The 72089-nt window shown below is 36.1% G+C and overlaps 2 protein-coding genes across 2 annotated transcripts; both read left to right on the forward strand.

Moving 5' to 3' along the window:
* Nucleotides 1-11870: 11870 nt before the first annotated feature.
* Nucleotides 11871-17368, forward strand: LOC131859608 (ferritin-like catalase Nec2). Its single transcript, XM_059213560.1, has 3 exons — nt 11871-12225; nt 16437-16662; nt 16902-17368. Exons 1-3 carry the CDS (start codon nt 11894-11896, stop codon nt 17304-17306), a joined length of 963 nt encoding a protein of 320 aa, XP_059069543.1. The 5' UTR covers nt 11871-11893; the 3' UTR covers nt 17307-17368.
* Nucleotides 17369-27828: 10460 nt separating this feature from the next.
* LOC131076842 (ferritin-like catalase Nec2) lies at nt 27829-30865 on the forward strand. Its single transcript, XM_058014178.2, has 3 exons — nt 27829-28199; nt 29824-30049; nt 30289-30865. The coding sequence occupies exons 1-3, from the start codon at nt 27868-27870 to the stop codon at nt 30658-30660; spliced, it is 930 nt and encodes a 309-aa protein (XP_057870161.2). The 5' UTR covers nt 27829-27867; the 3' UTR covers nt 30661-30865.
* Nucleotides 30866-72089: the final 41224 nt, after the last annotated feature.

Genomic DNA, 72089 nt, shown 5'->3' on the forward strand with positions numbered 1-72089 from the left:
TCTTGAAGAAATCACTACTTCCCAAGGAGAAACATTGTATGAACAAATGCAAAGGGTACAAGTAGGTTCTGATTCAGAATTAAAAAAAAACTACGAGACTGGTATCAATTATCAGGGATCTCTTTTCACCCTACAACATACCTGTCTACAACACTGAAAGGCTCTAGGACAGTACTTCTAAAACTAATTCTAATGATTATGAATGGGGTATTTGTTCAAATATTACTGAAGATGTCCATGAAGGTGCTATACACACACCCCTTTCTTAGGAAGGACAAGGTATAGAGTCTTGATTACTTGAATTCGGTCCACAACATATCTACAAAGCTAAGGAAAACGAGCAGTGGCACTACAAAAAAGTCTACACAGAAGATGATACCATCAAAGACCTTGACAATATCATTAACTTAACTAGCATCCCAGACAACCCTAACCATACCTCTATCATGACACTTACCGCAGTTGACCTCGACCCACCAAATGACTCTCTACCACTCGTATTTCTTGATTTGATAGACTGAGACGAACTTGAACAAAATGATATACCCATTTTCCCAGATGATGAGTCCATTGTTCATTACCTATGTACAGTCAACCCAGAAACAGGCTCTACCAGCAAACAAAATAACAATATTTGTAATTGGGAGGGTGCCAAGTCTCTCAGTCGCAAAAAGGAAAGAAACAAAGGATCTAATGTTGAAAACTAGTCAATGGCAGCACTAGATCACAAAAAGGTAAAAATAAAGGACGCATCTGAGGGTGAAAACCTTTTTAAGGCACCTAAGGATGGGAGACTTGACACTCTTCCTAAACACTATCAGGAGTGATCACCCATATTGATTGAGCCAACTCAATCAATAAACATCGATACAGAAGAAGCAGCTAGAAACATACACCTAGCAGAATCACTGATAGAAGAGGAAAAACTAGAGTTTATTAGATTCTTTGTAGAAAAGAAAATCAATTTTTCTTGGTCCTATGCTAATATGCCCGGAATAGATCCAAACTTAATCATGCATCATTTATCTATTGCTCCGGGAGCTAATCTAGTCAAATAGAAATAAGAAAGATGAATCTGCATGTAGCATTAATGGTCAAAGCTAAATTAAAGAAACTGTTAGATGTTGGATTTATTTGACCTATAGACTATGCTGAATGGATTTCAAACATTGTACTAGTTTCAAAACCAGACAGAAGCATCAGAATATGCACAGATTTTAGAGATGTCAACAAAGCCTGTCCAAAGGATGACTTTCCTTTGCCCAACATCGACATAGTTGTAGACCTCACAGTGGGCCATGCAATGCTATCATTAATGGATGGTTTCTCTGGCTATAATCAAATCAAGATAGCTCTAGAGGATCAAGATAAAACAATGTTCACCTATCCTTGGGGAACGTATTGTTGGAACGTCGTGCCTTTTGGCTTAAAGAATGCTGGGCAACTTATCAAAGAGAAATGACAACAATCTTTCATGATATGATGCATACCTTCATGGAAGACTATGTGGATGATTTATTGGCTAAGTCATTCACCCAGGCATAACATCTGGGCACATGAGATAAAATCTTTCAAATATTGGATCAATTCCAAGTTAGGCTAAACCCTAAGAAGTGTGTCTTCGGGGTAACATAAGGTAAATTATTAGGCTACATTGTGTCTGAAAAGAGCATTGAAGTAGATCCAGTGAAGGTACAAGCCATCATGAAGATGCCACCTTCAAGGAATATTAGTCAACTCAAATCTCTACAAGAACGACTGCAATCAATTAGGCAATTCATAGCCCAACTAGCAGATAAAAGTCTACCATCAAATCATCTGCTACATAAGAACATACCACTCAAATGGAAGCCAAATGTACAAAATTATTCTATCAAATCAAGCAATATCTAATGAATCCACTAGTTCTGGTACCACCAATAGCAAGAAAGCCACTCATTCTTTACATATAAACAATGAACGTATCATTGGGGGCACTGTTAGCACAAGAAGATCAAGAAGGCAAGGAACGAACTATATATTACATCACCAGAACATTAAATGGATATGAGCTAAATTACATATTCATTGAGAAGGCTTGTTTAGCTATGGTATTCAGCTCTCAAAAACTCTGACATTACATATTAGCTCACACAATCAAGCTAGTAGCAAAAATTGATCCTCTCATGTATTTACTTAGCAAAGCAGCTCTCACAGGCCGACTAGCTAAATGGGTCATGATTCTCAGTGATTTTGATATCCAATACACAAAGCGTTGGGCTATCAAGGGACAAGTAATTGCAGATCAATTAGCTAAAGTGCCACTACTAGATAAGCAACCAATGAAGGTGGAATTTCTAGACATGGATGTCCTTACGATTACACTCAAGCAATAGACCTTGTACTTTGATGGTTCCTATACCCAACATGGCTCAGGTGCTGACATCTTGTTCATCACCCCTGAAGGACACACCATTCCAAGATCATATAGACTCATGTTTCCATGCACCAATAACATCGCTGAGTATGAAGCCCTGGTCATAGGAATCAAAATGGTTGTGGAATGGAGAATCATGGAATTGAAAGTCTATGGAGATTCCCAACTAGCTATAAATCAGATCAATAATGAATATTAGACAAAAGATGACAAGCTACTACCACACAAAATAATGGTGGATGACTTCAAACAGTACTTTGTACATATCACCTTCGAGCAAATACCAAGGTTGGACAATAGAGCGGCCGTTGCAATGGCTACTATCACTTCACTACTACAAATTCCAGAGCAACAAAGTTGTTATGAGTTCCTAGTAGAGAAACTGTTTTCCCTAGCCTATGACAATTTTGCATCCCACATCATCTATGCCTTAACCGGTTCAGAATCTCCTCTATACGAGACAATTTATGAATATCTTAAAACCAATACCCTACCCATTGACCTATCTCATAATAAATAATGCAACTTTATCCGGCAAGTCGCCCATTATACCTTAACCACTGATACCCTTTACAATTGAGGTCTAGATGGTACTCTACTTTGTTGCCTTGATCATAATGAATCCAACTCTGCTTTACACGAGCTTCACAAGGGTATCTATGGCACACATTCAAGTGGTCCTACTCTTGCTAAAAAACTTCTGAGAATGGGATATTACTGGCCGACAATGGAAAAAGACTCTTGTCAAATTGCAAAGAAATATCCTAAGTGCCAAATCCATGGCAATCTTATCCATGCACCATCACAAGAGTTGCAACCATTTACAACATCTTGGCCTTTCTATCAGTGGGGACTTGATTTAGTAGGGAAAATCCATCCTTCCTCTTCAAATGGACACAAGTTGATGTGTGAGAACTATGTGAGAAATTCAAAATCCAACATCGTTTCTCTACACATTACTACCCACAGGGGAATGGTCAAGCAGAGGCATCAAATAAAACAATCTTGAAAATCCTAAAGAAAACAACAAATGATGTAGGTAAGGATTGGCATGTACAACTCAATCTGGCACTCTGGGAAAATAGGAATATCATGAGGACACCTACAAGGGCTATGCCATATCCATTGGTGTATGGATCACAAGCAATTTTACCTCTTGAGGTAGAAATTCCAACACTCAAAGTATCTTTAAAAGGCCTCATTCCGGATGAGGAGTATCATGTCAACAGATTGCAAGAACTAGATCTTCTGGATGAAAAATGACAACATGCCTATGATCACCTCAAAACATACCAGCAGTGCATGTGCAGAAGCTACAACCACAAAGTCATCCCTAGGATTTTTAAAGTCGGTGATCTTGTACTCAAAGAGAATCCCATAAATCAACAGGATTGACAAAAGAAGGGGGCGTTTGAACCTAACTGGTTAGGTCCCTATGTTATCATATTAGCCTATGGATTAGGTGTCTATCAACTAACAACTTCAGAGGGCGATGTCCTCGACGAACCAACCAACAACATCCATCTGAAGAAATTCTATACTTGAGTGGTCTAATGCACGGAAAAAGTGAAAATACAAAAAAATAAAAAAAAAACAAAAAAACAAAAAGGTGCAATAAAAACAAGTGGTGAAAACCTGGCAACACGCGCTATTTGTGAGGGAACATCTCTGCTATCTATCATTACTCATATCTTTTACATCCATCCGAGTCAAAACTAAATGGCCATCGCCCAACACTTTGTACGCAACATTATCCCGGACATACTTAGCGTAGTCACTATCCTTGATTATCTGAAGATTAGTTCTTCATATCCCACCATGGCTTGGTAATCATTGTGAATTTGTACATCAATCAGTATCTATAGCTAGGGGAAGCATTGCTTTGACTTCAAGCATTCCAACAACAAGAAAACAAGAATCACAACACGTTAAGGAAACCATGTCAACAACAACTCATTAGCCGAGAAAACAAGACACTAATCCCATTGACAACTTCAACACACACATAATGGATGATTTTATGAATTATAATTTGTTTACATCTTTTATGAAGTTTTGACTCTTTTGCACTTCAAAATTTTTGAATCATTCGACCTTCTGAATTTCTCAACGATGCATCGAGCTAGAGAAAGTAGTGGGGAAGTCTGATATTGTTTTGGTTTTCTGTCTATGATGCGATAATTTGTACAGTGCAAAATTTGTCTTGAGACATGATTGAAAACATATCATTGAAGACATTGTTCCACTTTGCGTATACACATGGTTAACTATTGTCTTTTTTATGCAAGAAACACTCAGGTCATCTTGGTTTAATTATACCTCGACGCTTGTGCCGACTTGCAATATTAAAATCCATATACATTTTACTCAGGTCATTATGGTTCAATTATAACATTATGCTTGTATAAACTTCCAACATAGCGAAAGCTCAATGATGACAAACCAAAACAAAGCAAAAACATGTGACTACATAGGAATGACAACGAGAAAATGAGGGTGATTACTTAGATGCATATCATTTTAAATCTTGCATTTAGTTGCATATCATTTTAAAAACTCACATTTAGTTGCACATTATCATCATTATCATACATCTTATATCATTATCATTGTCATTATGCTACATTTTCAAGATACATCTCACAAATCAAATTCATCAATGCAACCTATTATTATATCATCACATCCTCATCATATCAATCAACATCGAACCAAGAGCATTTATCTAAGCATCACATCATCATCATAGAAACATCATATCAATGCATAAATCATCATCCATAAGTGCATCACATGTGGATTGGAAAATCGGTGTCATATATATCTCAAAAATGGTCAAAATGTACAAGGGATGTCATGTCTGTCCAAATACAACACAATGATCAAAATACAATAGAGACAAGTCTCTTAGGTATGACTATCTCCTAAGGCTAATGGTCTCGCAACAGATGTCCCAGCACCTGGATCTCAACCAGTAGGATCACAACGGGGAGGCCTTGTAATCCCTCTTCTCTCTGTCCTTGAATGAGTCCGAATGGATTGACTAGATGTCACCACAACATAGCTAGGAGCTCTGTGATCTCTAGGGACCACGTCCTCATATAAACGCCTGTAGTACTTAGCCTCCTTAGCTACATACTCCATCTCTCTTAGTGTGTCTCTCATAGGGGCACCGACCGCTACTCTCTCCAAGCTATCCGCATGAGCCTCTACTCAATCTAGGCACTCTCTCACTATCTCTCGCTTTGCTGTGATCTGTGCAATTTGACACTGCTGAGCTAGTACCTGTGCCTGCAACTCCTACACTATATCATGCAGTGTTCAAATCTGTGAATCCTGTTGATGCGATGGTACCCTGATCTGCATTGGTACCTGAGTGGTGACACCACCTGTCCTTGTCCTAGGCATCGATGGAGGTAACACATCTTATCTCCTTCACTAGGTCACCTGCCTAAACTCCTCTACCTCACCCACAACCGCCAACACCTCGCCCACTCTACCAGTTCCGCTAGCTCCAAGAGCCAAACCTCCTCTCCCTCCATCACCATCCTATCGTCTATCTAATCTAATCTCTCCTCCTCTATCTCCCTGTCTCTCTCTACCACCTCCTCTCCCATCTCCTCCACCATCTCCTCCACCATCTCCACCTCCCTCCTCCACCTCCTCTCCCTCCTCCTCTCTTTGTCTAACTCCCCCTCACCTCTCTAGCTTCTCATCCTCCTCATCATCAAAATCAGGTAACATCTCTACTAGATCCGATATTCGTGCCACTGCATGTGCCACAAAGTAGGTCAAGAACTCCTCTATCATCCCAGCATCAACAACCCCAACCCCGTAATCCCAAATTTGTCCTGATAAAAGCATGTACTCCTCCACGGCTGCTACACTATCTACCGTAGGACCCCACTTGAGCACATCCTGTCTCCGACGAGCATATAAGCAAGCTCCTTATGGTATTCCCTACTATCGACCATACTGTCATTGAACATAGTAATTTAAAAATCGCTCAATAATGTAGGGTGTCCGCCCAATCAAGTATCCAGACATATAAACATAGGGCATCTCTAGCTCGTTCTCAGCCCATACATCGCAGTCCATATATGGTCTCTAGATGACCGTATCAATATTATCCAAAACCCTCCTCCAATGCTCTAGCTTGCCCATCTTACACTAGACAACTATACCTATATACCCATACATATAGGCTCGACCAATCGGCCTATCCCTATCTGTCAGTGGCCTCACTATAGGAATGTGCTCCCAACCCCACACCTATAATAATATCACCCCCGCTGACAAGCTGCCATATCCTAGATATACCACCTAGTGTAGCTCCCTGTACAAGTGTGCTAACATACAGGACCCCTAAGAGAACCTGCATCCTTGTGTAACCATGTCCTACAAAACCAATCCCCAACCCACTGATAGTCCCTTTGACCTCCGGTCGGGACACAAGAATCCACCTATGAAACCTACCAGTATAGAGGGTAAAGGAGCATAATCAAGATCCACAAACTCCTGCCAAGGGATCTCGTATTCACTAATTGGATCATCATGGAATATCTGGTGGAGAGCCTCTGTCCCATCTTCCTCAGTCTGCTCATATGGCAATAGTGCCCCAATCACTGGAATCCATAGAATCCGATAAGAGTCCTTAGGAGTGACTGTCATCTCACCTGTCACCAAATGAAAGGTGTTCGTGTCACTGTGCCACCTCTCTACTAAAGTTGTCAGCAAACCCTGGTTAATGATATAATGAGGCATGTCTAATAAAGAGGATGAACCACACCTCTCAATAACATCTCTCTCTGTATGTGATAACCACAGAATCAATGACCATGGTCTCGGAAAATGCTCTCGCGACTGGAGTATGCCAAGTTATGCCTACAAAAATACAAAATGTCCAACATCAGTTCCCACATTAATCTGATATATCCAATCAAAACAAAATCAACTTGTAACAATGAAACATCTCAAGAAAGCACCATATCGAAAATCAAAGACCCATAACGCAAGCACCATATCAAAATCAAATCAATGACCCATAACACAAGCAACTCAAAATCCATATCAAAAGTACCACATTCAGAATCATATCAAAAATCAAGAACTACAACTCATATTGGACATCAAAATATATTGCAAGGCACACTATAACAAATCCATATCAAAAGAAAATCAAGATCCTCATCAAAAACAAACACTCAATTTGGCAATCCATATCAGATGCAAAATTCAAAACAACAAAATATGACACTAAGACAGTAGGCACCTATCCACCCCTAAGCCATCTACCTCATTTATTTTCCCAAGAGACGCATTCTCCAAAATCATTTCTACCAATTTTTTACCCCACATGCCAAAGAAGCCCTTCCATGTGCTAAGCTGCTCGACATGCGCTATCCTAATTCACCTATGCTCTATACTCTTTACCCTATGCGCTAACCTGACCTATGCGCTAGAAAAAATCGCCACTGCGTAACCTGCCAACCCCATGCGCTATCCTACATTCGCCATGCGCTCACCTATTACACCTATGCGCTAAAAGACCCTATGTGCTATCCTAGACCTGCGATGCACTACTAAAACCACTCGGGATGCTAATCTACCTAAGAAACCCTAGGCACTACTATGCTTATTGTATGCACTATGCAAGACCTCCTACGCACTAAAAAAACAAAACTGGAAGCAAAAAATGGAAAACATGACCAAAATCGACAAAATCAAACAAAAATGTGGCAAAATGTAGATGACTTACAGGTGGACCATATGCGGAGGGCCTCCGGTATCACCGAACACGCTCAAATTGGTGAGAAGCATAAGGAATCGACATTTTTATCAAACTCCACATGTCACTATCACAAGAGATCAAATATGCAAATGATGAAAATAAAATCACTTTTTACCTTTTTATAGGGTAAAAGTCAAAAAGGGTTAGTAGGTGGGGCATGTATTTTGCTCATTTTCTCACTTTTAACCTTATCGAACATCATTTTTCAGGAGATGAACCAATTACACTGCATTCAACACAGTCAAAATTTCAAAATGCAATTAATTCAAAAATGATCATCAAATCAATTAAATTTTCAAAATCCTTGATTCATCTCCTGAGGGGGCATCATCATTATCATTCATCAAATCTAGGGCATCATATCGACATCTTGACACAAACATCATATCCGACAAAAAAAAAAAATTGAATCAACAAGTGCACACACGTCACTTCAAAGAGGGGCAAAATGTAGACGTATAAAAATGACCACTTTCCTAAGTGAATATTTAATATTCATTTTAACCTCATTTCTCTATTTAATTAAATCATTCACATTCATCTATTTAATCAAATGAATTACTCAATTTATTTAATTAAGTTCACCTAATCCTTTCATAGCCTTTAATTAAATAAATCACTTTATTTAATTAATTCCCCTTTCTCCCCTTTTAATTAAATTTACATTTAATTAAATTGTTCATTGCAAGTAAATAAATCTAATTTATTTATTTTAATCCCCCACTTGTATTTATGCAAGTTGCATCTATTTTATTTGAAATAAAGTAATTTATTTTAATTCCCCTCCATCCACTTGCATTCTCCTACATCTCCCACTTGCCTCCCTAAACCCCTTCTAGATTCTTCTAATCACTTCTAAATTAGCCTAATTCATCTCCTAAATATTGTCACATCCCTGAGCAAAGGTAAGTCACTTCTCAAACCATCAGAGTCTTTGAAAAGCATTAAAGGCTTTATGTCTTCAACAAGTTAACCTTTTAAGTCTTCCTAATCATTAATGGTTAACTCAACCTTCTTACATGATTAGAGACTTTCTCTCTAGCTCAACCTTCATCTAACCCAAGGGTCTTATCAAGCATTCATTTATTTGACCATGGTTATCCCTTTAACCCTTGCACAAGAGTTTATCCTTTGGATAAAAGCTTTATCCAATGGATAACCTTAACCTAGCCTTAACCTTTACCTCCTAAGGTAACCATCATGTCTTCTCAAGCATTTAATGCTTCTTGCATCTCCTCTCAAGAAGTCTCTTGTTGACAATTGTCACCATTTCATTGGTGAGAATTGTGAACATGGATTGATAACTTTCAATCCTGGCCCTTGTTAAGATTATCCAATCTTGACCATCCATTGCCCTATTTTTCCTATAAATAGAGCTCTCATTCTTCTTTTTCATATCCAAGTCTTTAGTATCAAACTTATAGATATTTTGCTAAGAATATAAGTTTCATGCATCTAATATAATCATTTTTAGATAAAGCATTTAAACTCTCTTTGACTAGAAATCATCTTAATAAGCATTTTAAGAAGAACTTTCATCATAGCACTCTCATAATAGACTAGTATATCATGTTAGGATAGATTTTACTAATCTTTTATCTTATCATCATATCCATGCTAGTTTAAATCATACTAGATTTAATATCATGCATAACTAGGAATGCATTCATATTAAGTTGATCAATATCCCTCGTTCTCATAGTTGTCATTCCTAAGTCACTTTGCTCAATGATTTGAGAGAAAAGGCATTGACTTGAGGGATCTTGTGAGATAGAGAACAATGGAACATCCCTTGGGAATTTGAGCTATTCAACATAGCTCCATAACTTGCACCAAGAGTCCCATTGGTGTGTGGACTTGTCTAGAAACCGGATTTTAAGTTTCATCGCACCACTTTCCTGCACACAAAAAGATCAAAAAATTATCAAGAAAAGAATAAGGACCCCTACCTCTTGAGAATTTCTGGAAATTTCTTCTTCTATGCACCAACGAATAGATTCTAGAGCCCCAAAAACCTCTGTTATATAAATTCTACTGTATAAGAACTCTCAGATAAGGGAATAGATTGAAACTCTTTTCCTTATTCCCTAAAAAAACTTGATGTTTCTTGCCCACAGTTCATCATCCCTCTGCATTCGATAGTGAGAGCCATTTTTGCCATCTAGCCATTTTGATGATGTATAGGAAAATATTTGTTGTATATGAATTTCATCATTAATAATAACCAAGAAAAAGCTAAACAATCCCCAATTCCTTGCGATTTTTTTATATATATACTTAGAAACTTGTGTTCAAATTAAATAAATATATAAAAATATGGGTACATACAATTTTGTGGTGTAGAAGCTTGTAAGGAAAAAGTCAAAAACTAACGTTTTACAACTTAAACAACATTATTATTATTTCATGTCATTTTCATGAATGCATATGCAATGACATGACAAATCATTTATTCTATGAAATATTGTCTTATTTTTTCGATATCTTTATAGACGTATTTAATTTGAACACAAATTTCATAAGTATATGTATACAAATTCTCACAAGGTATCAATTGGAGTTTATCTAGACTTTTTCTTGGATGATGTATTATAATGATGAAATTTTTATCTTATTTTCTTCAAAAGAACGTATTAGTATACAAATTTCATCATAATATTAACCAAGAAAAAGTTTAAATAAACCCCAATTGATACCTTATAAAGAATTTCATACACATGCTTAAGAAATTTGTGTTCAAATTAAATGCATCTACAAAAATATAGATATACACAATCATTTATTATAGAAACTTATAAGAAAAAAATCAAGAATTAAAATTTGACAAATCAAACAATTTTATTATAATTCCACATTATTCATGTATACAATGACATGAAATATCTTTGCATACTCTTACTATTACATCAAACGTGTTCCTAACTTGTAAATAAGATTAAAAAACAATTGATTAGAAAATAAGATTGAAAAAATGTTTGACTAGTATTAACAAAATTAAATAATAATAAGCAAGGCTCAATTTTCCAAAGAAAGCAATTGAACTTCAAACATTAAAAAATGTATATCCACGTGCAATCCCAATCTCAGTGGTGCCTTATCTGAGCTATCTCTATCTAATTCCAGGTGGAAATTAACAAATTTCAAATAATATCAATCAAAAACAAATTTCAGATAGTAAAAATAATAATTTATTACATTTGAATGGAGACTTTTAAATGCTCTCAATTTCTTGTATTGTAAAATCAAAGTACAAAGGACTCATCTTTCATAAGAATAAGTAAATTTGAATATAATAACTTAAAATTCTTAAAATATCTAAGTTTTCAAACCTGTCAAAAACACTACTTATGTAGAGATAGAGACTTTTACCAAATATCAATGTCTTATTTTAAAAATAATCCAAATAACACTAAATAATTTTCTAAATAATAAATTGATATTTTTTCCAAAACTACTAGAGCAACTATCCATCTTCCATTTGTTGGAAAATTCACAAATCTAGGGGCAAACATAAACACAAAATTGTCAAAGAGTTTGTTGGGTAGGGGACATAACCAAATCTCCATGATATTCTATACAAAGATGGCCATGTTTACCACCTCTGCAAGCAGTCAAAGAGCTTTATATATAGTAAGTAATGGCTCAGAATCAGAGTAAGTTCTTTTGCAGTAAACATATAGTAAGTAATGGCTCAATTAGGATATAATATTGGGTTTTTGGTGCTGCTCTTTTTTGCATGCCTGTGTGAGGGTACAGAGGTCGATTACATGCAAAATGGAAGCTACGTGCCAGGGAAAGTTCAGGCTGGAGATGTAGATTTAGTTGAATTTCCTCTGAACTTAGAGTACTTGGAGGCTGAGTTCTTTCTGTTTGGAGCTCTTGGGTATGGGCTGGATAAAGTTGCACCAGAACTGCCTAGTGGAGGACCTTCACCAGTGGGAGGAATGAAAGCCAAGTTGAGCTCTGTTGTCCATGATATAATTCTGGAATTCGCTTACCAGGAGGTTGGTCACGTGAGGTGAGCCTGCATCATTGAATTTATATGCTTTTAAAGAGAATTATTCCTGTGAGCTCTTTCTACAGAATTTTTTATCAGGCAAAAGAAGTCTAAGCTCCATGATAACATTGGGGAAAAACAATTTGTGCATACTTTTTTTCTATTGGTTATAATTGTTTCTGAATTAGATTATTCATAACTGAATTATACTTGTGCTGTTTACATGTCAATAAAGAGCAGTAAACATGTTGGTTAATCTTAGTTTTCTGTCACTAGTTTCTTTTGGGTTAATCTTGGTTATAATTGCTTTTGGATTAGATTATCTCTGAGAATACAATTCATAATTGAATTATATGTATTTTGTGAGAGTACCAATAAAGAGCAATAGACTTAACTGTTGATCTTAATTTGCTATCACTAGTCATCTTTAATTTGTTGTCAATCATATTCAATTTGCTGTCGAATTTTTCGACAGAATTATAGCATAACTGTTGAGATTATTTGAAACATATATAGACTTATCTGTTGATCTTAATTTGCTATCACTAATCTTCTTTAATTTGTTGTCAATCATATTCAATTTATTGTCGAATTCTTTGACATGATTATAGCATGATCATTGAGATTATTATATATATATGTGTGTGTGTGTGTGTGTGTGTGTAATTTGATGAAGGAAATATGAGTGAATTTTCTGTTTTATTCTATCTTCTATTCTTATTTTCAATTTGTATGTTAGTTTATTGCATCTATGCTTTCCATCAAATTCTGTAATTTATTACTTGCTTTAGATTAGACTGTATACTATTTTTTTGTATCAACGTTTTGAATCACGCTTTGTAATGCATCATTTTTTGCCTGTAATAAAACTCGATCATCCTTATGATGAATCAATGAAACTATTACTTGTTCGGGTTATGAGACATATATGTGAGTGTCAGTGAATCATATCTTTATGAGGCTGATGGGAGAGGTCATGTGCATATGATGTCCAATGATGTTGGAACTTGGATTAAAGCTAGATGACTATAATTTAAGAAGCAACTTGAACAAGTCTTACTAATCTCAGAACTATTTTCAAAGAATAGCTTACACAGAGTGTATTTTCTATTGTTTTGTTATTAATTACAGATATTGTAGGAAACCATAGACTTTCAGTTATTCATTAAGGAGGACTGTTTTGGATTAAGGCAAAAGTAGGTTTTGAAGGGGCCCCGAAACCCTTTACAAAATGATTCTAAGAGGTATAGAATCAGAAAGAAACATCCAAAACAAAACGAGCTGCAAGGATAAGCATAAGAAACAACAGCCAAAGTGATAGCAAAAGCCCAGCCAGGCACAAAAAGACAGCAAAAAGACCAAATCCAGACACAGACAAAACCAACAATAGAAAACTACCCAATTACATTAGGCTTCTAAGGTCTTAGCCTCTAGGGCATTCATGGTATCAGCAGCGGCCTTCATAGCTTTATGATCCAAACTCTAAATAGCCGCCTTTTTCTTCATGTTGCCTCGGGTCCTTTTGCAGGGTCCTTCACCACTTTGAGCTGCCTCAGCATCATCACCAATAATAACAACAACCTTATTCGGTTGTTCCAGACTATTCACCATGGTATTCATAACCATTGTAGACTGTTTGACAGTTTTGTGATTGCTAACCATAATAGTCTTGAGGGTGTCCTAGATCTTGTTGTAGCCTTCCTCGACATGGGCAATGCATTCTTCCAGTATTTTCTTCAGTTCATCAACCCCTTCCCCTGTTTTCTTGATATAGTCCATGACCAACTTCTTCTTAGCCTCAGTCAAATTCCCTTCATTATTTGGATTACCATGAGTAGAACCAGCAGGGAAAGAATCCATTTTTCTTCCCAGAGCTCTTTGGTTAATCCTAATCTCTTTAAGTTCATGAAACAACCACTTGAACAAGATGAAAGTATCAATAGCATGTTGACGAGCCATACCCAGCACATTTTCATAATCCTCCCTCTTATCGTTAAGATCATCACTTTTGGGATGAAGGTCTGCAATACCAACCACACCCACATTACCAGTCTCCTTATAGGAGGGAGGAGAGGCTAGGAAATTAGGGCAATCATGGTTCTTATCATCTTCTTCCTTCTCACTACAAGAGGGGTAGCCATTCATAGCAGAAGTAGAGGGGGAGGACCTTTGATACCCTTCCTCATCTTAGGTTTTGAGCTCGATAGAATTTCCATTTTAGCTTTTTTCAGGGGAGGGGGAATCTCTTTAGACCCAGACCCAGACCCAAAGGCTTCATTATCAGACTCACTTGCACTAGTCTCATCATTCTTAGAAGTAATGTGGATATAATCATCAGGGGGAGGAAGAGCATGGAAATGGGCATCAATAAGGACTTGTAGGCCTTCATGCATGATGGGAAACTTGGCAGGATTCTTGCGGTGGTCACTAAAGTTATCCCTAAGAGCTAACATGAGATAGAAAGGGAAAGACATCTTCACACCATGGTGGAAATGATTCAGAATAACGAAGTGGTGATCATACACCCTGGTATAATGACCATCCAAAATAATGTAATTCATAATTACCTTAAGAAGCTTTTGCCAAAAAGACAATGACTGCAATGTCATAGTAGCTGGTCGTCTTTTTAACAATTTTAGCCCACTTTGCCTCCTTGGGGAAGTTCTGCATAGCTTGCTCTATATACACTTTGTCTCTGTAATACTTCATGTCTTCCATAGATAACCCAGTGACCTATGCAATAAGGGCTTCATCAACCAAGACCTTCCGACCATAGAGAACAATTGTTCCATCCTTCCAGTTTTGAGAAAAGTAGCTCGTCACATCTTGACTTCGCCCTTGTAGCCTCTCAATGTATGGAGTGAGCCCACCTTTCTCCAAAATCTGCCATAGCTTCTTTTCATTCTTCAACTGCACACAGCTAGGCAGCTCAATTCTTTTTCTCGCACCACCCATTTTATCAAGCTCTCTATTACACTCTCTGCAAAGAATTTTTCAGAGTTAAAGCAAGACTCCGAAGAATGTATAAAATTGCCCACAAAGCATGCAAAATAAATTCGTGTCGATTCTCATGTCCTCTCTGGCCACCTGTCTCAGAATGGAAGGTATTAGTAATTCTAGAAACACTCAAAGTCATTATGGCACAAGTAATCATTAAATTTACTCCCCTGACTTCGTTGGTGGAGGAAATGCATAGAAAATTCCGAGTCCAACCTGTCACCATGGGTCTAACTAAGCTGGGCTTTACATGTCACTCCCCTATTGGCAAGGAAGTCGATAGTCACATTGGCTTGTCTATATACATGGACAATAATGCATTTATCAAAGGTTTTAATAATATCTTTAGCCTTTTTCATCCAAATATCAACATTCCAAGCAGGAGTAGATTTGCCCTTTAGGTAGTTGATAATGTTCTTTGAGTCCCCCTCGACCCAAACAAGCTTACAGTTGTTCTATTTAGCAAGTTTTTAACTGTGATAAGCTCCTATGGCTTCTGCAACATTATTAGTCTGTTTACCAAGAGGGAGAGCAATAGCAGAAAATGAAGTTGCCATAGTGATCCCGTATCACCCCTCCACAGCCAGCTTGACCAGGGTTCCCTCTAACCGCACCATCGAAATTGATTTTTACCCATCCTTGGGGTGGAAAGTTCCAGCTAATGTTAGAGAATACAGCTCCTAGCTGAATTATATGTGTGTTGTGTTAGAGAATGCAGCTCTTAGCTGAATTATATGTGTGTTGTGTACATGTCAATAAATAGTAGTAGACATGTCTGTTAATCTTAGTTTGTTGTCACAAGTCCTCTCTAGTTTATTGTCAATCATATTCAGTTTTCTGTCAAATTCCTAAGCAGAATTATAGCACGTTTATTGAGATTATTTGTAATTGAATGAAATATGAATGAATTTGCTGTTCTGATCTGTTCAATGTTTCTATTTTTAATTGATTGAATGTCTTTTTTTTACATCAATATTTCAGATCACATTTTGTGAATTAGCTTTTACTTTTGGATTAGATTGTATACTAGTTTTTTACATCAACATTTTAGATTACATTGTGTAATCCATCAATTTATTTCTAATAAGACTCTATCACCCAGATGATATATCATAAAACATAATTTGCAACATCTATAAAAAAATTAACACACAATTTAATCTAAAAAAAGTTATAACCAATTTCCTAGATTGTGTAACATTGATATCTTTATATATCTCGTCATGGAAATGCAGAGCTATAAAAGCAACTGTGAAGGGCTTTCCTCGACCTCTACTTAATCTGAGTGCTGATGTATTTTCCAACGCCGTGGATGCTGCATTCCTTACCAAATTGAACCCGCCATTCGATCCTTATGCCAACTCTCTAAATTATCTGCTTGCCAGTTATTTGCTTCCTTATCTTGGACTTACAGGCTATGTTGGCATCAATCCTGATCTCCAATCTGCAACTGCAAAGCGGGTCAGTAGCCCTAATTCTATTTACCATAGAATTTCATTTTATATATCATTTACACTATATTAGTTTGGAAAATGGAAAGAACCATTGTTACAATAGCAAGTTAGCAACCAAATTTTATATCAGGTTTCAAAGAGATGGAAAAATCTGAAAAACAGCAATGACAATTTTTCTAAGTTCTTTTAGGTTTGATTTATCATTCTAGCACTGTTACTGCACTTAGTACTCTCTGTCTGAATTAGCTTGTAGCAGGCCTTCTTGGAGTAGAATCTGGGCAGGATGCAGTAATACGTGCCTTGTTATACGAGAGGTTGTCTGAGAAGGTGAAGCCATACCCATACACAGTGGCAGAATTCACAGACAAGCTTTCCATGCTGAGAAACAGACTTGGGCATACTGTAGATGTGGATGAAGGTCTGGTGGTACCAATAGAGGAGGGAGCTGAAGGAAAAGTGAGTGGCAACATCCTTGCAGGTGATATGTACTCGCTGGCATTTTCACGAACCCCTGCTGAAATCCTGAGGATTGTTTATTCCAGTGGAAATGAATCAATGCCTGGAGGATTCTTCCCTCAAGGTGGGGGTGGGAAAATTGCTGTGTCCTATCTCAAATGCGCACACTTCATCCCCATCTCTTTCATAAAATAAATGCATATTAAACATTGTACCACACCATGTGGGTGCAATAATTATGCTCAATGGTTAGTGTAAGAGGATTAAGGAATAAGTTGGGGTTGGACATGTGTTATTAGAATATTAAATAAATTGTAAATAAAAATATTTTAATATTTTATTTCTCTATTCAGTTTCTTATAATTTATAGTTAAGCTAATATAGAATATATTAGATAAGATGTAAAATATAAAAAAAATATATAGCATTTTATAATCTTTATATTTTTATGGAGGATGTCTTATAGGTGAAAATCACTAGGAAATATCAAGTTTAAATGATATTGTGAAATTTTACTAGTCAATTTGTTATCCATGATTAGTTTTGGAGATTTTTTGTATATTGTTTCTTATATTATACCATAAACAAATTTTTTAAGATTCATGGCATAAAATAATTTAAAGTAGAATTTTTTTTTATTAAGACACTAAACAATAATATGTTGGAATTTGATAAAAAATAAGCATACTTGATTTTTTTCTGAAATAAGGTTTCAAATAGTTAATTAGAACAAGATTCAAATACATGAATTCAATCATATGGTAATTTTTGCATTAATTTGATATAGAATTATATCAAGCTTTGACTTTACCTTTTCCATAACAATTAATAGTCATGTGTGTATGTGTTTGTTGATTAGTCAACAAATGTAAGTAAGGTATCTAGATTACATGTGATTTAACACCTAAATAAATTATTGATCTACAAGTGAAAAAATACATATCAATTCATGGACATAATTCTTGATGTTGACTATCATTGTACTACAAGTTAGTCAAATACTTTTTAGTATCGATGGAGATGCCCCTGGTCCACATTTCTCCCTTCAATCTCTAAAATAACTTATTAACATTTTCTTAATCCTTTAGGAATGTATGAGTAAAATCTTTGTAGGGATAAGAACTACTATGACTATTTTTTTTTTCAATAGATGGTAATTCCTCTAATGACCTAGTTGTTAGAAGTGGATAAAAAAGAAAAAGAAATGTAAGAAAATTATTGGAAATAAGAAGTCCCAAAATAAATATATGTATAATGTTTTGATAATTCTAAAGTAAAATTATAGAATTGTAGCAATAAGATTCAAAGGAGGATTGCAAGTTTGAGAAAAAGAACAATTCTATAGAGAAATCATTTAACAATAATAAGCATAGTACTATTGTATTGATTTCTACTAGAAATATTAGTGATAACTTTTCATTGATTGAAGCAAAAAAATATTTTCATCTAATATATCAAAAGGATTGGTACTTAGTGTTTGAGAATATCAAAATCTAAAAGCAAAAATTTATAACCTTTAATTAGTAAAAAAATCATGCACAATAGTATTTCTATCATATAAATGAAGAGTGTGAAAATATAAAATTATCTAAGCCTTGAATATATAGTCAATCAAGAGAAGGAAACTAGAACAAAATGAATGAATGTCCATTCAAAGGTGAAACACTTGTGAGATCATATAAAAAGTGTGTGAGAAAATGGCAATTATGCATGTAATAGGTGTCTCGAATGATGAGGACACATTTTTCAACCATATGATGTGAGAAAAGGAATAAAAGATTCTACGTATACTTAAGCTAAGTGTGAATAGGTCAATGCTAGAAATGTGATTTCCTAACTAGATATGTCAAGGCACTAAATTTACACTAATAACCCCCCTTAAATGAAACTTAATAAATAGTACAAGATGATAATAGGTCCTAGCTACTATGCCATGTTAAGTACTCGTACAATTTTTCCATAAATTTGAACTAAAATAGAAAAACCCATTCGGAAATAAAAAAGCCCTCTTCAAAAGTTAAAGGATGTGATGAGTGTGGAAGAATTTTGAGTCTTTAAGGATGAGTTGTTCAACATTGATCATGTCTTGGAAGGCCTTTGTGAGTATTATTGAGAAATTATAATCTCTACCAATGAATCAACATTAAAGATTTTTTAATTTATGACATCAATTGCTAAGATACAAGGCTTGGAATACTACAATATGAAAATCTAAAAATCATATGCAATTTTGACATCAAGTAACCTCAAGTGATGTCAAATTACCCTGATTAAATCCATCTCCTTTATGATGCTCAAAATCAGTCAAAATAAAATGCTTAATAACACCACTCTATGTGAAATTATAATAACAATAAATAAAATATAACATCAACACGAGGTAGCCTAAAAGAGACACAAATCAACCACACAAAGCATCACATGCCATATAATTTACATGGAGAAACTCTTGCAAGACAAAATCCACTAGGAAGAGAGGTCAAGTACGCATTATCTATGAAAAAATATTATAATTTGACACACACATTCTCCTCTTAGAATCTAACATGGTAGCACCTATACAAATCTATGAACAACCCTTTTATACTCCAACTTGTTCATGTTACTACAAAATAAATCCACATTAAGTATTCCTCTCATTTTGTAAATCCAATGACCTAATTTGATTGAGTTGTAAGGAATTATTAAGCACCAAGCTTGACACCCAAATATGAAACTTCATTTCAAATTTCGCAACCATTGATTTTTCCTCCTTGAAATGTGAAACGAAACAGGTTTTGGCTCCAACAATTTCTCTCCAACTTAGGTGCCCAAAATTTTAGAAATGAAATATCACATTGAATGCCATAAATGAAGAAATATCAAGAGACATATATTTCCTATAGAGGAGGGGATTTTATACCCTCAAAGTGATAAACCTCAAGGAGAAAACCTACTATCACTACCTCACTAAACTAGCACTCTGGTGAGCTAGGAAGATATAATTACAATAAAATAAAACTACACTAATACAAAAATAACAAATGTACATATAATATTAAAATTTACTTTGATTATATAGAATTAAATGCTCAAAAAAATATAAAGTTTACCAACAGTCTATTCAGGTCTTAGACTTAGGACGTCAGCACGTTGTGTGGATGTCTACACACCGCATTGTTGTCTATATGTAAAAAGAACCAAAAAATAGTTGAGAGGTGTCTTGAATATGCTTTGCGCCCTTTGAACCTGTTCATCGCCTACACACATGCAAACAAGGGAAAATTATTGGGGTTGTATAGGAGTTTGCCTCAATCAAACCCCAGTTTTCATGTTTCCACCTCTACAGACAACCAGATAGATAGATTTGGATAAAATATAAATAACAGTTCAATAGAAACAAACCCTACTAATGGAGGAAAACCCTTATTACAAAGATAAATGATGCATTAGAAACAAACCCTGCTTACTAGAGGAAAGCCCCTATGGTAAGATAAATTGATGATATGATAGAAACAAACCCTACTTAAATGGAGGAAACACCCTATGATAAAAGATTATGATACAAATGCACTTAGATATATTTAATAGCTTTTCAAATAAGATAGTCACATAAAGATATGGTAGATAATCTAAAGAGGAAGAAGTGTCACATAGATGAGACCCCTCTCTTGAGTTGATAGCATAGTTGTATTGCAAGAGGAGAACAAGTTGTTCAACATTGAGTTTGTATTTTGGCAAAGCTTCGCTTAGAGTTTCAGAGAAAGAGAGCCGAGAATGAGTTACTATGAAAATGAAGAAGAATGAAGGTTTTTTTTGTTTGCATGGGTGGGAGTGGTTGTTTCATACGTGCACAATCCAAGGGACACGTGCCAATAAATGTCTAATGTAAAATATGCTAATTCAAATTTAGGATATTCTTAGCATGTTAGAGCACTGTACAAACGTATGTATGTCATGCTATCGTCCAACCAATATAACCCTGAATGGAGCTTGGGAGTGGCTAGTTCTATTCCATCTTTGAGATCCATGATGCTAGAATGGTTAAATTTTGATCATAGATCATTGTCATAAATGAACCAAGTTCAATGCAAAAGTGTGATAAATGCACTAGGTGCAATTTGTGACACTACATTTTGCCCTGACTTTAGTGAATGGACTGACTCAAGGTATTAAATGCACTAAAATACTTTTTAAAGATAAATTCATTAAATCCATGGTGTACATTAAATATAGTAATTACCTTAAGAGAAAGAATACTGTAGAGGTTGCTAAAACCAACTAGATGAATACAGATGATGCCCCCAACAAGTCACTTGTTAGAAGTACCATTGTCCTTTCACCAAAAGATCAACCTATTAATGCCCAATGCAACCACTAGACTTATATAATCCATGAGAGGTGGTTAAGTCATGTCACAAACTTGAGCACTATGTTGCACAACACAAGGAGACCAAAGACACACACCTTGCAGCCCCCCCCCCCCCCCACAATGCAAGTGAGGGGGATTTATCTGGCCTTTTTCTAAATCTTTGCCAGTCAATGTAGATGGTTCTTTAGGGGCTTTCGCTATAATTTTGAAACCTTCCAAATTGAAGGGTTTTCAAAGTTCTCAGAATAAGAACTTCAATTTTTTTTATTCTTTAATGAGGCTACCAACTCTAAGTGGGTGCCTCTAATATATATGCATCTAATAATTTGGTTTTAAGAAGGGGATTGTGGTCTTTGCTCCTTGATTCACGTGTTTCATTTTAAAACGCCAATTGGATGCTTATGGGTGATTTCAATGACCCTCTATTTTAACTATTGATAACCTTTAGAAGAGGGATTTATATTGTGAATAGATGTGTCTTATGTGAAGAGGTCGAAGAAAGTATTAACCACATCATGTTCCACTACCAGTACTCATGGAATATAAGACACAAGATTATAAATCTTTTCTCTCTATCTTGGATTTGGCATAGAAAACCGAAGTTGGTCTTGTCCTGTTGTTCCCCTCTATATGCCCACCCTCTCATTGTTGAACTATGGTGGCAAGCCTTTCTTTATATGGGTTAGAATATTTGGAAAGAATATAATAATAGAATACTCAAGGATAAGAAGATCCAATGGGAAGCCTTGGTTTTCTCCATCCTCAACAATACGAAGGAAAACATCAAATGTTTATTTGGGTTCAAACATAAGCATCTACCTTTTATCCTCAAGTGGAAAATAGAAAAAAATTGAGGTATAACTGAGTCACTTTCTCTTTTTGTATCCTTTCCCATTGGACACATGAAAACTATTAATGGTATTCCCCGACACTAGCTAGACAAACCCTATTCATCAATGTCCATGGGGTCAATCAGTGCCTATTTCTTGAGCCTAGTAAACTTCTTCTCTTTCTTGTTTTTAGTCTTCTTTTGCACCAACTATACCACAAGTTGCTCATCCTCCTCGTCAAAATCTGACTCAATGTTATGAATGCTGATCTTTTTGGTAGTGGGAGTAATTGTTTGCTTTAAGGGAGAAAATGTTGTCGATTTTGTAGCAAAAGTATGAGTTAGGACAAACACAGGTACTGTCCCAGGAATAGTAGTGGTTGATATTGGCTGTATAGTGGAAGTAGATGGAGATGTTACCGTGGTATCATGAGGAGGTTGTGTAGTTTCATCATCTTTTCCTTGCTCATCTTCCTCCTGAACACCTTCTCCTAGCGTTTTCTCAATCGTTGCTCTGACAGGATGCACTTCTGCAAGTGGCACAACTCTTAACCCTTCTCTTACTCTAAAATCGACAGCCTTCTTCAAAATTTCAGTCTTCCTCATTTGCTCCTTAACTTGCTTCAGGAGTTCCTCAGTACTTTGTTCAAGTTGGGCATCTTCTTCTGGGTTCATGGACATATTATTTCTAGAGATAGACCTTGTCTTGTGGGCATACTCTTTATGAGCCCTTGATTGAGAAACACCAGAGGTTGATTCCTTTTGCTTCTCTTTTGAGGTTCTTGGTCTAACCTTCAAACTCAACAACTGTTTAGTCCTTTCTATAATATTTTGGATTAATGAATCTATTTCTACCTTCTCCTGTCCTGACCATCTTATTGGAGAGAGAGGGTTCTTGTCAATTTCCTACTCTTTATATGTTGGGTCTAATAATTCACCATCGTCCCTCAATTCTTTAGGGAGATTCGTTTCTATTTCAAAATTTCTTATCTGTGGCACTGAGAGTCTAGAGTAATTTTTCTCTTTGACTTCAAAATTGTCTTGGAGGTTAGCCTAAAAATCCTCCAACCTTGTCGTATGCCCATCATATTCTTTTGGCATTATTTGCTTTAGTTTACCATATGGGTCATAACATTCCCAAGCATAATAAAACTCCCTTAGATGTAGATCTTGTAGCTCTTTCTCTACCGACTTTGCTATTTGAATTTTGGAACAAGAAAAATAAATAATTGAAATAGAAAAATCAACACCTGTCTTGTGCTTTGAAGACAACAAAGATTGTAGCCCAAGCATTTGCCTGACATACTCTAAGAGTATGATTTTATCATTACAGTATCTGGGGAGCAGCATGGGGTTCCTTGTGAATCCACTTACCCTGATGTATGTGGAATGTTGGTTCTGAATGACCCAACATGCCCATTCACTGATTATTGCCATGGCCTCCAGGCTTATTCTATACCATGTATCACCTGTGAGTTTTATTATAACGGGGAAGAGGAAGGCATCATTTATTAAATTGAAATATGTCTTTGCATTGCTCAACGAGAGTTGAGTATATTACTCCCATACCTTCTTCTGTCCCTCTTCATCTCCAAGTTGGCCTTTTGTTTGCAACTCAGGAAATTTGCCTGCTCGGGTAGCTGCCCAGATAACATATGAGGTGAAGAAGAATTTCTTCATTCTGTGCACATCAACCAATTGCTTTTGTATATTGTCCGATAATATTTGAGCCCAATCAAATTATCGTTTCTCGATCAGAATGGTTATCATGAATTGGAACATCCAAGGATGGAAATGTCGGCAATTTGTCTTAACGAAGGCCTTGCTCAGCATAATGATTAATTCCCAATGAGGCTCCTTGAAATCAGCCCTTAGAATATCATTGGCCTTCAATCCTACCTTTCTCTTCTTTTTGAACCAATTTTCATTCATGTGTCTTTTACAAGAGGTGGTATCATCATCCACACCTCTCCGACTTCCTCCTCAATTGTCAACAACATGTCTTCCTCTCTTGAAGGAATGCCAAATACAAACTCAAACATATCTGCTGACAAATCTATTATAATTTTGCCTCAATCATATGTGCACTTCCTAATGTTTGCATTATAGAATTGTGCAACAGTCATGATGAACTTGGGGGCTTGAACAGATTGTGGAAAAATGGTAGCCTCTACTAGCCCTGATCTCTTAATTCTCCTTAAAGGGGCCTCCAACCTCGGCCTATCCAAGTGTGTCCTAATGTCCCCTATCTCAATGTGTCCTACTTCAGTATCCGTCACCAATTTAATCTAATCGTCCAACTTGGAAGAAAAAGTCTGCCCTTGATAGTGGTATTTCATGGTTGCGGGGAGTCTATCCAATTCCTTTCCTTTCTTGCTGGAGGTTGGGTCCATCTGATTGCTCTGATCTGCAAGACAGAACCACAAATTACCCTATCGCATAAAAAATATATCAATAATATCACCCACTTCGGGACTCCAAAGTTTCGGTGTTCCTTGGTGGGTAACTCCTTCTAAAATAAATGACTTTGGAACTCTGGGGGTCCGCTGAGGTCAATATGGGCTAAATATATATGGGACGGAACTTCGATGATCCGGGATTTTGAGGTAGACAAAACAATTAGAGTCCGGAACTCCGGGGTTCTGAAATGAGTTTAGAACAATAAAAGGCCAGAACTCCGGGGTGCAGGGGTTTCGTGGTGGACTAGTTCTACACTTGGCTCATTCGAGACTTCCGAGCCCTGAAGTCCCGGGGTGGTTTAAATGAGGCCCAAAAGATGGTCCGGAACTCTGGGGTTCTGGGTTGGGTAACAGTATGGCCGCAAAGGCTAAAGAAACTTTGGAACTCTGGGGTTCCGGGGTTCCAGGGTTGGGGCTAATTCATCGCAAAAGGTGGTTCGGAACTCCGGGGATCCGGGATGAAGGCGTGACCCAAAAAAAGATCAACCTTGGGACTTCGGGGTTTTGGGGTTCCGAGGTGAAGAGAACTAAAAAAATTGAAACTCCGGAGTTCTGGGGTTTGAAAACCTAGGGCACGCGGGAAGAAAAAAACACGCAAAACAAGGAAAACCAAAAATGAAAAATCTATGCTAAAAAACTAGAAAATTTAAACAAGAAAACACAAAGAGGGAGAAAATCCACCAACCTGGCGGAAGAAAACCCACAAAGAACTCAACAACAGGGAGGATCGAAGTCGGGAGATCACAAGTGGGAGACTAGAAAACTTGAATTCACAAATGATCTTAAAAAAGTTGTTTTCTCCTATTTATGCCCGTCGATACTTCGTCTGTACGGTCTCCTTATAAATAACCTCGGGAGTCTGGGGTGCTAGACTTCTGAGATGTAAAACATGAAAAACCAAAAGAACACCTCGGGATTCCGGGGTTCCAAAGTCAAAACATAACACAAACAGAACATGAAGAACTCAGAATTTCAGGACTCCAGGATTCCGAGGCTTCCACAAAAATAACAAGTAAAGACACCCCAGGACTCCGGGGTTCTAGGATCTTACACAAAAGAAAAGCCAACCTCGGAACTCCGGGGCTCCGGGGTTTCGAGGTCAACTTCAAAAAACCAAGCAAAGAGCATCTCGGGACTCTGGTATTCCAAGATGAAAAAATAAAAACATAAAACTAAAACAAAAGAGAGGGGACCCATATTTTTAAGACAAGGAAATTAATGGGGCTAGGTATGCAGAGAATAACAAATGGCGACTATCTGGGAAAAATGACTCTAGGCATTTTAGAACTTTAGAATTTCTGATATAACCTGATGCCTAAGGCTACTATCATTCAGAATGACATATAAGAGAAAAAAGTTGAACAAACAAATGAACAAACAACTGAGTCCAGGGCTGGACAAGATTTAACTCTTGAGTGTGTGCTTATGATTTATTACTCCATCATTCTAAATAATGAAGATAAACAAAGGAAATTGGGCCCAAGCTACGTAGGTGAAGTCATTCAATGTGTTTCATGCAAGGTCATCCTGGGCATAGCTCTGTTGCCAGCCAGGCATCCATAGCCCTAGCAGAGATGCCTCCTGCCCCCGTCAAGCAATGCTGCACTGCGAGCCAGGCGTCCATAGCCTCAGTGGAGATTACTTGAAAAACCCAAGTTTAGTTGCTTGCAATATATATATATATATATATATACTTAGAAACTTGCATTCAAATTAAATAAATATATAAAAATATGGGTAAGGAAAAAGTCAAAAACTAACGTTTTACAACTTAAACAACATTATTATTATTTCATGTCATTTTCATGAATGCATATGCAATGACATGACAAATCATTTATTCTATGAAATATTGTCTTATTTTTTCTATATCTTTATAGGTGTATTTAATTTGAACACAAATTTCATAAGTATATGTATACAAATTCTCACAAGGTGTCAATTGGAGTTTATCTAGACTTTTTCTTGGATGATATATTATAATGATGAAATTTTTATCTTATTTTCTTCAAAAGATCGTATTAGTATACAAATTTCATCATAATATTAACCAAGAAAAAGTTTAAATAAACCCCAATTGATACCTTATAAAGAATTTCATACACATGCTTAAGAAATTTGTGTTCAAATTAAATGCATCTACAAAAATATAGATATACACAATCATTTATTATAGAAACTTCTAAGAAAAAAATCAAGAATTAAAATTTGACAAATCAAACAATTTTATTATAATTCCACATTATTCAAGTATACAATGACATGAAATATCTTTACATACTCTTAATATTACATGAAACGTGTTCCTAACTTGTAAATAAGATTAAAAAACAATTGATTAGAAAATAAGATTGAAAAAATGTTTGACTAGTATTAACAAAATTAAATAATAATAAGCAAGGCTCAATTTTCCAAAGAAAGCAATTGAACTTCAAACATTAAAAAATGTATATCCACGTGCAATCCCAATCTCAGTGGTGCCTTATCTGAGCTATATCTATCTAATTCCAGGTGGAAATTAACAAATTTCAAATAATATCAATCAAAAACAAATTTCAGATAGGAAAAATAATAATTTATTACATTTGAATGGAGACTTTTAAATGCTGTCAATTTCTTGTATTGTAAAATCAAAGGACTCATCTTTCATAAGAAAAAGTAAATTTGAACATAATAACTTAAAATTCTTAAAATATCTAAGTTTTCAAACCTGTCAAAAACACTACTTATGTAGAGATAGAGAATATCTAAGTTTTCAAACCTGTCAAAAACACTATTTATGTAGAGATAGAGACTTTTACCAAATATCAATGTCTTATTTTAGAAATAATCCAAATAACACTAAATAATTTTCTAAATAATAAATTGATATTTTTCCAAAACTACTAGAGCAACTATCCATCTTCCATCTGTTGGAAAATTCACAAATCTAGGGGCAAAGTTAAACACAAAATTGTCAAAGAGTTTGTTACGTAGGGGACATAACCAAATCTCCATGATATTCTTTACAAAGATGGCCATGTTTACCACCTCTGCAAGCAGTCAAAGAGATTTATATATAGTAAGTAATGGCTCAGAATCAGAGTAAGTTCTTTTGTAGTAGACATATAGTAAGTAATGGCTCAATTAGGATATAATATTGGGTTTTTGGCTCTGCTCTTTTTTGCATGTCTGTGTAAGGGTACAGAGGTTGATTACATGCAAAATGGAAGCTACGTGCCAGGGAAAGTTCAGGCTGGAGATGTAGATTTAGTTGAATTTCCTCTGAACTTAGAGTACTTGGAGGCTGAGTTCTTTCTGTTTGGAGCTCTTGGGTATGGGCTGGATAAAGTTGCACCAGAACTGCCTAGTGGAGGACCTTCACCAGTGGGAGGAATGAAAGCCAATTTGAGCTCTGTTGTCCATGATATAATTCTCGAATTCGCTTACCAGGAGGTTGGTCACCTGAGGTGAGCCTGCATCATTCAATTTATATGCTTTTAATGAGAATTATTCCTATGAGCTCTTTCTACAGAATTTTTTGTCAGGCAAAAGAAGCCTAAGCTCTATGATAACATTGGGGAAAAACAATTTGTGCATACTTTTCCTATATTGGTTGTAATTGTTTCAGAATTAGATTATGTTAGAAAATACAATTCATAACTGAATTATACCTGTGCTTTGTAATCTTGGTTATAATTGCTTTTGGATTAGATTATCTCAGAGAATACAATTCATAATTGAATTATATGTGTTTTGTGTGGGTACCAATTAAGATATAAAGAGCAATAGACTTATTTGTTGATCTTTATTTGCTATCACTAGTCATCTTTAATTTGTTGTCAATCATATTCAATTTGCTGTTCAATTTTTCGATAGAATTATATAGCATAACTGTTGAGATTATTTGAAACATATATATAGACTTATATGTTGATCTTAATTTGCTATCACTAGTCTTCTTTAATTTGTTGTCAATCATATTAAATTTGCTGTCGAATTCTTTGACAGAATTATAGCCTGGCTGTTGAGATTATTTTATATATATGTGCATGTGATGTGATGAATGAAATATAAGTGGATTTTCTGTTCTATTCTATTTTCTATTCTTATTTTTAATTTATATGTTAGTTTATTGCATCTATGCTTCCCATCACATTTTGTAATCTATTATTTGTTTTTGATTAAACTGTATATTATTTTTTTGCATCAACCTTTTAAATCACACTTTGTAATGCATCATTTTTTTGTCTGTCATCCTTATGATGAATCAATAAAACTATTCTTCCTTGTTGGGGTTATGAGATATATATGTGAGTGTCGGTGAATCATATCTTTATGAAGCTGATGAGACAAGTCATGTGCATATGGTGTCCAATGATGTTGGAACTTGGATTAAAGCTAGATGACTATAATTTAAGAAACAACTTGAACAAGTCTTACTAATCTAAGAACTATTATTAAAAAATAACTTACACAAAGTATATTTTATATTGTTTTGTTTCATGTTTAATCACCAACATGTATTAATTACAGATATTTTAGGAGACCATAAAATTTCAGTTATTCATTAAGAAAGAATGTTAGAGAATACAGCTTCTAGCTGAATTATATGTGTGTTGTGTAAATTAGACATGTCTGTTAATCTTAGGGTTCTTTTGACACAAGACCTGTCTAGTTTATTGTCAATCATATTCAGTTTTCTGTCAAATTCCTAAGCAGAATTATAGTATGATTATTGAGATTATTTGTAACTCTATATATATGTACTGCGTAATGAATGAAATATGAATGAATTTGCTGCTGTGATCTGTGCAATGTTTTTATTTTTTATTGATTGTATGCCAGTTTTTTTAATAGATATTTCAGATTGTATTTTGTGAATTAGTATTTGTTTCTAGATAAGATTGTATGTTAGTTTCTAGCATCATCGTTTTAGATTATATTATGTAATTCATTTTTTTTATTTTTAGGTGAATCAAATATTGTAATTTAAAATTTTTATGAAAAAAATAACACACAATTTAATCTAAAAACAATTATAACCAATTTCCTAGATTGTGTCTTTATATATCTTTTGTCATGCAAATACAGGGGTATAAAGGCAACTGTGAAGGGCTTTCCTCGACCTCTACTCAATCTGAGTGCTGATGTATTTGCCAATGCCGTGGATGCTGCCTTCGTTACCAAATTGAACCCGCCATTCGATCCTTATGCCAACTCTCTAAATTATCTGCTTGCCAGTTATTTGATTCCTTATGTTGGACTTACAGGCTATGTTGGCATCAATCCTGATCTCCAATCTGCAACTGCAAAGCGGGTCAGTAGTCCTAATTCTATTTACAATAGAATTTCATTTTATATATCATTTACACTATATTAGTCTGGAAAATGGAAAGAACCATTGTTACAATAGCAAGTTAGCAACCAAATTTTATATCAGGTTTCAAAGAGATGGAAAAATCTGAAAAACAGCAATGACAATTTTTCTAAGTTCTTTTAGGTTTGATTTACCATTCTAGCACTGTTACTGAACTTAGTACTCCCTGTCTGAATTAGCTTGTAGCAGGCCTTCTTGGAGTAGAATCTGGGCAGGATGCAGTAATACGTGCCTTGTTATACGAGAGGTTGTCTGAGAAGGTGAAGCCATACCCATACACAGTGGCAGAATTCACAGACAAGCTTTCCATGCTGAGAAACAGACTTGGGCATACTGTAGATGTGGATGAAGGTCTGGTGGTTCCAATAGAGGAGGGAGCTGAAGGAAAAGTGAGTGGCAACATCCTCGCAGGTGATAAGTACTCGCTGGCATTTTCACGAACCCCTGCTGAAATCCTGAGGATTGTTTATTCCACTGGAAATGAATCAATGCCTGGAGGATTCTTCCCTCGGGGTGGGGGTGGGAAAATTGCTCTCTCCTATCTCAAATGAGCACACTTCATCCCCATCTCTTTCATAAAATAAATGCATATTAAACATTATGCTCATTGGTTAGTGTAAGAGGATTAAGGAATAAGTCGGGGTTGGACATGCTTTATTAGAATTTTATTTTATTTTCAATAAAAGTGGATTATTTCAATAAATTTTTTTATATGTTTTATTAGAATATTAAATAAATTGTAAACAAAAATATTTTAATATTTTATTTGTCTTTTCAGTTTCTTATAATTTATAGTTAAGCTAATATATTTTATATTAGATAAGATGTAAAATATTAAAAATAGATATAGCGTTTTATAATCTTTATATTTTTATGGAGGATGTCTTATAGGTGAAAATCACTAGGAAAATACCAAGTTTAAATGATATTGTGAAATTTTACTAGTCAATTTGTTATCCATTATTAGTTTTGGAGATTTTTTGTATATTGTTTCTTATATTATACCATAAACAATTTTTTAAAGATTTATGACAAAATAATTTAAAGTAGAATTTTTTTTTATTAAGACACTAAACAACAATATGTTGGAATTTGATAAAATATAAGCATACATGAATTTTTTCTCAAATAAGGTTTCAAATAGCCAACTAGAACAAGATTCAAATACATGATTGTGGTAAATTTTGCATTAATTTGATATAAAATCAAATCAAGATTTCAATTTACCTTTTCCATAACAAGTAATAGTCATGTGTGTATGTGTTTGTTAATAAGTCAACAAATGCAAGTAAGGTGTCTAGATTATATGTGATTTGACAACTAAATAAATTATTGGTCTATCAGTGATAAAATACATATCAATTCATGGACACAGTTCTTGATGTTGACTATCATTGTACTACAAGTTAGTCAAATACTTTTTAGTATTGATGGAGATGCCCCTGTCCACATTTCTCCCTTCAATCTTCTAAAAAAATTGTTAACATTTTCTTAATCCTTTAGGAATGTATGAGTAAAAGCATTTTAGCGATAATAACTACTATGACTATTTTGTTTAATTCTAAAGTAAAATTCTAGAATTGTAGCAAGAAGATTCAAAAAAGAGAGGATTGCAAGTTTGAGAAGAAGAACAGTTCTATAGAGAAATCATTTAACAATAATAAGCATAGTACTATTGTATTGATTTCTATTAGAAATATTAGTGATAACTTTTTGTTGATTGAAGCAAAAAATATTTTCATATAATATATCAAAAAGGATTGGTACTTAGTGTTTGAGAATATCAAAATCTAAAAGCAAAAATTCATAATCTTCAACTAGTAAAAAGATCATGCACAGTAGTATTTCTATCATATAAATGAAGAGTGTAAAAATATAAAATTATCTAAGCCTTGAATATATAGTCAATCAAGAGAAGGAAAGAAGGTAGAACAAAATGAACATGAATATCCTTTCAAAAGTGAAACACTTGTGAGATCATATAAAAAGTGTGTGAGAAAATGGAAATTATGCATGTAATAGGTGTCTCGAATGATGAGGATACATTTTTCAACCATATGATGTGAGAAAAGGAATAAAAGATTCTAAGTAAACATAAGTTAAGTCTGAACAGGTCAATCCTAGAAATGTGATTTCCTAACTAGATATGTCAAGGCATTAAATTTACACTAATAACCCCTCTTAAATGCAACTTAATAAATAGTACAACATGATAACAAGTCCTAGCTACTAGGCCATGTTAAGTACTCATGTACAAATTTCTCATAAATTTGAACTAAAATAGAAAAACCCGTTTGGAAATAAAAAAGCCCTCTTCGAAAGTTAATTGATGCAATGAGTGTGGAAGACTTTTGAGTCCTTATGGATGATTTGTTCAAGATCGATCATGTCTAGGAACGCCTTTGTGAGTATTGTTGAGAAATTATAATCTTTACCAATGAATTAACATTAAAGATTTTTTAATTTATGACATCAATTGCTAAGATACAAGGCTTGGAATACTACAATATGAAAATCTAAAAATCGTATGCAATTTTGACATCAAGTAACCTCAAGTGATGTCAAATTACCCTGATTAAATCCATCTGCTTTATGATGCTCAAAATTGGTCAACATAAAATGCTTAATAACACCACTCTATGTGAAATTATAATAACAATAAATAAAATACAACATCAACACGAGGTAGCCTAAAAGAGACACAAAGCAACCACACAAAGCACCACATGCCATAGAATTTACATGGAGAAACCCTTGCAAGACAAAATCCACCAGGAAGAGAGATCAAGTACACATTATCTATGAAAAAATATTATAATTTGACACACACATTCTCCTCTTAGACTCTAACACGGTAGCACCTATACATATCTATGAACAACCTTTTTATGCTCCAACTTGTTCATGTTACTACAAAATAAATCCACATTACGTATTCCTCTCATTTTGTAAATCCAATGACCTAATTTGATTGAGTTGTAAAGAATTATTAAGCACCAAGTTTGATGCCCAAATATGACTCTTTATTTCAAATTTCCCAACCATTGATTTTTCCTCCTCGAAATGTGAAAAGAAACATGTTTTAGCTCCAAAACTTTCTCTCCAACTTAGGTGCCCTAAATTTTAGAAATGAAACATCACATTGAATGCCATAAATGAAGAAATATCAAGAGACATATATTTCCTATAAAGGAGGGGATTTTATACCCTCAAAGTGATAAACCTCAAGGAGAAAAAACCTACCTTCACTATCTCACTAAACTAGCACTATGGTGAGCCAGGAAGATGTAATTACAATAAAATAAAACTACACTAATACGAAAATAACAGATGTACATATAATATTAAAAGTTACTTTGATTATATAGAAGTAAATGCTCAACAAAATATAAATTTTACCAACAATCTATTTAGGTCTTAGACTTAGGATGTCAGCATGCCGCATAGATGTCTACACACCGCATTGTTGTCTATATGGACAAAGAACCAAAAAATAGTCGAGAGGTGTCTTGAATATGCTTTGCACCCTTTGAACCTATGTATCACCTACACACATGCAAACAAGGGAAAATTATTGGGGTTGTATAGGAGTTTTCCTCAATCAAACCCTCATTTTTATGTTTCCACCTCTACAGACAGCCAGATAGATAGATTTGGATAAAATATAAATAATAGTCCAATAAAAACAAACCCTGCTAATGGAGGAAAACCCTTATTAAAAAGATAAATGATGCAATAGAAACAAACCCTGTTTACTAGAGGAAAGACCCTATGGTAAGATACATGATACAATAGAAACAAACCTTTCTTAAATGGAGGAAAGACCCTATGATAAAATATTATGATACAAATGCACTTAGATATATTTAATAGCTTGTCAAATAAGATAGTCACATAAAGATATGGTAGATAATCTAAAGAGGAAGAAGCATCACATAGACCAGACCCCTCTCTTGAGTTGATAGCATAGTTGTATTGCAAGAGGAGAACAAGTTATTCAGCATTGAGTGTATATTTTGGCAGAGCTTCGCTTAGAGTTTCAGAGCAAGAGAGCCAAGAATGAGTTACTATCAAAATGAAGAAGAATGAAGGTTTTTTTTGTTTGCATGGGTGGGAGTGGTTGTTTCATAGGTGCACAAGCCAAGGGACACATGCCAACAAATGTCTGATGCAAAATATGCTAATTCAAATTTAGGATATTCTTAGCACAAATGTTTTTACATCATGCTATCATCCAACCAAGATAGCCCTAAATTGAGCTTGGGGGTGGCTAGTGCTATTCCATCTTTGAGATCCATGATGCCAGAATGGTTCAATTTTGGTCATAGATCATGGTCATAAATGAACCAGGCTTAATGAAAAAGTATAATAAATGCACTAGGTGCAATTTGTGACACTACATTTTGCCCTGACTTAAGTTAATGAACTGACTCAGGGTATCAAATCCACAAAAGCAGTTTAGAAAGATAAATTTATTAAATTCATGGTGTACATTAAATATAGTAATTACCTTAAGAGAAAGGATAATGTAGAGGCTGCTGAAATCAACTAGGTGAATATAGATGATGCCCCCCAGCAATTCACTTGTTAGAAGTACTATTGTCATTTCACCAAAAGATCGACCTGTTAATGCCGAATGAAACCACTAGACTTATATAATCCACAAGAGGTGGTTAAGCCATGTCACAAACCTGAGCACTATGTTGCACAACACAAGGAGACCAAAGGCACACAACTTGCACCCCCCACAGCGCAAGTGAGGGGGTTTGAACCTATGACTCGGGCTCTGATACCACTTGTTAGAAGTACAATTGCCATTTCACCAAAAGAATGATCTTTGAAAGCTCGATACAACCACTAGACTTATAGAATCCATAGGAGGCAGTTAAGCCATGTCACAAACTCGAGTGTTGCGTTGCACAACACAAGGAGACCAAGGGTGCACACCTTGCAATAGATTTTAGTAAATGATTGGGTGAAAGAATTTAAACTTGAGATTTTTCTTCTTCAAGAAACAAAGATGAGTGTTGATTCCTTCCTCGAGGTAAGTAAATTTATCTGGCCTTTTTCTGAATCTTTGGCAGCCAATGTAGATGGTTCTTTAGGGGGTTTAGCTATAATTTTGAAACCTTACAGATTGAAGGGTGTTCAAAGTTCTCAGAATAAGAACTTTAATTCTTTTTCTTCTTTAATGAGGCTACCAACTCTGAGTGGGTGCCTCTAATATATATGCACCTAATAATTTGGTTGTAAGAAGGGGACTGTGGTCTTTTCTCCTTAATTCACGTGCTTCATTTCAAAATGCCAATTGGATGCTTATGGGTGATTTCAATTACCCCCTCTATTTTAACTATTGATAACCTTCAGGAGAGGGATTTATATTGTGAATAGATGTGTCTTATGTGAAGAGGCTGAAGAAAGTATTAACCACATCATGTTCCACTACCTGTACTAATGGAATATAAGACACAAGATTATAAATATTTTCTCTCTAACTTGGATTTGGCATAGACAACCGAAGTTGGTCTTGTCCTGATGTTCCCCTCTATATGCCCATCCTCTCATTATTGAACTATGGTGGAAAGCCTTTCTTCATATGGGTTAGAATATTTGGAAAGAACATAATAGTAGAATATGCAAGGATAAGAAGATCCAATGGGAAGCCTTGGTTTTCTCCATCCTCAACAATACAAAAGAAAACATCAAATGTTTCTTTGGGTTCAAACATAAGCATCTGCCTTTTATCCTCAAGTGGAAAATAGAAAAAAACTGGGGTATAACTGAGTCACTTTCTCTTTTTGTCTCTATTCCCATTAGACACATGAAAACTATTAATGTTCTTCCCCGACACTAGCTAGATAAAATTAAATTTTAATATCTCTTCCAAGGGTAACTGTTGGCATTATGTGAACCGGTATGAGGACATGATGACATTGTATGTTGTCATTGATGTCAATATGCTAAAGAAGAGAGAACCGGTATGTTACCAAGAACTGGTATATGTAAGAACCGGTATAACATTGTGAATAGGTATATGTGCCAAAGTGAAGCAATGTGTTTGTTCAAGGTGAACCGGCATGTGGTTATGGCAACTGGTACATGGAAGCTTTGTATGACTACCGATTGGTAGTCTCAACTTCAGGGTTTCCAGTTGAAGTGCTTCAAGCCTATGTGACTCAACTGGTGACTTTGTGTGATGAGTTAGCATTGTAATGAAGAATAGATCGTGTTGCCACGTCAGCCTTGTGTGCATGAAGGATCTTGCATGAAGGAGATTGTTCCTATCTACCTCGAGAATGTGCGAAGTCTGTAAACGGTGATAACGCGTGATGGGTTATCAGCCGCCATGAAAGCGGTGGAAAACTAATGATGGAGAACGTCTTGAGATTGGTTCAAGATTGTTGCATTCAATGCAATGTGCTCAACGGTCAGGATTGAACCGTTTTAATTGCTTAACCTAATAGGTTTAGGGTTTAGGGTTTATGCTACCAACCTATCTCTTTCCTATAAGGTCGATGTTGTGTTGCATGTTGAGGTTGTTGGAAAAAGTTGTGTGTGTGTATCCAAGTGAAGAGATACTTGATTCTTGTCAAACCAGAGGAGAGAAGTGATACCTGCAGAGTGTAAGTGCAGAAGGTGAAGAGGAGCTAAAGTGGATCTGCATTGGCATTGAGTGTTGTTACCAGATCATTGTAATACCTGTTGATCTCTAACCACTTCAACAGTTGGAAAATTCCTTAACAGTGTAGCTTTAACCGACTTACTGTAAATCCTTTAACAGGGTGACTCAAAACCATTGAGTTCTTGAAATCCTCTAACAAGGTAACCTTTAACAGGGTTTAACCCTTAACCGGGTATTCTAGCCATCCCTTAATCGAGTGATCCCTAACAGGATCGGTTCCTAACAGAACCTATTGTATTAGTCTTTAACTGGACAAGGCTCCTAACAGAGCAAACATCTAAAGAGTTCAAAAACAGCTTGTGGGTATTCATCCACACCGTGGTTTTTCCCAGTTGGGTTTCCACGTGAAAAATCTGTGTGTCATGTGTGGTGTTATTCATGTGATGGTTTAAGTGATTTGTGTCTGAAGGTAAATCATGTTGATCTAGCTATTTATATATCTTTGATGATAGATTACATGTTCATGCACTAGGGTGAAATGGAAATGAAGTATTAGATTGTATGAAAAGATAAGTGTTAACCGGTTTATGTTTGTCTTAGTTATTCTAGGTTTTGCCGGTTGTACTCTGTTTAAGACCGGTGTTACTATTTGTCTTCTTAAGCACAATGTCTGCGGACAAACCAGTTTAGGATTGTGTTTTTGTCTATACTGATTCACCCCCCCCCCTCTCAGTACCGGTTTGGTACTATCCGTTCATCATTGAGTTATCAATTAGTATCAGAGCGTCCTCCAAGTCCTCTGTGTTATAAGCTTAACCACTTGAGGAAAAGATCCCAGTCTAATAATGAAGAGGGAAGGTCCAAAGTTCAACAGAGATAATTTCAGTATATGGAAAGATAGGATGAAGATATACATTAGAAGCATGGGTGCTCAACACTGGAGTTATGTTGAGAATGCTTATATTTCCCCTACCGGTACTCTCACCAATGACCAAATGAGAGAGATGCGGGAGAATGGGCAAGTCATGGAAGCCCTAATTAGCAGTTTATCTAACATTGAGTTTATTGATGTCCAAGATAAAGTAAATCCCAAAGAAGTATGGGATACTCTTGAAAATATCTATGGTGGTGATGAGCATGTAAAACAAGCTAAGGAAGAAGCCTTAGAGGGAAGTTTGAAGACATGCAAATGGTTGAAGGTGAGACCATTCAATAGTATGGAATAAGAATCAAAATAGTTGTGGGAGATATCAGGAGTGCAGGTGGTAAGATGGAAGATTCCACTATGGTAAGCAAAGTTCTGAGATCCTTATTACCGGTCTATGCAATAAGGGTTGCTGCTATTCAGGAGTTGAGATCAACAGACAAGATTAAGGTATCCCTAGACTCTATCATTGCAAAGTTGACAGCCTATGCACTAAATAGTTTTGATGGCAGTGTTCAAAAGACTGAATCAACTTTTAAAGCTTCCGTTGTACCATCCAAAAAAGGAAATTGAAGCTAGCACTAGTGGTGAACCAAGACAGAGCAAAGAAATGGATGATGAGGAGATTTTGATGGCATTTGAAGCTCTTCCTGCCAGGAAACTTGCTAAAGGAACCGGTAAATACAGAGGTAAGCTTCCCTTTGAAATGCTTTTCTTGTAACCGGATAGGACATATTGTTGTAAACTATCCTAATGGTGACAACAAGGACAAACTAGAAAGGTTCAAAAAATTCAAAGGAGGAAACCGGAGAAACTATTTTGTGGCAGTTGATGAAGGTGTCATAGATGAGGAGTCAGAAGATGAAGAAAATGAAGATATTGTGTTGGTTGATGTAAAGGAAGATGTGTCAGAAAAGAAGGCTCTTGTCTCCCGCTTTGATAATTCCAATGAGTGGATTATTGACAGTGGTTGTTCTCACCATATGACTGGTGATCGGAGCAACTTTCTATCCTTGGAAGAGTATGATGGTGGTGTGGTTCGCTTTGGTAATGATGCACCATGTATGGTCAAAGGCAGAGGGTCCATCTCTCTGAATGGAAAGAGTAGTGCTGACAATGTGTATTGGGTTGATGGTCTCAGACACAACCTTCTGAGTGTTGCCCAGCTGAATTATAGTGGTCTCACTCTAGAATTCAAGAATGGAGTGTGCAAAATCAAAGGAAAGAGTGGTGAATTGGTGGCCACCGGTATACACATCAAAGATAATCTATTTCAGCTGAGAGCAAATATAAGTACATACCTTATGGCTAAATTTGATGATAGTTTGATATGGCATAGGAGACTCTACCATGTAAACTTTGATAACATTGTGAAGGCCAGTAAGATGAAGGAAGTTAGAGGGTTTTCAGTGCTGAGCAACCTAGAAAATACCTTGTGCAGAGAGTGTCAACTGGGGAAAATGTCTTCCTCAACTTTTAAAGGTAAACCTTTCACTGCTGATAATTTGCTTGATCTTTTACAAACTGATTTCTGTGGTCCTATGAAAACTAGGAGTGTGTAGGGTGATAGGTACTTCATGATTCTCACTGATGGCTGCTCAAGAATGATGTGGGTCACATTCTTGAAAGATAAGTCTGAAGCTTTTGTAAAGTTCAAAGCTTTTAGAGCATTAGTGGAGAAGAAAAGTGGTAAAAGGATCAAGTGTCTTAGAACTGATCAAGGAGGGGAATTCACTTCCAGTGAATTCAACAAGTACCATGAAGAACATGGCATCAAGAGGAAACTGTCTGCCCCTGAACTCCACAACACAATGGACTAGCAGAGAGGAATAACCGGACTATGGTTGAAGCAACAAGAACAATGCTGATTCAGGAAAGGTTGCTCACACCTTTTGGAGAGAAGTGGTGAGCACTGCAATCTACACAATGAACCGGGTACTCATCAAGAAAGGTAAGGATAAAACTCCTTATGAGTATTGGACCAGTAAGACACCGTGGTTAGCTACTTTAGAGTGTTTGGTAGAAAATGTTACATCAAGAGGAGCGAACACCATAGCAAATTTGATGTGAAATGTGATGAGGGAATATTCCTTGGGTATTCCACCAAGAGAAAAGCTCTCAAGTGTTTCAATAATAGGACTCAGAGAATTATGGAAAGAATCAATGTAAGAGTTGATGAAACCTCTGAGAAAACTGAGGAAACTGGCAGTGAGAAAGCAGTAAATGAACCGGTTGCCAGTCAACCAAGTACTAGTAACAGTGTTCCTACACCGGTAGATGTAGATGCTGATACTGATGGAGATGAGGATGAAGAAGAAAAGCAAGAGGAATCTATCAAGACCATTCCTCGGTATGTCAAGCTGAATCATGATCCTAAGCAGATCATAGGAGATAAGGATGCAGGAATCCTTACAAGAAGAAAGGTCAGAGAAAACTCATGTATGATCTCTGAATTTTGAGCCTAAATCATTCAAAGAGGCACATAAAGATGAAGACTGGATCAAGGCAATGGAAGAGGAACTTGACCAGATAGAGAGAAATGGTACATGGTCTCTAGTACCCAGACCAGAGCATAAAAATGTCATAGGTACCAAATGGGTTTTCAGAAATAAGCTGAATGAGGATGGCACAGTGATTAGAAACAAAGCCAAATTGGTGTGTAAAGGATATGCCCAAGAAGAAGGAGAAGACTATGGAGAAACCTTTTCTCCTGTAGCCAGATTGGAAGGAGTTCATATGCTTCTTGCATATGCAGCTTTTAAAGGATTCAAAGTATATCAAATGGATGTAAAATCTACATTCCTAAATGGTGTACTTGAAGAGGAGGTGTATATAGAGAAACCATATAGGTTTTCCCTATCTGAAGACAGTGACATGGTGTGTAGGCTACACAAAGCCTTATATGGTCTAAAGCAGGCACTTAGAGCATGGTATGAATGCCTGCACTCCCATCTTGTGAAGATTGGATTTGAAAGAACAAGCGAAGATAGCAATATCTACTTGAAGTCTGAAGGAGATCAGATCCTGATCTGTGAGGTATTTGTTCATGATATTATCTTTGGTGGAGATGACAAGATGAGTCATGAGTTTGCAGATGAGATGAAGAAAGAGTTTGAGATGTTACTCATAGTGGAGATTATGTTCTTCATTGGACTACAGATTCAGCAGATGAAAGATGGAATCTTTATCACTCAGTCCAAGTATGTCAAAGAGGTGTTGAAGACCTTTGGCATGGAAGATAGCAAACTGGTTGGTACAATGATGGTGACCAGTTGTAATCTATCCAAAGAGGATGACTCAGCATTGGTTGATGAGAAGGAATACCAATCAATGATTGGTAAGTTGCATTATGTAGTGCATAGAAGACCAGATATTGCACATGCAGTTGGCATTACTGCAAGGTTCTAAAAAAGTCCAAGAGAATCCCACTTGGTTGTAGTCAAGCGGATTCTTAGGTATCTGAAGGGAACTATTGATTATGGATTGTGGTATCCATATAGCAAGTATTTCAACTTGAAAGTATTCATAGATGATGATTGGGCAGGTAATGTGGATGACCAGAAGAGCACAACCGGTGGTGCATTCTTTCTCAGTGGTAGACTGGTCTCATGGATGAGTAAGAAGCAGAGTTGTATCTCCCAGTCTACAGTGGAAGCAGAGTATGTTGCAGCTTTCATGAACTACACTCAAACAATTTGGATGAAGCATGTATTAAATGTCTTCAAAGTTCATGTATCTAAACCGGTAAGTATATTTTGTGACAATACTAGTGCAATTAACATATCCAAGAATCCGGTTTTACATTCTAGAACCAAGCACTTTGAGTTTAAGTATCATTTCTTGAGGGAAAAGTTTCAGAACAAAGAGATTGCACTGGAACATGTTTCTAGTAAGGAGCAGTTAGCAGACATATTCACCAAGCCTCTCCCAAAGGCTATATTTATGTACTTAAGAGGTGAATTAGGGGTGCTGCCCCTTCAGGAGGTAAACTAAAGGTATATGCTCCACATCAGTCAAGTATTGCATAGTCAAAATTTTCTTCAGGATTGATGTGTTGAAGGATGCTACTCCTCAAGGGGAGCAGCATAATGGAACAGGGAAGCTTGTGCCTCCACTTTGGCATTGTTGTCAAAGGGGGAGAAGAAGTGAAGCGTAGAAGATATCTGCAGAAATTGGGGGAGAAGATGTGAAGTGGAGAGATATCTTTGTATATTGCTATCAACGCCAAAGGGGGATATTGTTGGCATTATGTGAACCGGTATGAGGACATGATGACATTTTATCTTGTCATTGATGTCAATATGTTGAAGAAGAGAGAACAGGTATGCTACCAAGAACCAATATATGTGAGAACAGATATAACATTGTGAACCGGTATATGTGCCAAAGTGAAGCGGTGTGTTTGTTCAAGGTGAACTGGCATGTGGTTATGGGAACCTGTACATGGAAGCTTTGTATGACTACTGGTTGGTAGTCTCAACTTCAGGGTTTCCAGTTGAAGTGCTTCAAGCTTGTGTGACTCAACCGGTGACTTTGTGTGATGAGTTAGCATTGTAATGAAGAATAGATCATGTTGCCACATCAGCCTTGTGCATGTGAAGGATCTTGCATGAAGGAGATTGTTTCTATCTACCTTAGGAATGTGCGAAGTCTATAAACGGTGATAACGTGTGATGGGTTATCAGCCACCATGAAAGCGATGGAAAATGAACGATGGAGAACATCTTGAGATTGGTTCAAGACTGTTGCATCTAATGCAATGTGCTCAACGGTCAGGATTGAACCGTTTGAATTGCTTAACCTAACAGGTTTAGGGTTTAGGGTTTATGCTACCGACCTATTTGTTTCCTATAAGGTCGATGTTGTGTTGCATGCTGAGGTTGTTGGCAAAATTTGTGTGTGTGTATCCAAGTGAAGAGATACCTGATTCTTTCTAGACCAGAGGAGAGAAGTGATACTTGCAGAGTGTAAGTGTAGAAGGTGAAGAGGAGTTAAAGCGGATCTGCATTGGCATTGAGTGTTGTTACCAGATCATTGTAATACCTATTGATCTCTAACCACTTCAACAGTTGGAAAATCCCTTAACAGGGTAGCTTTAACTGGCTTACTGTAAATCCTTTAATAGGGTGACTAAAAACCATTGAGTTCTTGAAATCCTCTAACAAGGTAACCTTTAACAGGGTTTAACCCTTAACTGGGTATTCTAGCCATCCCTTAACCGGATGATCCCTAACATGATCGGTTCCTAATAGAACCTATTGTATGAGTCTTTAACCGGACAAGGCTCCTAACACTGCGAACTTCTAAAGAGTTCAAAAATAGCTTGTGGGTATTCATCCCCACTATGGTTTTTCCCAGTTGGGTTTCCACGTGAAAAATTTGTGTGTCATATGTGGTGTTATTCATGTGATGGTTTAAGTTATTTGTGTCTGAAGGTAAATCATGTTCATCTAGTTGTTTATATATCTTTGATGATAGATTACCTGTTCATGCACTAGGGTGAAATGGAAATGAAGTATTAGATTATATGAAAAGATAAGTGTTAAGCAGTTTATGCTTGTCTTAGTTATTCTGGGTTTTCCTGGTTGTACTCTGTTTAAGACCGATGTTACTATTTATCTGCTTGAGCATAGTGTCTACGAACAAACTGGTTTAGGATTGTGTTTTTGTCTCTACTGATTCACCCCCTCCCCCCTCTCAGTACCGGCTTGGTACTATCTATTCATCATTGAGTTATCAGTAACCTGGTTCAAGCGAGTGGGGGTAGCATCATTAGACATATAAGAGGTAATCTAGTGTTTTCCTATATGACTAATCTTCAAATTCAAACCTCTAACATTGTTGAGGTGGCAGTGGCCTTACACATCAAATCTCTTGCTAAGGAAAAAACTTTTCAAAAGATCCTAATTGAAGGGGACTCCAAAAATGTAAACATGATGCTTCTTGGTGAAGCATCCCTAGGTTGGCCTATGAAAGATCTCATTTCTATATGTTGCCGCATTCTATCCACTATCAAACACGTCAAACTCCCCCACACCCTGGGAATAAGTCAGCTGATAGACTAGCTAATTTGGGTCCCTTAACAAGTTTTGTGTAAACATGGACTACATTGAACAATCTCCCAATGGATTTTCATGTCATGATCTAGGATGACATACACCAAATATGTTATAAATATTTGAGGACTGTAATTCTAATTATGGCATTTTATATCACTTTCTATAATCTTTACATGATGGGGAGATCACCTACTATTTTATGGAATGACTATATTTTTTAACTCCTTTGTTGTATGTCCTTTTCCACTTTTAGGCTTGTATTATCATTTTCCAATTGCTATCATTATTGGCTTTTTTAATTCCTGGCCTACCACAGGGGGAGATTTTATCTAAACCAAGCATGATAAATGCAATAATTTAAAAAAAAATGAATTCCTTTATTCTATGATTGAAAGGGTTAATATTCTACCTATGTTGAGGGTATGAAAGGCTTTGATCCCTCTCTCCAATCATTTTTTTCTATTTATAGGATGAGGGGAAGGCTTGTATTGGGGAGTGTCTTTCACTATTTCTTTGGAGCTCATTGCAATTGCTATTGGTCTTTCAGTAGAAGGAGCAGTGTTCCTTAAAAAATTAAAAGGAAATTACAAAGAGGACTTCAAGAGATTCTTGGAGGCTGGTAAGAGAGTATTTTAGTTGCAAAATAGGTTCAATATGGACGACCTCCCAAGTAAATGGAAGGATGTAGCATTGGTCTTGATGAAATGCATCATTCTTAATGGCAAGTACAAAAGATTCCACTCGCGATTGTTTCCAATTTTGAATCATTTTAGGCATGGTGTTAAAATGAACTTTCCTTTTTGAAAATTCTCATCATTGTCTTAATCTATTGCTATGGCTAAGTCAAAAGGATGTGCTTCCCCTTGACCAAGGGTTGATTATCAAACTTTAGAATTTTAATTTATCTTTGTCCTCTACTAGCAACCCTCATGTAAACCCTATTGGACACCTTTCAAACCCTACCTCGGTTGTGGAGTTGACAAAAATATTGGAGACTAATTGTAAATGTTTCTCTAGCTCTGTTATGGTCACCCCCCCCCCCTTCAAAACTATTGGTTGCCTAGTTCGATCCCTAGTGTACTGCTAAATTGAAAAATATTGATTCTCATGCCCAACCCTAGAAAGGTAAAAATGTCAAAGAGCTTGTCATTGAGTAGGTCATCATTGAGGAATCCTCTTCCTCTTGGACTATTGGCTCTTAATGGACCCCAAATAACTCCCTCTCTAATATTTTTATGCAAAAACCTAATCCTTCTTTACTAACCATGGGTTCCCTTCCCCCTCCCTTATTCTGCCCCCTAGTGATTTGGGCTTGCTGGAGGTGGCAGACAAAGTTAATGAACTTTTAATTGCCTATAATAAGAAAAATAAAATCATTTGATGGCTCTTAGCCCAGCTCCACACTGCAAAAAGGAAAATCAATAGACTAGGGGGCTTCAACTAAGGCAAAGGTGAGGACCGGTGATTATTTTCTAGAGAATAAAGGTGATAGAATTTGGACTGTTGCAAATGATCAGGTAGAGAGATGCATTATATGGGACAATTTGGATGTGGATATCAAAGATTTGAGTGCCAAGGTGGCCTTAGGGGAAGAAAGAAAGGAAATGATAGGGGCTATCTCTACTATCCAATGCAATCAAGAAAGGCTAAGAAGAAATTTGAAATAGGTTGTAGCTTTTAGCAAGGATATGGTGAGAAAAACATTGGCTTCCATGTAGGTTCTTCAGGAAGAACTTGAATAAAGACATGCCAAAAGGAAGAGGTCCATGGAGATTGTAGCTAGTATTTCTTTGGAGCCATTTGGTAGTAATGTTATGGTTAACTTGGAATCCCCTACTATTACTCCTGCTAAAGGCATGATAAAAAAGACTCCTTTCAAGAGAAAGTTAAGGATCTTAGCCAAGAGTGGCAGGCTATTAAAACCCCCACTTTATAAACCATCTATTCATGTCTACTAGGGGTGGTGTTGGTCAATTTTGATCTTGTGTTGTTTAGTGTTTAGTGTTTAGTTTTTGGTTTTTGTCTAGTTCTATATTTTTGCAGTGGTTACTGATCTTAATGTTGGGCTTTCTCGCACCTCATAAGACCCCTTTCATCTACCTTTTGGTTGTTATGTAATGGTTTGGTCTCTCTCCTACTTTATCTAATTAGAACATAACACCACAACTGAAAGTAAACTCAAACAAGAAAATAAACAACCTTTTTTTTGGTCAATGTGGATTACTTGTCCACCTAGATGCTCCAACATCATTAATACTCATTAACTTGTGTTCAAATTAAATAACTCTATAAAAATATTGGTATGTATAATCATGTAGTGTAGGCTTTAAGGAAGAAATGAAAGTCTCCTATATTTTCTATATCTTCATAGAGGTATTTGATTTGAGCACAAATTTCGTAAGTATATGTGTACAAATTTTTACAAGGTATCAATTGGAGTTTATTTAGACTTTTTCTTGGTACTGTAGTAATGAATTTTTTATCTTATTTCCTTCAAAAGAAAGTATTCATATTTCATCATTACAATATTGACTAATAAAATTTTTAAATAAACCTCAATTGATACCCTATAAAAATGTACACACACATTTGATAAAATTATTTTTAAATTAAATACTTCTCTAAAAATATGGATATATTAAATACATATGAAATGACATGAAATATATTTGCATATTCTTAATATACATGAAACATGTTCCTATCTTTTATATATTTTTATGAGGCTTTTACATTTTCTTCTGAAAATATTGTGCAACTAATGATTTATAATAAGAATTATTCTCCATTTTTCAAAATTGTAAAAGCAATTAAGTTTTATTTGAAGAATTTAACTTATACCAACTTTCTATTTTGAAGATCATAAGATTGAGAAAAATAGTTCAGTTTTCTTTAAAGACTTTTAACTTATCCCAACTTTGGAGGCTGAGTTCTTTCTCTTTGAAGCTCTTGGCTATGGACTGCACGTAGTTGCACCAGGACTACCTTGTGGAGGACCTCCACCAGTGGGAGGAATGAAAGCCAATCTGAACTCTGTCGTCCACCATATAATTCTGGAATTTGCTTACCAGGAAGTTGGTCACCTCAGGTGAGCCTGCATCATAGAATTTATATGCTTTAAATGAGAACAATTCTTCTTAAAGTTTTAAGATGTTTGAAAAATTCAAGGATATCCCAAATTGAACCCGCCATTCGATCCTTATGCCAACTCTCTAAATTACCTGCTTGCCAATTATTTGATTCCTTATGTTGGACTTACAGGCTATGTTGGCATCAATCCTCAAGCTCCAATCTGCAACTGCAAAGCGAGTTAGTAACCTTAATGCTATCCACCATTGGAATTTTTTTCTTCTGTATTGATTAAATAATATTAGTAGGGAAAATGGAAAGAAACTATTGCTACCATAACAGTGCAAACCTTAGAAATTACACATCCATTTCATAACGATGTTATGAGATTTTTATGATTATCAGATTTTATAATTTATAAGATTGTTTTGTTTTTTTGATGTGATCTTTTAATATCAATATTTTAGATCACACTTTGAATTCAAACAGATGAAAAACTTCCACATAATCAAATCGAAAAACGACAGTAACAATTTAACAATTTCGATTTAACTTGTGTTGAGTTTGTAGGTGGGCAGAGATAGAAGACAAAAACACAGAAAATAGACAAATCTGTTGCTGCACCAAAAGCTTCTATTCAATTGTATTGCTTGCCAAAAACGATTTACATGAGCCTCTTATATAGAGGTCTTTCGAAGTATATAGAATACATCACAATTAAACATGTGTTTGAACGATGGTCTGGAGGTCGGTGGCATAGTCATCCAAAATACGTTGGGAAGGTTCTATATTAAATATTGCAAATCGGTAGAAACTTCTTCATTAAATATATTGTTTGTCAATTTCATATCTTCGGTGGGAGAAATTAATGTCTGCCAACACTCCCCCTAATTTCTACCACTAATTACATGAAAATTTACAATATTTAAACTTTTTCTTAAATAATCAAATTGTTCTTGTGCTAATAGGTTTGTGAATATATTTGTGAGAGTGATTTCTCTATTGTTAACCAACTCTCGAATGAAGTGATATCTAGTATCAATGTGTTTTGTTGTCTTGTCGAATCCATGATTCTTTGATAGTGCAATGGTCGACTTGTTGTCACAATAGATTGTAGTTGGCTCCTCTTGATCAGGCATTAGATCAATCAAGATTCTATGCATCAATACTGCTTGACATGTTGTTGATGTACCTATTACATACTTTGCCTCTACTGATGCGATTGTCACTATTGGTTGCTTTTCTTCAGCCCATGCTACAACACATGTTCCATGATTAAATGCATAACCACATGTACTCTTTCTATCATCAATACTCCCTGCAAACTCACTATTTGTATATCCAATCAATTTTAAATTATCTAAAGTATAATACAATATCCCATAATTCATAGTTCCTACATTGTACCTCAATATCTATTTTCCATCTTCCTAGTGTGAGTTCTTAGGTGAATTCATGAATCTAGAAATCAAACTAACTCCATTCATGATATCTGACCTATTTGTTATGAGATACATCAAACTTTCAACAAGTTTTCTAAATATTGTTATGCCATAATCCATCTCATTATCTTCTCTACTAAGTTTTGTACGTATTGCTACATGAGTAGAAGTTAGACTGCAATTTATCATTCTAAACCTTTTCAATACATCCTTTGCATATTTACTTTCACAAATGAAAATCCCATTATCATTTTGTGCGACTTCAATACCAAGAAAATATTTCATTAAACCCAAATCTGTCATTTCAAATTCTTTCTTCATTGTAGATTTAAACATGTCTATAGATAGATTTCCAATAGAGATCAAATAATCAACATACGAACAAACAATTAAAACCTAACCTTGTTCATTGAATTTGGTGTATAAAGTAGGCTCACTAGTACTTCTTCTGAATCCATTATTTTCCATGTATTCTATCATAGTGTACCATACTCTTGGTGCTTCCTACAATCCATAAAGTGTCTTCTTCAACCTGTAAACATTATCTTCATATTATTTTATTCCATATCTTGGTGTATGTTGCACATACACTTCTTCTTCTAAATATCAATTCAAGAAAGTTGATTTGGCATCCATTTGATAGACCTTCCAATTGTTTTGAGCTGCAGTGCGATTCTAACAACTTATCAAGTCTTGCTATGGGTGCAAATGTTTCATTATAATCAACTCCATAGTCTTGTGCAAATCTCTTAGCTACTAACCTTGCCTTATAGTTTTCTACATCTCCATTTTCTTTATACTTAGTCTTATAAACCCATTTCACACTTATGCATTCTTTGTCCTTGGGAAAATCAACTAATTCCCATGTATCATTCTTCTCAATAGATTCAATTTCATCATTCATTGCATTAATCCAATGTTCTTCCTTAATTGCATATTTAATATGTATAGGATCTTGAGGAAATAAAGTAAAAGTTTGATTGCAAATCTATCCTATCTCCTTGATCATAAATTTCTTGCAAACTTCAAGTTTTCTTTCTTTTAATTTGTTCATTCCTTGCTATGACATTCCTTTTGCAAAAATTTCTCTATGTTGCTTAGCCAAAATATATCTTTCACATGAACTTAATGGTTCTTCAATAGGGGGTAATCCACTTACCATTTTCTTTCTTTACAATAAACACAATTCTTTGAAATGTAGATGACCGTACCTCAATATATTTAATGAAGAATTTATAATAGATTTTATACAAGATCAATATAGTAAAGAGAGACTACTTGTCCCGATAGGCATTAAAAAATCTAAAGATTATGATCCTCTGGTGTGAGTTGCCCATCCATTTTTCACTTAGCAAATCTATATATAAATATTTAAAATTTAATTTTATTCTATTTTATCTATCAAGATTATAGCATTCTTCACTTCAGGCTACACCAGACCTAGGAGAGTATTCCTGATTTAGAACTTGTATGCTTGGAATTTTGCAAACAACTTACATTCTACAGGTTCATAATAGACAAATAATTCTCAAATTACCTAGGGATTCCTTCAAAGGATATCCCATTAAATCTCAATCTCATTTACTCTGAATCATACTAATAACCATAACTTATGCATCTCTCAAGGGCTACAAGAGCATGCAAGATACATGCTATCATTTTTTCCTCCTACAACACATAGCAATCACAAAGATGCTACATTTAGAGATAAATTAAACAAGAAACGAAAAGGTAGAGAAAATAATATGGAATGTCAATCATTTTGGTGTGTTTCTGAAATAGATTCCAAACATTTTTCTGGAACCAGTACATACTCTTGGGCACAGAGTCAAATCTCAAATCAAGAATGCAAACTCAAACTGTAAAACAACCCAAAATTAATGAACCTTTTGAATATTAAAGCCTAAAATTAACATGGTTCATCCCATTACTTGCATAAAATATTCTTATGAATCCATTACATGCTTTCAATTTCACTATAACATGCAAACAAAATTTAATTCCTTCCTTGAAGCACACCCACATACAAAGCTACACATTAACAAAAATATTGACAAGACAAAATAAAATGTCATTGATATTATGATTTATGTAAAAATTATGAATTAAAAATAGAGACAGATACTACAACTATTCAACATTACATCCATTAACTAATTGAAGAAATACAAAGAGGAATTTATCATTCCTTCACTAAGAGATCACCCAATCCGAGACTAACATGGTTCTTCTTCTAATCGCTCAGAAAATGAAAAAGTTTCAGAACCCTTATTCATGGCCCTAAGATTCCTTTTATAGCAATAAGGAATGCAACAAGCTACTGGCCATTTTTATGTACCTAGTTTTTACCCCCATTAGCCCTTTTACAAAATAATAATATCTCATTAGAACCAGTTGCCTCTATTTTGTCTTGAAGTGAAACTACCTGTTCGGTTATACATTGAAGCTTTGGTGCCATGGTTAGAGTGCTTCCATGAAAACTAACCACCTTGTGAGTCAAACTACCATTGACCATGGGTGGTTATTGATACAAAGAAAACCAAAATGAGAGATTCCCATTACTCATCATTGTAGGGGATAACTTTGAGAGTTTCTAACAAGTAGGATTGTATGGCTCCAAATCCACTTCTTTAGCGTTCCCTTACTTCGTTGTCTTCATAGCACACACATTTGGAGGGGAAAAGATGGTTGGAAGAGATTAGAATTATTTACAAACCATAGGGAAAACCTATGGTTGCACTCATGATTTTTAGCATTTCCCTGACAACTGTTAGCATTTTCAATAGCCCTTTGGCTATAAGGTATAATATCAATCTTCTTTTCTCCAAGGCTTTTGTAAAGTTTCCGCAACGTTATTTTTTGACCATTTGTCCAAATACCAAAAACTTTGTTGTAGTCTCCATGCCCTTTGGCTATAAGGTAGAATATCAATCTTCTTTTCTCCAAGGCTTTTGTAAAGTTTCCGCAATGCTATTTTTTGACCATTTGTCCAAATACCAAAAACTTTGTTGTAGTCTCCATGCACTTCATTTTGCAACCAATGTAAACAAATAAGTAACTTCGATTAACATAAATTGTTAATTGCCATGGACATCTCTATCTCTCACAATTTTTTGATATATCTCATATATAATATCACCACTCTATTTTGATTGATCACACCTTTTGAAACATAAAGTAGTGATAGCTAGTTATTAGGCTCACATGTTTGATCTCATCCATACACTACATTTATCTGTGCAAGTTAGTCTTTTTCAGTTGTTTCTACATTAAAAAACTTGTGTGAGATGCTCATGATGACCATGATTTTTTCACATATGTACATGACTGGGTAGCTACAATATCCCTCACACCAAAATTTTTGGAGTTTTACAATTTTACTAGGACATTCTTGCAATTTTGATGGCATGGCTAATGATTCAGGATTGCATCGATTGTTGGGATCCTTTGTAGAATGGTAGCTCTGTGTTGCCCATATTTCACATACCTAAAATCTAAACTTCAAATTGGTCTCAATATTGAATGAAGATCCAATAGGTGTTTATGTGTAAGCAGTGAACATGTGACTCAAGGTCATTATCATTCAAAATCTCAAAAAAAGGATGAATTTTGAAAATTACAAAGAATTGAGGAAAATCATAAGATAGACATGTTCTAAGAATCATTTTGTGTCACGTGGCTAATTTTTTCTTGAACCCAATTCATATTTTATCATATATTAAACTTTCAAATTTTGATGTCCCTCACCCAAAAATGATTAAAATCTCTCATCCTAGGTATTGTCATGAGGATTAAATGATGACGTTGGCTCTTTTCCCTACCATCAACGTTTTTTTCAAATTTTAGAGCCTAACTCCCTACCGTTTGGAAGATATGGCCGTCTTTCCCAAGTTTGGGCATTAAATTTAATATATTTAAATTATTTTTTTTTAAATAATTTAATATTTTAAATTATTTTAATATTATGGTAATTTGAGGGAAAAAGTTGTCTAAAAATGTCATTATTTTCATTTCTCCTTTATTCTCCTTCATAGTCAATGGTTTCTGGAGGTCAAGATTATAGTCTTTGAAAGAAATGGTTAAGGATGCTTCATAACCTCAAAAAAAAGAAAAAGGTTAAGAATGCTCCAAAACAGAGCATCTCTAACCTTATTTCCTAACTTGTGTGGACCTGATTTTATTAATAAAGTTAAAAATGCTTCATTTTGGACCATTCTTAACCTTCTTCACAAGAGATTTTAAAAAAAAAGTTCAAATGAAATGCAGTCTCATGGCATTACATAGTATGTAAAATGTGGAAGCAAAGACAATATAGTTAATGATGAAAATCCGATCTGCACGTTCTTCTGGCATCCTTCCCATCCATACAAAAATGATAACTCGTGAAGAGGTCATTGGCATTCATCAAAGCTTAAAAGGGTTAGAATAATTTCATCGGATGTTGTAGATGCGACTGCTCTGTTAGACATGATTTGCAAGTCGTGAAAGCATAGCCTGTCGTGAGAGGTTTGACATAATGTTGTAATTGAAGTTATCAAATTTTCAATGCACATGATGTGTTTACCATAGTGCTTCAAAGAGATGTCATCTTGAGGAATGAAGTGAAAAGATGGCAGGATATGCATGTCGCAATTGGTGGGTGTAAAACTCAATTCCACATGACTGTACATTGTGAAGCATGGCGAATCAACATTGCACGTGATATTTGATAGAATGATTAGGCAAAACCATGCAGTATGGAAAAGATCGAGGAAACATTAACATTGCACGTGAATTGTTTGATATAACATTACACGATAATTGTTTAATACAATGCAAGTCCAATTGACAGATGTAAAGCTGAATTCCACAACCTTTAAATGGAGATTCATCAAAGCATAAAGATAGAGGAATTTCATCAGATGTTGTAGTTGCAACTGCTCTAGTAGACATGAATGTAGATTATGGAAGCATAGACAATGTCGTGATGCATTGGACAAATGCAAATCATGGGAGCATAGACAAGGTAAGTGAACTGTTCAGCAGGATACCTCAAATTGATGTCACCTCATTACATGTAATGATTGCGACATATACACAATGGATTTGATAGAATGCTTCATAGAGATGTCATCTCAAAGCTTGCAAAAATTCCAAGCAAATGCAATTGGCAGACGTCGAGTTTAGTTCAACAAATTCACCAACTTCCTCCCTGCCTCCTCCCTGCCTGCGTAGGCTCTCCAGTTACCCCGGGTAGCTTTAGTCAAATGTGGGAAGAGAACTACCTGTAGACCATCTGCATTGGCAATTAACAACTATCTTTTCTGGAGAACTCTATATAACTTCGGGGGTGGTCAAGCCCAAGTTAAGTGAAGGCTGAGTGAGCAACCCTTCGACCAGAATAAAAGCAGCGAGAACTGGATGAATAGGTTATAAACATCCATTAAAAGCCACCAAATGCTTAAAGAGATGTCGCCACAAAGAGGGAAATGAAATGACTGCAGATTGGTCACAAAATGGATACGTTGGAAGTTCATGCACAACATGTATTTTTTAAAAACAAAATTTAGAAACTGTCAGTAAAATACCGATTGCAGTGATATATGTTTTGCAATTGTCCCGCGAACATGCATGGAAAATATGGAAGGATTAAACATAACATGTTCACTGTTTGACAGAAAGCCTCAAGGGATTGTGAGCATAGACAACGCACGTGATTTGTTTGACTAAATGCCTCAAAGAGATGTCATCTCGAGGGATGAAATGCAATGATTATAAGAACAACATAAATCAATTTGTTGAATAGGCTTCATAAAATTTCAAACAAATGCAATTCACAGTTGTAGGTTCGTGAATACATGCACGCAAAATGTGGGAGATGAGATGATACTTGCAATTGTTGTTATACCATGGATCTCTTCAACTAATTTCACAAGTAAATTTGTATGGGGTACTATCAATATCTTATTCGAAACATTCATGTGACCTAAAGTTATGTAAAGATGAGCATGGTAGAGGCAAATTATCAAAATCGGTCCAATTACATTTCTCAAGAAATGGCTCAAAAATATGAAAATATAGTCATATCCCTGGGGATGATAGCAAGAAACGAAATTGAAAAATGCCTCAAGAAAACTAGAAGGTATTTCTTATAATAAATAAAAATATCCCATGTACAAGGCTTGCCATGAAATCCTCGATGATAAATAATGCCACTAGCTCCCAATATGTATGCCTAGATGCAAAGAAAGCATTGATGAAGGTGGGATAACTATGCAAATGAATTTTTTTTATCTTTTCTCATCTCATTACGTGTCAAACAAATTCTAAGAAAGCTCGAGTAACTTATTGGATATCTTACAATGGACATTATCTTTCGAAGACAATCAACAAGCATGTGAAGTGGTGATGAAAGATGTTTAAGTGATGTAGTCAAAGAGTGTGTTATTGGAATGAAGATGTTCATGAATGATTTCTTCGTGTCATGATGAAGATTCCAATTGATAAATATTTTTCAATGCAATATCTTTTCATCTATATGGAAAAGTGCCTTAACATAACTCATGACTTGGTTCTTCATCGATATTACAAGTTTAAACTTGTATTTTTGTAAAAGTGACTTATGTTACTCATTGTAACTAAAGGTTAGAAAGTGGACCTTATTCACACAAAAGTGAAGTAGTTTCTAACTAAGCTCTTTTTTCATAAAAATGAGTTAGTTACTAACCTATCCAAAGTTAGTTACTAATGTGGTTATTCTGGGAAGCCTATAAAACAAGGCTCTTTCATTTGTAAAGGGGAGACTCGGATAGAGGGGAAACTCTACAGAAATTGTTAGAGAATCTTGTCATGAATTTTGATTTTACACTATGTACAAAGAGGTTTATGAGATTTTATAATCTCACAAAGACAATAAAGAATGTTTTCAAGTTTTTATGTTCTTGATGTTCTTCTAAGTTGTTATTATTGATTTTTCGTATGTTAAATTAGTGATTCATTTTTGTGCTCATGTGAATTATCAACAATATATGCAATCAATGTAACGAAATACAATCACTTTCTGGTATCTTGAGTTAGATATGTCAAGATAACTTCTCTTTTCGTATGTCAAGATTTGTTATGTTTATTTCTTTATCATTGTATATCAACACTTATTTTGTGCCTAAACCCTCTTGTAATCATGATCAATTGTGATATCTATGTTGGTTTTTGTATGTCTATCATTGGGGTTCTTGTTAGTCAAATTTCTCTAGTTTTGTGTTTTCTCCTTTATGTACTTTTAGGTTAAAAGTACACAAAAATCCCAAATATCTCATCATACGAGGGATTTGCCCCTCTCAAACACAGAGGAAGATTGTGGTTTTACCATAATCTCTCCAACTATTGGAATGTTCATTACTTCTCATCGGGAAAATAGGGTTAGTTTCAAATAAACGACCGCAGTGACAAATCTGTTTACCAAAAAACTTTTGGCGACTCTACTGTGAATCGAAATAACATTGTGTTTTTTTCCTCATAAATTGTAAGGTACCTTCTTCAGAATGAAGGTTGGTGACTCTGTCTGAAAGATCAAATTTAGAACAATGGTTTGGTACAAAGGAAAGTTGGAAAGTGACAGTGAAAGTGATGATGAAGACTATATATTGTGAGATTTTGCCAAGATCAAGAGCTCAATAAAATGTACAAATTAGAGAGACAAAATATAGGACAAGAATAAACTGCATTCTCATCAATAGATAGATGATCAAAAGATCAATAGTTGTTGTTACATACAATGTAGATGAGCTTGCATATATAGGCAAGGCTATATGGATATGTGAGAACACAAACATGACATGTGGCTCAATAAGAAACAAGGGTAGGTAGGAAATAGGTATGGGTAGGTAGGAGAAACAATAAAATATTCCACATGAGGTGGATCACCCACCAAAGGTGGAATTATCACTCCACAATAAGTGGATATGGTAAAGTAGTAACAAGATCACGCCATAAAGGTGGAAATTCTCCTACACACACTATCCCAATGTGGCACAAACACCTAAGTGTCTCATACCCAAACTACTATGAAATGCATTATCTTAAGTAAAATTAAGTAAGGTGTAATAATATCCATGATGAATAATTATTTTCACCAACACCCCCCCTCAAGTGCAACTTAGGGGAATGCACTTAAGTCTACAATGCAACTAACTAATGCAAGATGGGTCCCAGCTACGAGACCATGTTAGGTACCCATGTACAAAAGCAAATGCATGCAAACCAATGCAATGCAATCTCTCACAAAGAGAGGAAAGAGAGAAGAAACCAATGGGAAAAAACCCTCCCCCAAAAGAGAGATGAAAACTATACAAGAGAACTATCATAGAAGTATGTGAGGAACAAAACCCCATGTAAGGGAAAAGTCTCCCCCATATCAAAGAAGAAGAGAAGAGAGGTAGCTCCCCCTCAATGTAGAATTTGCACCAATGATAGAAGTTCAATGATGTATGAAGAAACTACTCCATGATTGTCGAACAACATGCCTCCCCTTAGGAAGAAACAAAAACAAAGGTGTATCCATGAAGTCTCCCCAATCATGAAGGGAAGATGTAGGAAAAAACTCATGATGAAAGGAATCTCTAAGAATTGTTCAAGTGTACCCATGTCGATGCTGAAAGATACCCCCTCCAAAGGTGGTAAACTGCTCCACACTGCTGAAAAAGGTACTCAAAGATCTAGTGGAGATAGATGTATAACATGTCCCAAAGACTCACATGTCTTCTCAAAGGATAAAGAGACCTCCTCCAACTATTGTAATAAGTATCCACAATCATGTCAACCTCACAAGAATGATCATGTGGAGAATGAACAAAAGGGTCAGAGTGTTCTGTCGCAACAATCAAAGAAGGATCATCTTCATCAAAGAGAAGATGAATATCATAAATGATGTCTCCCAAATCTGCAATGTAGGATTCCATAAACAAACCTGCAATGTCTATCAAGTACTCATCCCATGAATCTGAAGCTGGAAGACAATGAATATCCTGTTGCACAGAATCACAAGAAGGCAAAAATGTTGCACTATCTGCATCATCAAGTATAATAGGTGATGTGATATCAATAGGAAGAGATGAAACACAAGTCTCAAGAATAGGGTCACATGTGAGAATCCCCATGTTCAAGTACCCAAAGTTCTCAAAATATGAACCATCACAAGAAGTGTGATCATCATGTGAAGAATCATCATATGTGAAATCATTATCATCAAAAAATTCTGAAAAGGAGTATAACTGAGATGCATGATCAACCACCCTAGTTGCAATAATAGCTATAGTCTCCAAGTCTCTAATGAAAACTGACTCAGGTGTGAACTCCACAATTCTCTTAGTTGCACCATGTGTGATTTGATAGATGGAAAGGAGATTGTTTGTCAAATGGGGTACACACAACACATCATTGAAGGAGTTATCCCCAATGGCAATAGATCCTTTCCCAATCACATCCATGTATGTATGATTTCCCATCAAAATTTGTGGCATCGTGCAAGGCTCAAATGTAGAGAACATAGACTACGAAGATGCCATATGATGAGAAGCCCCTAAATCTCGAAGCCATCTCCCTAAATCATGACTTGTAGTAGCACAAAGAGATTTTCCTTTTCTTGTCCCAAAAGAGTGAGTCTTCCCACTTGTAGAAGCCATGAATTCTTGTCATTTTCCTTTTGATTGTGAGGAAGTAGAAGTTGATGAGTCATCCTTCTTGTAGACATTAGGCAAATCAATGTTTTTCCTTTTTGAGGATGTGTGTGAGCTTATCAATCTTCTTAGAATGGCAACGACACTCCCCATGACCTAAAATTTTACAATAGGCACAAGTAGGTCTCTCCCTCTTTGGTGAATTGTCCCTCTTGGAAGAGGATGAATCTCCTTGTTGTGGAGAAGGTGATGCTTTATCCTTAGGCTTTGATTGCCATTTCCTCTTGTTATAGTTGTCCTTTCCTTGATTTCTTTTGTTCCCTTGATTTGCCACTAACGCTTGAGACTTATAAGCCTTAAGAATGCCCATGTTTATCAAATTAGTTTGTTCCATCATCAACATTTCAGCGAAAGCATCAAATGTAGGCATTGTGTATCTTGAACCCATTGTCATCCTATGGGTTTGGAAACTAGAAACAAATGTTGCATATTCTTGTAGAAGCTTTCCCATCAAATTGAAGATCAATTTGGATATCCTTCTTATCAATGCCACAATCCTTGAGTTGTGCCCTCAACTCTTTTGCCTTAGTGACATAATCTTGTATAGTATCAAAGTTCTTGGAATCCAACATAGTGAGATCAGTATCAATCTAATATCCCCTAATCTCATCAACTTGACCATACAAGTCTTGAAACTTTTTCCAAGGATCCTTGATGAGAGTACATTTCTCAATATGAAAAATGAGATCCTTTGATACATACTTTCCTAAGGTACCAATTGCCATGATATTTTTAGTGATCCAATCCCCGTGACCAATAGGATCAGCCTTAGGATCAACAGGAGCAACAATAGTTCTATCAATGTAATGAGTTAGTCCTTTTTCCATAATTTTACTCTATGCATCAATTTTCCAAGTAACATAATTATGAGGAGTTAAGAGATGAAACTTAGAGGAACCCATAGAAGCAAAAATGAAGGAACACAAGAGCATAAGAGACACCCCCCCAAATTCAATCAATCAAAGTACCCCCCCCCACCCCCCCCCCCCCCCTCCCCAAAGAGAAAATGATGATTTTGGCACTTTATATGTAGTGTGTGTGCAATAGGCAACTTGCAAACAATGGTAAGGTGGACTTTTGATTTTATTTTACAACCTCCCCAATAGGCTGGGAACTACAATGCAAAAGACTAGCAAGATAGATCTATGCAATACAAGTGCCAAATTGGCCAAAAAGGACCACATGGTGAAAGTACAATTTTTACTCAAAAAATTTGCAAACGGATAGCATATTATGAGAATAGACAAAATTATGCACTTTAAAAAAAAATGGCACCTGAAAAGGAGTTCATATGAGCCCAAACGGAGTCTTGGAAGTTGTAGAAATGGGGATTGGATAGGTACAGTCACCAAAAATTGATATTTTTGAAAAATTTGTCCATCAAAACCAGAAAATAATTCCACCATGAGAAAGTACACGAAATTATAGCCCATTTGAAAAAATATTGGACCAAAAATGAGCAAGATATGGCCATTTGAAGTTGAACTGCAAAATTGAAAAGCTCAATGGAGGGGGCCTACAAATTTTTTTTTTAAACGATGACGTCAGCAAGTCATGAGCCTAAATTTGATGGTCGTCTAGTCGTCGCAAAAACTTCACCTCCATTGCAGACTGGGCGTCTGTACCATACGAACAAATGGCGTGGGCAAACCAGATGCTGACATGTGTCATACGGGGCTAACTTGGCAGAGTGACTATGATGTACGACCGAGTGACATGGATTGCCAACTAGAAGTCATACGTGGTAGATGGTGGGACTAGGCAGGAGGGACCAATGATATGGTGCCTGTGTGGGTGGCTAACCGCGCTGGGTCTACTAGTCAATGAGTCTCGCATGGCTGCAGGTACAAGCGATAGGGCCGGAGACAACAATCAACTGCAATGGGATCAGTGGAAGATCACAGGGCCCGGCAGGACCAGAACGGTAGGCCGTGAATGGGAGCTGTCGATGAAGGTGGAGACTGCCGGTGAGAGTGAGCTGGTGCCAATAGGAGGTCGGTAGTGTATGGTGACCAGGGCTACCAGAAAGGTAGCAACCGCAGTGGCAACCAGAACGATGGAGAAGGTCGTTGGCAATGGAGGAAGGGAGACTAGTAGTAGGTAGCGTCAACAATCGGTATGGTGGTCGGTTCCCAAACCGACAAAATCTGCAAATAGAGATGCATGGGGTACGATAGGGGGTGATCACTGGACCCCCCCAATATTTTATTTTTATTGTTTTTCTTAAAAATCCCTTATGCTTTTCCTTGTTTTTTTTTTCTGCGGATAATAATATGAATTTTTTTTGCAGAAAAAAAAAAAATTTCAAAAAAAATTTCAAAATTTGTATCGTATCGCCCAAATTGGGCAAAAATTTTCCTCCAAGCCTGAAATTTGATTTTCACCAAAATAGGTTGAATTTATACTCAAAATTCATGGAAACGGCCACCCAGATGCAATGGCGAGGTTGGATCTGGTCTAGGATGCCTCCAAAAGATGTTTCTCCTAAAATTTACCTCTTGATGTCACAATAATGCCTCTCAAAGACAAATAAATGACGCTCTAATGGATCTAATACCATGTGAGATTTTTCCAAGATCAAGATCTCAATGAAATGTACAAAATAAAGAGACAAAATATAGGAAAAGAATAAATTGTATTCTCATTAATAGATAGATGATCAAAAGATCAATAGTTGTTGTTACATACAATGTAGATGAGCCTGCATATATAGGCAAGGCTATATGGATATGTGAGAACACAAACATGACATGTGGCTCAATAAGAAACAAGGGTAGGTAGGAAATAGGTATGGGTAGGTAGGAGAAACAATAAAATATTCCACATAAGGTGGATCGCCCACCAAAGGTGGAATTATCACTCCACAATAAGTGGATATGGTAAAGTAGTAACAAGATCACACCATAAAAGGTGGAAATTATCCTACACACACTATACCAATGTGGCACAAACACCCAAGTGTTTCATACCCAAACTACTATGAAATGCATTATCCTAAGTAAACTTAAGTAAGGTGTAACAATATCCATGATGAATAATTATTTACACTAACATATATATCAAAAGAAGCAAGTTCTTGATGGGCCCATACAAGTTGAGTTCTTGAAGAAATTTTATGGTGGGATGCAGTTTACACCTAATAAGATTCATCCCTCTTTATTTCAAGTCTTGCAAGATATTGAAGAAAAGCATGGAAAAGAGATCGGTTTTCTTGCTTGTGATCATTTACCCAAGACAACAATCAAGAAAGATGAAGACAAAAGTGATTTTTTTCCTGAACTAGATGCTCAACATAATCAAAGTCTTGATAATACTAAACAATTCATCTTCTTGAAAAGTTTCTACAGTGGAAAGAAACTTGATCCTCATAAAATTGATCCTTCCCTACTCCAAACTCTACAAAAAATTGAGGAAAAAGATGGAAGAGAGAACCAGATTTTTGCTCGTGATTGTGTTTTTGAATCAACAATGGATAATAATGACGATTCTCATTCTCCTACACCAATTTCTCAACAAAATCATACTCTCAATGATTCACATATCAAGATGTTGAGAAGATTCTATGGAAATAGGAAACTTGATTACATGACAATGTGCATCCTTCTCTGCTTCAAACATTATAAAAGATTGAACAAAAAGATGAGAATGAGAATAATTTTCTTATTATTGTGAGTTCCTATGAGAAAAGTAATGGAAGAAGCTCTTTAGAATGTGTATATGTAAAAGAAGATGAAGTCACATCTACTTGTAAAGATACATGTCAAGAGAAAGATCTAAAGGTGGGTTAGATAGAGAAAGAAGATTGCATTGGAAAATGTCATAGCAAAGAAGAAGTTTTCTATCAACTTGAAAACAAAGAGCTTGAAGATGATGAATCAAATTCTTTTTAGACATGCATGCTATAAGGAAGTTAAGTAGCAGAAACAACTTCCTACACTAACCTTGAGAGGAGGGTAATGCAAAACTTTTTCAGATCGTTACAATAGTTATAGAAAATAGAAATAGATATAATAGCATTCATACCATAACACAGTGATTTACGTGGGGAAAACCCTTTCGAGAGAAAAACCCCACCCTCCAAAAGCAGCTCAATATTTTATTCAGCAATCAAAAACAGATTACAACATACTTGCAGAGCAAGCTCTTCGCAGGAGTAGCACTAAACAGAGATTCAGGGGCAACTCAATAGCCATAGGACTCTTACACACAACCTCTATCTCTCACACCTCATAAATAGGAGATACAATACAAGAAACCGTCAAACGGTATTACAAAACCATGGGCTAAAACCACCCAATAAGGTGTAGCCGACCTTATCTTCCTTCTAGATGCCCTATGACATGTTAAAGCACACATCAACACGTGTCGCTCCCTTTTTACAGCTCATTTATGTATTTGATACAAATTATTTTTCCTATTTCAAGAGTACAAACTTCCGGAGGCCATAACTTGAGAACCGGGTGTCCGATTGACGAACCGTTTGAAGCGCCGGAAAGCTCGCGAAGTGCTCTATCACCTCGTAACTAGCTTTTCCAGTTATGGCCACTTTTTAGGGCGTTTCAGAGCCTCTAAAGTCCCCAAAATTAATTTTAAACATTTTATTGCACCCCTCCAAGACGAAAACTTTAATATCTTCAAAACTAGCTGTGACCTTGCGACGCAACTTTACCGGAATGCTTATCTAGCCAACCAGAAGCTTCAGGGAGAGTTTCACACCATTTCGTGCTCAAATGAAAACTTACTATAAATAGTAACCTCACATAAATGCAAGGTTGAGACACCATTTTTCCCAACAAATCTCCCACTTGTCGAACACCTTGCATGAGCGGAAGGGAATGTCAACACAATGAATCAATTGCTAGGGGCCATAAGGCCCATAGACTCTGCACACCATCTGAACTTCTCTGTGCTCACAGCCTTAGTTAAAGCATCTGCAACATTCATCAATGTTTCCACCTTAACCAGCTTCACCCTACCATCTTCGACCATATCTCTAACAAAATGATACTGAACATCAATATGTTTGGTCCGGGCATGAAATGTCGGGTTCTTAGCTAGGCTAATTGCACTCTGACTGTCACAGTAAACTGTCACTGTACCTTGTTTTATTCCAATATCCGAACACAGTCTCTTAAGCCAAATGGCCTCTTTACAAGCATGAGTAGCTGCCATATACTCTGCTTCAGTAGTGGATAAAGCAACCACAGCCTGTCGCTTACTCATCCAACTAATTGCACCACCAAACAAAGTAAACACATAAGCACTGGTGGATCTTCTACTATCAATATCACCTGCCCAATCTGAATCCACATAACCATGGATATCAAGGGAAGTCATGTCTCCAACTGAATTACCATGATAACACAAAGAATACTCTGAAGTACCCTTCAAATATCTGAAGACCCTTTTGACTGCATCCCAATGAACTCTACCGGGATTAGACATATATCTAGAAAGTACTCCCACTGCTTGGGCAATGTCTGGTCTAGTACAGACCATAGCATACATCAAGCTTCCAACTGCACTCTGGTAAGGCACTCTGCTCATGTCTTCCATCTCCAGTGGGGATGTAGGACAATCTGAAATAGATAGTTTCATTCCAACTGTAAAAGGAACACTCAATGGTCTACAATTCTGCATGTTGAACCTCTGTAACACTGAATTCACATACTTACTCTGGCCTAGCCATAGCTTTCTGTTCACCCTATCTCTTCTAATTTCCATCCCAAGAATGTGCTTTTCTGCACCAAGATCTTTCATTTCAAATTTAGCAGCGAGCTGAGACTTCAGTTCTGAAATCATACATTTCCCTTTGCCAATGAATAACATATCATCAACATACAATGCAATGAATAAGAAATGATCACCATAAGATTTATAATAAACACAGTGATCTGATTTAAAACGTTCAAATCCCAAACTCAACACATATGTATCAAATTTCTAGTACCACATCCTAGGACTTTGTTTGAGGCCATACAAAGATTTCTTCAATTTACAGACCAAATTACTTTTGCCTTTCACCACATAGTGCTCCGGCTATGTCATATAAATATCTTCCTCCAAATCACCATGAAGGAAAGCAGTTTTCACATCCATTTGCTCAACCTCTAAATCATAAGCAGTAGCAATAGAAAGAAAAAATCTAATGGACGTCATTTTTGCAACAGGAGAAAATATCTCACCGTAATCAACACCCTCAACCTGAGAGTAGCCTTTTGCAACCAACCTTGCTTTATACTTCTCAATGCTTCCATCTGAACCAATCTTTTTCTTGAACACCCATTTACAACCAACAGGTTTTCGTCCTTCAGGCAATGGTACAAGATCCCATGTATCATTCCTTTTCAAAGCTGCCATTTCTTCCTCCATAGCAATCTTCCAGGATTCTGCATCATTCATACCTAATGCCTCTTCTATAGATTTCGGTTCATCCACACTAGTATTCAGAGCAAAAATACATCTCCAATCATTAGGTGAATACCTTTCAGGTGGTTGTCTATGTCTTGTAGACCTTCGAACAAGCTGAGTTGGAGGTTCTTCCTCCTCTTCTGAAGATTCAGAGCTAGACGAGCTCTCCTCAAATTCTTGCCTATCTAGGGGTCTCGATTCAATTCTTTCAGGTGTAGAAGGAAGTTGAATCACATCTTCTTTTTTAGTCTGTTCTGGCTACAATGTAACAGAAGGAGACTTAATTTCTCTAAAACTAACACTTCTACTGTGAATTACCTTTTGTGCAACAGGGTCCCAAAGCTTGTATCCTTTCACACCATAACTATACCCGATGAAGATACATTTCACAGCCTTGTTCTCCAACTTTGTTCGCTTCTCCTTTGGCACATGTGCATATGCCTCGCAACCAAAAACTCTAAGATGTCTCAATGAAGGCTTGTGACCTGACCATGCTTCCATAGGCATTTTATCAACAAGAGCTGATGTAGGAGACCTGTTAATCAGGTAGCAAGCAGTGGCAACAGCTTCAGCCCAAAACTTTTGTTCGAGACCAGCACCACTCAACATACTCCTAGCCTTCTCCATCAGTGTCCTGTTCATTCTTTCTGCAACTCCATTCTGCTGTGGAGAATACGGAGTTGTCTTATGCCTGTTAATTCCACAGTCTTTACAGAATCTATCAAAATCATTAGAGCAAAACTCACCGCCATTATCAGTTCTCAAACATTTTATTTTCTTTCCAGTCTGCAACTCAACCATTGCTTTAAATTCTTTAAAATGACTAAAAACTTCAGATTTACTCTTTAGAAAATATACCCATGTCCTTCTACTAAAATCATCAATAAATGAAACATAATATGTGGATTTTCCAATCGAAGAGACATCTACTGGACCAAACACATCAGAATGGATAAGATCCAAAACACCACAAGTTTTATGAGAACTAGAGTAAAACTGAACGCGGTTTTGTTTTCCATAAATGCAATGCTCACAGAAATCAAAGTCAAGGTTACAGTCATTCAAACCTTCAACAAGGTTTTTATTTTTCAAGGTCCTTAGACCCTTTTCTCCAATGTGGCCAAGTCTCTGGTGCCATAACATAGTCTTCTCTGCAGGTAACTTTTCTTCAGACGAAAGAGCACCCTTAGGTACCCAAAAACCATTTCCATCTGCTGAAGGTGAAACCTTCAAATCTTCCAATGAAGTATCCGCAGATTTACTTTTTACAGAAGTGCTATTACACTCAACAGTGTATGCTTCAAGCTTATACAAAGTGCCAAACCTGACACCTCTAGCAACTACCATAGCACCCTTAATCATCTTACATCCTGCTTCAGAAAAGACTACCTGCACACCCGCATCTATCAGTTTGCTCACAGATAACAAGTTTCATTTTAATCCAGGGATATGCAGCACACCATTAATCCTTTTTATTCTACCATCAGAAAACCTGATTCTAACTTTACCTCGACCAACAATGTCTAGATGTGAATCATCACCCAAGTACACCTTACCTCCATTAAATCCTTCATATTCAGAAAACCAATCTCTATTGGAAGTCATATGAAAAGATGCACCTGAGTCAATTAGCCAGGCATCATTACCTGCATGAGTCGCCAAAGCCGCAATAAATGCATCGCCATCTTCCTTATCGGACTCAGAATCAGAATCGAACCTTTTCTTTTTCTTCTTCTTTTCTTCTTTGTAGTCCTTACGGATGTGACCCGGTTTACCGCAATTCCAGCAAATGACTTTGGACTTTCCAGGAGATTTCGATCTCCCTTTGGATTTGGACTTGCCGCGCTTCTCATTCTTCTTGCCTTTCTCTTTAGGTCTTCCAGGAACGGTTAGGGCTTCCTTTGAACTGATGGATACCTTCCTTCGCATCTCTTCACCGAGTAGGGCACCCACCACGTCTTCAGATTTCAAAACAACAGAAGTACTACCGATAGCCATAACAAGAGAATCCCACAAATCAGGCAAAGAACAAAGCAAGATCTGACATTTCTCCTCCTCGTCCATCTTAACACCGATGGATACTAATTGAGCCACCAACATATTGAATGCTTCCAGGTGGTCTGCAATTCGTCCACCCTCTTCCATCTTCAAGGAATACAATTTCTTTTTTAAGAAAATTTGATTTAATAAAGATTTCACTTGATACATCTCACCAAGCTTAGTCCATAGCTTCTTTGCAGAGTTTTCTTCATGGACATTGATTAGAATAGAGTCTGCCAGGCACAGTCTAATTAGACCCTTGGCTTTTCGGTCCATAACATCATACTGAGCTGCCGCAGTAGGATCTGAGGGCCTTTGGACATTCGCATCAACAGCATCCCAAAGATCTCGATCTATTAGCAGATCTTCCATCTTCAGCTTCCACATCTCAAAATTACTTCCATTAAATTTCTCCACCTCTATTCTCCCTGACGAACTCGCCATCTGAATATTCCTGCAACAAGATCAAAAAGTGTCTTCTGCACAAGCTCCCACTCAAATCTGGATTAGTTCAAAAAATCCAACTGCCCACAATTGAAACCAAAGGTGATCAGGCTCTGATACCACTTGTAAGGAAGTTAAGTAGCGGAAACAACTTCCTACACTAACCTTGAGAGGAGGGTAATGCAAAACTTTTTCAGATCATTACAACAGTTACAGAAAATAGAAATAGATATAATAGCATTCATACCATAACACAGTGATTTACGTGGGGAAAACCCTTTCGGGAGAAAAACCCCACCCTCCAAAAGCAGCTCAATATTTTATTCAGCAATCAAAAATAGATTACAACATACTTGCAGAGCAAGCTCTTCGTAGGAGTAGCACTAAACAGAGATTGAGAGGCAACTCAATAGCCATAGGACTCTTACACACAACCTCTATCTCTCACACCTCATAAATAGGAGATACAATACAAGAAACCGTCAAACGGTATTACAAAACCATGGGCTAAAACCACCCAATAAGGTGTAGCCGACCTTATCTTCCTTCTAGATGCCCTGTGACATGTTAAAGCACACATCAACACGTGTCGCTCCCTTTTTACAGCTCATTTATGTATTCGATACAAATTATTTTTCCTATTTCAAGAGTACAAACTTCCGGAGGCCATAACTTGAGAACCGGGTGTCCGATTGACGAACCGTTTGAAGCGCCGGAAAGCTCGCGAAGTGCTCTATCACCTTGTAACCCGCTTTGCCAGTTATGGCCACTTTTCAGGGCGTTTCAGAGCCTCTAAAGTCCCCAAAATTAAGTTTAAACATTTTATTGCACCCCTCCAAGACAAAAACTTTAATATCTTCAAAACTAGATGTGACCTTGCGATGCAACTTTACCGGAATGCTTATCTAGCCAACCAGAAGCTTCAGGGAGAGTTTCGCACCATTTCGTACTCAAATGAAAACTTACTATAAATAGTAACCTCACATAAATGCAAGGTTGAGACACCATTTTTCCCAACACATGCAACCCAATCTTGAAGAAGATGATGAAGAAGGAGAATCCCAAGATGAATCTCAAGTAGTCTTTATTCCCAGTTGGTGTCTTGAAACTTCTGATGATGGCTTTCTATGTGGAGAAGATATTCCTATTCATACATTACCAATTGTTGAAATGGAAAGACCTGTTGATGAAATCAGAAGTATAACATCCAGTGGACAACTTTGTACGGATATGACGAATGGAGAAGCAACCATAAATACAATTTTGCAGACATATTCTTTATCTTAAAAAATGGATACTTTTACTGAACTTCTAGATCAGCCATGAGTGAAAGAAGATGAACCATTAAGCATCCACTCTTTATCATAATGCCACTTGACTATGAAGTTTTCAAATTTCGTGAAGAATGTGATGAAGAGGAATCATTGGGACATGAGAACACAAAAAGTAATACAGATGTCTATGAGCAGGTTGAAAATGAAATCTATGTAGGTATATCAACAAATGTTCCTATCTTGATGGAATTACAATATAATCCTTATAAAGTATTCAAGGTTCAAAACAATCCTCTTTTTGAAAATTTAGACCAAGAAGACACCCCTATACAAGAGGATAGTTTTGGGAATTGTACCAAAAATGTAGAGATAAATGAGGTAATGGATGATCTAATGATGAAAAGCAATGAAGCTAACTCTCATAATGTTTGTATTCCATATTGGTGTTTCAAGGCTTTAAATGATGACTTCTCCTATGGTGAAAGTGTTTACCTCAATCCTTTGTTTTCAGATGAGTATATTTCTACAGGTGATTTTCAAGTTGATACTCAAGAATAGGATTCGATGGTTGTGTCTACTCAAGTTTCTTCACATTACATATTATATGATGGTTGTCCAATTCGTTGGGTAGTTTTCTGCAAACTAGACTATCAGAGGGATCTTCAGATAGAGGATATGGGTATGCTTGATAATATTCCACAAATTGCCAATAATGTTCAAAGTGGTACCCAAGTCTTTCAAGAGAGCCTGTAGATTTATGATGAGAGATGGTTGTTTGGTTCATTGCTCAAATATATTTCTTACCTTGTACATGTTGATCTTTCCAACCTACTGATCTTATAGGTGTCACATGGATGCACACCACTTTTCCGCAAAGGTGCTTATTTCTCTCAGCCTGTGAATGGTTTTGTATGATAATCGTTGAGAACTTTGAGGTGGGATTTTCCTACCATGTACATACTTTAGTTAGAAGCTTTGTTGTTTTCATCCCATTTTTGGTTTGTGTCTGGTTTCTCTAGCTATTCCCTATGTTTTTTCCTCTTTAACTCTGTTGCCCAATGGATAGTGCACTAGCCCATGAACCTGAGATTTTGGGTTTATCCTGCGTCCTTTGCAGTCCTTGTCCCCAGTTAGAGCTAGCTGTTGCCCCATATTTCACATACCCAAAATCTGAACTTCAAATTAGTCTCAATGTTGAATGAAGATCCAATAGGTGTTTATGCATAAGAAATGAGCATGTGACTCAAGGTCATTATTAGTCAGAATGTCGAAAAAAGAATGAGTTTTGAAAATTAAAAATAATTGAGTAAAATCATTTGATAGACTTGTTCTAAGAATCATTTTGTGTCATGTGGGTAATATTTGCCTGAACCCGGTTCATAGTTTAACATATATTAAACTTTCAAATTTTGATGTCCCTCACCCAAAAATTATTAAAATCTCTCATCCTAGGTATCATCATGAGGAATAAATGATGATGTTCGCTTGTTTCCCTATCATCAACGTGTGTTTCAAATTTCAGAGCCTAAATACCTACCATTTGGAAGATATGGCCATCTTTCCTTACTTTGGGCATTAAATTTAAAATATTTAAATTATTTTTCAAAAAATAATTTAATATTTTAAATTGTTTTAAATATTATGGTCATTTGAGGGAAAAATTTGTCTAAAAACATCATTATTTTCATTTCTCTTTTATTCTCCTTTGTAGTCAATGGTTTCTGGAGGTCAAGATTATAGTCTTTGAAAGAAATGGTTAAGGATGCTCCGTTTTCGAGTATTTTTAACCCATATTCATAACCTAAAAAAAAAGAAAAAGGTTAAGAATGCTCGAAAACAGAGCATCTCTAACTTTATTTCCGAGCTTGTGTGGACCCGCTTTGCATAAAAAGGTTATAAATGCTCCATTTTGGAACATTCTTAACCTTCTTCACAAGAGATTTAAAAAAAATATGCTCAAATGAAATTCTTTCTCATGGCATTACACAATATGTAAAATGTGGAAGCAAAGAAAATATAGTTAATAATGCAAATCCAATTTGCGAGTTCTTCTGCCATCCTTCCCATCCACACAAAAATGAGAGCTCATGTATAGGTCATTGGCATTCATCAAAGCTTAAAAGGGTTAGAATAATTTCATCGAATGTTGTAGCTACGACCACTTTGTTAGACGTGATTTGCAAGTCGTGAAAGCAAAGCCTGCTGTGAGAGGTTTAACAGTATGTTGCAATTGTAGTTATCAAAGTTGAAATGCATGTGAAGTGTTTACCATAGTGCCTCAAAGAGATGTCATCTCAAGGAATAAAGTGAAAAGATGGCATGATATGCATGTTGCAATAGGCGGGTGTAAAACTCAATTCTACATGACTGTAAATTGTGAAGAATGGTGAATCAACAATGCATGTGGCATTTGACAAAATTCTCAGGTAGAACCATGCAGCATGGAAAATATCATGGAAGCATCAACATTGCACATGATCTGTTTGATATAACAATGGATGATAATTGTTTGATACAATGCAATTCCAATTGATAGATGTAAGGCCGAATTCCACAACCTTTAAATGCAGATTCATCAAAGCATAAAGATAGAGGTATTTCATCAAATATTGTAGTTGCAACTGCTCTGGTAGACATGAATACAGATTATGGAAGCATAGACAATGTCGTGATGCATTAGACAATGTCATGATGCATTGGACAAATGCAAATTGTGGGAGTGTAGACAAGGTACATGAACTGTTCAGCAGAATACCTCAAATTGATGTCACCTCATTATATGTAATGATTGTGGCATATGCACAATCGATTTGATAGAATGCTTCATAGAGATGTCATCTCAAAACTTGCAAAACTTCCAACCAAATGCAATTGGCAGGTGTGGATTTTAGTTCAACAAATTCTCCAACTTCCTCCCCGCTTGCCTAGGCTCTCCGATTACCCCGGGTAGCTTTAGTCAAATGTGGGAAGAGAACTACCTGTAGTCCATCTGCATGGGCAATTAACAAATGTCTTGTCTGGAGAACTCTATATAACTTTGGGGGTGGCCAAGCTTGGGTTCAGTGAAGGCTGAGTGATCGATCCTCTGACCAGAACAAAAGCAGCGAGAATTGGATGAATAGGTTATAAACATCCATTAAAAGCCACCAAATGCTCAAAGAGACATCGCCACAAAGAGGGAAATGAAATGACTGCAGAATGGTCACAAAATGGATGCATTTGAAGTTCATGCACAAAATGTATGTTTTAAAATAAAAATTTAGAAATTGTCAAGCAAATATCGATTGCAGTGATATATGGTTTGCAATTGTCCCACGAACATGCATGCAAAATATGGAAGGATTAAACACAACATGTTCACTGTTTGACAGAAAGCCTCAATGGACTGTGAGCATAGACAACGCATGTGATTTGTTTGACTAAATGCCTCCAAGAGGTGCCATCTCGAGGGATGAGATGCAATGATTATAAGAACATAAATCGGTTTGTTGAATAGGGTTCATAAAATTTCAAACAAATGCAATTCACAGTTGTAGATTCGTGTAGACATGCATGCAAAATGTGGGAGATGAGAAGATACTTGCAATTGTTGTTACACCATGGATCTCTCAACCAATTTCACAAGTAAATTTATATGGGGCACTGTCAATATCATATTTTAATGATTCATGTGACTCAAAGTTGTTTAAAGATGATCATGGTGCGGGCAAATTATCAAAATCGGTCCAATTAAATCTCTCAAGAAATGGCTCAAAAATATGAAAATATAGTCATATCCATGGGGATGATAGCAAGAAAGGACATTAAAAAATGCCTCGAGCAAACTAGAAGGTATGTCTTATAATGAATCAAAATATCCCATGTACAAGGCTTTCCATGAAATCCTCCATGATAAATAATGTCACTAGCTCCCAATGTGTATGCCTAGATGCAAGGAAAGCATTGATGAAGGTGGGATAACTATGCAAATGAAAGTTTTTT

This window comes from Cryptomeria japonica, chromosome 10 (genome assembly GCF_030272615.1).
Source record: "Cryptomeria japonica chromosome 10, Sugi_1.0, whole genome shotgun sequence".
Lineage (NCBI taxonomy): Eukaryota > Viridiplantae > Streptophyta > Pinopsida > Cupressales > Cupressaceae > Cryptomeria > Cryptomeria japonica.

Coding starts and splice junctions, on each gene's coding strand:
- LOC131859608 (XM_059213560.1), top strand. CDS start 11,894: ATGGCTCAATTAGGATATAATATTGGGTTTTTGGTGCTGCTCTTTTTT. Junction 12,226..16,436: donor CAGGAGGTTGGTCACGTGAG/GTGAGCCTGCAT, acceptor ATGGAAATGCAG/AGCTATAAAAGCAACTGTGA. Junction 16,663..16,901: donor AATCTGCAACTGCAAAGCGG/GTCAGTAGCCCT, acceptor TGTCTGAATTAG/CTTGTAGCAGGCCTTCTTGG.
- LOC131076842 (XM_058014178.2), top strand. CDS start 27,868: ATGGCTCAATTAGGATATAATATTGGGTTTTTGGCTCTGCTCTTTTTT. Junction 28,200..29,823: donor CAGGAGGTTGGTCACCTGAG/GTGAGCCTGCAT, acceptor ATGCAAATACAG/GGGTATAAAGGCAACTGTGA. Junction 30,050..30,288: donor AATCTGCAACTGCAAAGCGG/GTCAGTAGTCCT, acceptor TGTCTGAATTAG/CTTGTAGCAGGCCTTCTTGG.